Below are 64,423 nucleotides of genomic sequence, written 5' to 3' on the forward strand. Positions count from 1 at the left end.
AAAAATACAAATTCCACCCGAATCGAATGCGGACTGCTGTGTCTCGTTTAGCCAGTATAGGACCACATGTGGGAGAAATTTCGAGTCAATCGGTCCAAAGACCTGGAAGCTATTGAAAAAATCGGCCGACGTTTTCATGAAAAAGGCCATTTTTTTCTTTAAAATATTCGCCAAAAATACAAATTCCACCGGAATCCCATAAAAACTGCTGGCCTTTCTTCCGCCAGTATGGACAACATGTGTGTGCAATTTCGAGTCAATCGGTCAAAAGACGACCGTAACCCTAACCCTAGCCTCATAACCCTAACCCTAGCCCCACAACCCTAACCCTAACCCTAACCCTAGCCTCAGCCTTAAGCCGGCCTCATGAAACATTGTCCCTCTCACTAAAATATTCGCCAAAAATACAAATTCCACCCGAATCGAATGCGGACTGCTGTGTCTCGTTCAGCCAGTATAGGACCACATGTGGGAGAAATTTCGAGTCAATCGGTCCAAAGACCTGGAAGCTATTGAAAAAATTGGCAGACGTTTTCATGAAAAAGGCCATTTTTTTCTTTAAAATATTCGCCAAAAATACAAATTCCACCCGAATCGAATGCGGACTCCTGTGTCTCGTTTAGCCAGTATAGGACCACATGTGGGAGAAATTTCGAGTCAATCGGTCCAAAGACCTGGAAGCTATTGAAAAAATTGGCAGACGTTTTCATGAAAAAGGCCATTTTTTTCTTTAAAATATTCGCCAAAAATACAAATTCCACCCGAATCGAATGCGGACTGCTGTGTCTCGTTTAGCCAGTATAGGACCACATGTGGGAGAAATTTCGAGTCAATCGGTCCAAAGACCTGGAAGCTATTGAAAAAATCGGCCGACGTTTTCATGAAAAAGGCCATTTTTTTCTTTAAAATATTCGCCAAAAATACAAATTCCACCGGAATCCCATAAAAACTGCTGGCCTTTCTTCCGCCAGTATGGACAACATGTGTGTGCAATTTCGAGTCAATCGGTCAAAAGACGACCGTAACCCTAACCCTAGCCTCATAACCCTAACCCTAGCCCCACAACCCTAACCCTAACCCTAACCCTAGCCTCAGCCTTAAGCCGGCCTCATGAAACATTGTCCCTCTCACTAAAATATTCGCCAAAAATACAAATTCCACCCGAATCGAATGCGGACTGCTGTGTCTCGTTCAGCCAGTATAGGACCACATGTGGGAGAAATTTCGAGTCAATCGGTCCAAAGACCTGGAAGCTATTGAAAAAATTGGCAGACGTTTTCATGAAAAAGGCCATTTTTTTCTTTAAAATATTTGCCAAAAATACAAATTCCACCCGAATCGAATGCGGACTCCGGTGTCTCGTTTAGCCAGTATAGGACCACATGTGGGAGAAATTTCGAGTCAATCGGTCCAAAGACCTGGAAGCTATTGAAAAAATTGGCAGACGTTTTCATGAAAAAGGCCATTTTTTTCTTTAAAATATTCGCCAAAAATACAAATTCCACCCGAATCGAATGCGGACTGCTGTGTCTCGTTTAGCCAGTATAGGACCACATGTGGGAGAAATTTCGAGTCAATCGGTCCAAAGACCTGGAAGCTATTGAAAAAATCGGCCGACGTTTTCATGAAAAAGGCCATTTTTTTCTTTAAAATATTCGCCAAAAATACAAATTCCACGGGAATCCCATAAAAACTGCTGGCCTTTCTTCCGCCAGTATGGACAACATGTGTGTGCAATTTCGAGTCAATCGGTCAAAAGACGACCGTAACCCTAACCCTAGCCTCATAACCCTAACCCTAGCCCCACAACCCTAACCCTAACCCTAACCCTAGCCTCAGCCTTAAGCCGGCCTCATGAAACATTGTCCCTCTCACTAAAATATTCGCCAAAAATACAAATTCCACCCGAATCGAATGCGGACTGCTGTGTCTCGTTCAGCCAGTATAGGACCACATGTGGGAGAAATTTCGAGTCAATCGGTCCAAAGACCTGGAAGCTATTGAAAAAATCGGCCGACGTTTTCATGAAAAAGGCCATTTTTTTCTTTAAAATATTCTCCAAAAATACAAATTCCACGGGAATCCCATAAAAACTGCTGGCCTTTCTTCCGCCAGTATGGACAACATGTGTGTGCAATTTCGAGTCGATCGGTCAAAAGACGACCGTAACCCTAACCCTAGCCTCATAACCCTAACCCTAGCCCCACAACCCTAACCCTAACCCTAGCCTCAGCCTTAAGCCGGCCTCATGAAACATTGTCCCTCTCACTAAAATATTCGCCAAAAATACAAATTCCACCCGAATCGAATGCGGACTGCTGTGTCTCGTTCAGCCAGTATAGGACCACATGTGGGAGAAATTTCGAGTCAATCGGTCCAAAGACCTGGAAGCTATTGAAAAAATTGGCCGACGTTTTCATGAAAAAGGCCATTTTTTTCTTTAAAATATTCGCCAAAAATACAAATTCCACCCGAATCGAATGCGGACTGCTGTGTCTCGTTCAGCCAGTATAGGACCACATGTGGGAGAAATTTCGAGTCAATCGGTCCAAAGACCTGGAAGCTATTGAAAAAATCGGCCGACGTTTTCATGAAAAAGGCCATTTTTTTCTTTAAAATATTCTCCAAAAATACAAATTCCACGGGAATCCCATAAAAACTGCTGGCCTTTCTTCCGCCAGTATGGACAACATGTGTGTGCAATTTCGAGTCGATCGGTCAAAAGACGACCGTAACCCTAACCCTAGCCTCATAACCCTAACCCTAGCCCCACAACCCTAACCCTAACCCTAGCCTCAGCCTTAAGCCGGCCTCATGAAACATTGTCCCTCTCACTAAAATATTCGCCAAAAATACAAATTCCACCCGAATCGAATGCGGACTGCTGTGTCTCGTTCAGCCAGTATAGGACCACATGTGGGAGAAATTTCGAGTCAATCGGTCCAAAGACCTGGAAGCTATTGAAAAAATTGGCAGACGTTTTCATGAAAAAGGCCATTTTTTTCTTTAAAATATTGGCCAAAAATACAAATTCCACCCGAATCGAATGCGGACTCCTGTGTCTCGTTTAGCCAGTATAGGACCACATGTGGGAGAAATTTCGAGTCAATCGGTCCAAAGACCTGGAAGCTATTGAAAAAATTGGCAGACGTTTTCATGAAAAAGGCCATTTTTTTCTTTAAAATATTCGCCAAAAATACAAATTCCACCCGAATCGAATGCGGACTGCTGTGTCTCGTTTAGCCAGTATAGGACCACATGTGGGAGAAATTTCGAGTCAATCGGTCCAAAGACCTGGAAGCTATTGAAAAAATCGGCCGACGTTTTCATGAAAAAGGCCATTTTTTTCTTTAAAATATTCGCCAAAAATACAAATTCCACCGGAATCCCATAAAAACTGCTGGCCTTTCTTCCGCCAGTATGGACAACATGTGTGTGCAATTTCGAGTCAATCGGTCAAAAGACGACCGTAACCCTAACCCTAGCCTCATAACCCTAACCCTAGCCCCACAACCCTAACCCTAACCCTAACCCTAGCCTCAGCCTTAAGCCGGCCTCATGAAACATTGTCCCTCTCACTAAAATATTCGCCAAAAATACAAATTCCACCCGAATCGAATGCGGACTGCTGTGTCTCGTTCAGCCAGTATAGGACCACATGTGGGAGAAATTTCGAGTCAATCGGTCCAAAGACCTGGAAGCTATTGAAAAAATTGGCAGACGTTTTCATGAAAAAGGCCATTTTTTTCTTTAAAATATTTGCCAAAAATACAAATTCCACCCGAATCGAATGCGGACTCCGGTGTCTCGTTTAGCCAGTATAGGACCACATGTGGGAGAAATTTCGAGTCAATCGGTCCAAAGACCTGGAAGCTATTGAAAAAATTGGCAGACGTTTTCATGAAAAAGGCCATTTTTTTCTTTAAAATATTCGCCAAAAATACAAATTCCACCCGAATCGAATGCGGACTGCTGTGTCTCGTTTAGCCAGTATAGGACCACATGTGGGAGAAATTTCGAGTCAATCGGTCCAAAGACCTGGAAGCTATTGAAAAAATCGGCCGACGTTTTCATGAAAAAGGCCATTTTTTTCTTTAAAATATTCGCCAAAAATACAAATTCCACCCGAATCGAATGCGGACTGCTGTGTCTCGTTCAGCCAGTATAGGACCACATGTGGGAGAAATTTCGAGTCAATCGGTCCAAAGACCTGGAAGCTATTGAAAAAATCGGCCGACGTTTTCATGAAAAAGGCCATTTTTTTCTTTAAAATATTCGCCAAAAATACAAATTCCACGGGAATCCCATAAAAACTGCTGGCCTTTCTTCCGCCAGTATGGACAACATGTGTGTGCAATTTCGAGTCAATCGGTCAAAAGACGACCGTAACCCTAACCCTAGCCTCATAACCCTAACCCTAGCCCCACAACCCTAACCCTAACCCTAACCCTAGCCTCAGCCTTAAGCCGGCCTCATGAAACATTGTCCCTCTCACTAAAATATTCGCCAAAAATACAAATTCCACCCGAATCGAATGCGGACTGCTGTGTCTCGTTCAGCCAGTATAGGACCACATGTGGGAGAAATTTCGAGTCAATCGGTCCAAAGACCTGGAAGCTATTGAAAAAATCGGCCGACATTTTCATGAAAAAGGCCATTTTTTTCTTTAAAATATTCTCCAAAAATACAAATTCCACGGGAATCCCATAAAAACTGCTGGCCTTTCTTCCGCCAGTATGGACAACATGTGTGTGCAATTTCGAGTCGATCGGTCAAAAGACGACCGTAACCCTAACCCTAGCCTCATAACCCTAACCCTAGCCCCACAACCCTAACCCTAACCCTAGCCTCAGCCTTAAGCCGGCCTCATGAAACATTGTCCCTCTCACTAAAATATTCGCCAAAAATACAAATTCCACCCGAATCGAATGCGGACTGCTGTGTCTCGTTCAGCCAGTATAGGACCACATGTGGGAGAAATTTCGAGTCAATCGGTCCAAAGACCTGGAAGCTATTGAAAAAATTGGCCGACGTTTTCATGAAAAAGGCCATTTTTTTCTTTAAAATATTCGCCAAAAATACAAATTCCACCTGAATCGAATGCAGACTGCTGTGTCTCGTTCAGCCAGTATAGGACCACATGTGGGAGAAATTTCGAGTCAATCGGTCCAAAGACCTGGAAGCTATTGAAAAAATTGGCCGACGTTTTCATGAAAAAGGCCATTTTTTTCTTTAAAATATTCGCCAAAAATACAAATTCCACCGGAATCCCATAAAAACTGCTGGCCTTTCTTCCGCCAGTATGGACAACATGTGTGTGCAATTTCGAGTCAATCGGTCAAAAGACGACCGTAACCCTAACCCTAGCCTCATAACCCTAACCCTAGCCCCACAACCCTAACCCTAACCCTAACCCTAGCCTCAGCCTTAAGCCGGCCTCATGAAACATTGTCCCTCTCACTAAAATATTCGCCAAAAATACAAATTCCACCCGAATCGAATGCGGACTGCTGTGTCTCGTTCAGCCAGTATAGGACCACATGTGGGAGAAATTTCGAGTCAATCGGTCCAAAGACCTGGAAGCTATTGAAAAAATTGGCAGACGTTTTCATGAAAAAGGCCATTTTTTTCTTTAAAATATTCGCCAAAAATACAAATTCCACCCGAATCGAATGCGGACTGCTGTGTCTCGTTTAGCCAGTATAGGACCACATGTGGGAGAAATTTCGAGTCAATCGGTCCAAAGACCTGGAAGCTATTGAAAAAATCGGCCGACGTTTTCATGAAAAAGTCCATTTTTTTCTTTAAAATATTCGCCAAAAATACAAATTCCACCCGAATCGAATGCGGACTGCTGTGTCTCGTTCAGCCAGTATAGGACCACATGTGGGAGAAATTTCGAGTCAATCGGTCCAAAGACCTGGAAGCTATTGAAAAAATCGGCCGACGTTTTCATGAAAAAGGCCATTTTTTTCTTTAAAATATTCGCCACAAATACAAATTCCACCGGAATCCCATAAAAACTGCTGGCCTTTCTTCCGCCAGTATGGACAACATGTGTGTGCAATTTCGAGTCAATCGGTCAAAAGACGACCGTAACCCTAACCCTAGCCTCATAACCCTAACCCTAGCCCCACAACCCTAACCCTAACCCTAACCCTAGCCTCAGCCTTAAGCCGGCCTCATGAAACATTGTCCCTCTCACTAAAATATTCGCCAAAAATACAAGTTCCACCCGAATCGAATGCGGACTGCTGTGTCTCGTTCAGCCAGTATAGGACCACATGTGGGAGAAATTTCGAGTCAATCGGTCCAAAGACCTGGAAGCTATTGAAAAAATTGGCAGACGTTTTCATGAAAAAGGCCATTTTTTTCTTTAAAATATTCGCCAAAAATACAAATTCCACCCGAATCGAATGCGGACTGCTGTGTCTCGTTTAGCCAGTATAGGACCACATGTGGGAGAAATTTCGAGTCAATCGGTCCAAAGACCTGGAAGCTATTGAAAAAATCGGCCGACGTTTTCATGAAAAAGTCCATTTTTTTCTTTAAAATATTCGCCAAAAATACAAATTCCACCCGAATCGAATGCGGACTGCTGTGTCTCGTTCAGCCAGTATAGGACCACATGTGGGAGAAATTTCGAGTCAATCGGTCCAAAGACCTGGAAGCTATTGAAAAAATCGGCCGACGTTTTCATGAAAAAGGCCATTTTTTTCTTTAAAATATTCGCCACAAATACAAATTCCACCGGAATCCCATAAAAACTGCTGGCCTTTCTTCCGCCAGTATGGACAACATGTGTGTGCAATTTCGAGTCAATCGGTCAAAAGACGACCGTAACCCTAACCCTAGCCTCATAACCCTAACCCTAGCCCCACAACCCTAACCCTAACCCTAACCCTAGCCTCAGCCTTAAGCCGGCCTCATGAAACATTGTCCCTCTCACTAAAATATTCGCCAAAAATACAAATTCCACCCGAATCGAATGCGGACTGCTGTGTCTCGTTCAGCCAGTATAGGACCACATGTGGGAGAAATTTCGAGTCAATCGGTCCAAAGACCTGGAAGCTATTGAAAAAATTGGCCGACGTTTTCATGAAAAAGGCCATTTTTTTCTTTAAAATATTCGCCAAAAATACAAATTCCACCCGAATCGAATGCGGACTGCTGTGTCTCGTTCAGCCAGTATAGGACCACATGTGGGAGAAATTTCGAGTCAATCGGTCCAAAGACCTGGAAGCTATTGAAAAAATCGGCCGACGTTTTCATGAAAAAGGCCATTTTTTTCTTTAAAATATTCGCCAAAAATACAAATTCCACCCGAATCGAATGCGGACTGCTGTGTCTCGTTCAGCCAGTATAGGACCACATGTGGGAGAAATTTCGAGTCAATCGGTCCAAAGACCTGGAAGCTATTGAAAAAATCGGCCGACGTTTTCATGAAAAAGGCCATTTTTTTCTTTAAAATATTCGCCAAAAATACAAATTCCACCCGAATCGAATGCGGACTGCTGTGTCTCGTTCAGCCAGTATAGGACCACATGTGGGAGAAATTTCGAGTCAATCGGTCCAAAGACCTGGAAGCTATTGAAAAAATCGGCCGACGTTTTCATGAAAAAGGCCATTTTTTTCTTTAAAATATTCTCCAAAAATACAAATTCCACGGGAATCCCATAAAAACTGCTGGCCTTTCTTCCGCCAGTATGGACAACATGTGTGTGCAATTTCGAGTCGATCGGTCAAAAGACGACCGTAACCCTAACCCTAGCCTCATAACCCTAACCCTAGCCCCACAACCCTAACCCTAACCCTAGCCTCAGCCTTAAGCCGGCCTCATGAAACATTGTCCCTCTCACTAAAATATTCGCCAAAAATACAAATTCCACCCGAATCGAATGCGGACTGCTGTGTCTCGTTCAGCCAGTATAGGACCACATGTGGGAGAAATTTCGAGTCAATCGGTCCAAAGACCTGGAAGCTATTGAAAAAATTGGCAGACGTTTTCATGAAAAAGGCCATTTTTTTCTTTAAAATATTGGCCAAAAATACAAATTCCACCCGAATCGAATGCGGACTCCTGTGTCTCGTTTAGCCAGTATAGGACCACATGTGGGAGAAATTTCGAGTCAATCGGTCCAAAGACCTGGAAGCTATTGAAAAAATTGGCAGACGTTTTCATGAAAAAGGCCATTTTTTTCTTTAAAATATTCGCCAAAAATACAAATTCCACCCGAATCGAATGCGGACTGCTGTGTCTCGTTTAGCCAGTATAGGACCACATGTGGGAGAAATTTCGAGTCAATCGGTCCAAAGACCTGGAAGCTATTGAAAAAATCGGCCGACGTTTTCATGAAAAAGGCCATTTTTTTCTTTAAAATATTCGCCAAAAATACAAATTCCACCGGAATCCCATAAAAACTGCTGGCCTTTCTTCCGCCAGTATGGACAACATGTGTGTGCAATTTCGAGTCAATCGGTCAAAAGACGACCGTAACCCTAACCCTAGCCTCATAACCCTAACCCTAGCCCCACAACCCTAACCCTAACCCTAACCCTAGCCTCAGCCTTAAGCCGGCCTCATGAAACATTGTCCCTCTCACTAAAATATTCGCCAAAAATACAAATTCCACCCGAATCGAATGCGGACTGCTGTGTCTCGTTCAGCCAGTATAGGACCACATGTGGGAGAAATTTCGAGTCAATCGGTCCAAAGACCTGGAAGCTATTGAAAAAATTGGCAGACGTTTTCATGAAAAAGGCCATTTTTTTCTTTAAAATATTTGCCAAAAATACAAATTCCACCCGAATCGAATGCGGACTCCGGTGTCTCGTTTAGCCAGTATAGGACCACATGTGGGAGAAATTTCGAGTCAATCGGTCCAAAGACCTGGAAGCTATTGAAAAAATTGGCAGACGTTTTCATGAAAAAGGCCATTTTTTTCTTTAAAATATTCGCCAAAAATACAAATTCCACCCGAATCGAATGCGGACTGCTGTGTCTCGTTTAGCCAGTATAGGACCACATGTGGGAGAAATTTCGAGTCAATCGGTCCAAAGACCTGGAAGCTATTGAAAAAATCGGCCGACGTTTTCATGAAAAAGGCCATTTTTTTCTTTAAAATATTCGCCAAAAATACAAATTCCACCCGAATCGAATGCGGACTGCTGTGTCTCGTTCAGCCAGTATAGGACCACATGTGGGAGAAATTTCGAGTCAATCGGTCCAAAGACCTGGAAGCTATTGAAAAAATCGGCCGACGTTTTCATGAAAAAGGCCATTTTTTTCTTTAAAATATTCGCCAAAAATACAAATTCCACGGGAATCCCATAAAAACTGCTGGCCTTTCTTCCGCCAGTATGGACAACATGTGTGTGCAATTTCGAGTCAATCGGTCAAAAGACGACCGTAACCCTAACCCTAGCCTCATAACCCTAACCCTAGCCCCACAACCCTAACCCTAACCCTAACCCTAGCCTCAGCCTTAAGCCGGCCTCATGAAACATTGTCCCTCTCACTAAAATATTCGCCAAAAATACAAATTCCACCCGAATCGAATGCGGACTGCTGTGTCTCGTTCAGCCAGTATAGGACCACATGTGGGAGAAATTTCGAGTCAATCGGTCCAAAGACTTGGAAGCTATTGAAAAAATCGGCCGACGTTTTCATGAAAAAGGCCATTTTTTTCTTTAAAATATTCTCCAAAAATACAAATTCCACGGGAATCCCATAAAAACTGCTGGCCTTTCTTCCGCCAGTATGGACAACATGTGTGTGCAATTTCGAGTCGATCGGTCAAAAGACGACCGTAACCCTAACCCTAGCCTCATAACCCTAACCCTAGCCCCACAACCCTAACCCTAACCCTAGCCTCAGCCTTAAGCCGGCCTCATGAAACATTGTCCCTCTCACTAAAATATTCGCCAAAAATACAAATTCCACCCGAATCGAATGCGGACTGCTGTGTCTCGTTCAGCCAGTATAGGACCACATGTGGGAGAAATTTCGAGTCAATCGGTCCAAAGACCTGGAAGCTATTGAAAAAATTGGCCGACGTTTTCATGAAAAAGGCCATTTTTTTCTTTAAAATATTCGCCAAAAATACAAATTCCACCTGAATCGAATGCAGACTGCTGTGTCTCGTTCAGCCAGTATAGGACCACATGTGGGAGAAATTTCGAGTCAATCGGTCCAAAGACCTGGAAGCTATTGAAAAAATTGGCCGACGTTTTCATGAAAAAGGCCATTTTTTTCTTTAAAATATTCGCCAAAAATACAAATTCCACCGGAATCCCATAAAAACTGCTGGCCTTTCTTCCGCCAGTATGGACAACATGTGTGTGCAATTTCGAGTCAATCGGTCAAAAGACGACCGTAACCCTAACCCTAGCCTCATAACCCTAACCCTAGCCCCACAACCCTAACCCTAACCCTAACCCTAGCCTCAGCCTTAAGCCGGCCTCATGAAACATTGTCCCTCTCACTAAAATATTCGCCAAAAATACAAATTCCACCCGAATCGAATGCGGACTGCTGTGTCTCGTTCAGCCAGTATAGGACCACATGTGGGAGAAATTTCGAGTCAATCGGTCCAAAGACCTGGAAGCTATTGAAAAAATTGGCAGACGTTTTCATGAAAAAGGCCATTTTTTTCTTTAAAATATTGGCCAAAAATACAAATTCCACCCGAATCGAATGCGGACTGCTGTGTCTCGTTTAGCCAGTATAGGACCACATGTGGGAGAAATTTCGAGTCAATCGGTCCAAAGACCTGGAAGCTATTGAAAAAATCGGCCGACGTTTTCATGAAAAAGTCCATTTTTTTCTTTAAAATATTCGCCAAAAATACAAATTCCACCCGAATCGAATGCGGACTGCTGTGTCTCGTTCAGCCAGTATAGGACCACATGTGGGAGAAATTTCGAGTCAATCGGTCCAAAGACCTGGAAGCTATTGAAAAAATCGGCCGACGTTTTCATGAAAAAGGCCATTTTTTTCTTTAAAATATTCGCCACAAATACAAATTCCACCGGAATCCCATAAAAACTGCTGGCCTTTCTTCCGCCAGTATGGACAACATGTGTGTGCAATTTCGAGTCAATCGGTCAAAAGACGACCGTAACCCTAACCCTAGCCTCATAACCCTAACCCTAGCCCCACAACCCTAACCCTAACCCTAACCCTAGCCTCAGCCTTAAGCCGGCCTCATGAAACATTGTCCCTCTCACTAAAATATTCGCCAAAAATACAAATTCCACCCGAATCGAATGCGGACTGCTGTGTCTCGTTCAGCCAGTATAGGACCACATGTGGGAGAAATTTCGAGTCAATCGGTCCAAAGACCTGGAAGCTATTGAAAAAATTGGCAGACGTTTTCATGAAAAAGGCCATTTTTTTCTTTAAAATATTTGCCAAAAATACAAATTCCACCCGAATCGAATGCGGACTCCGGTGTCTCGTTTAGCCAGTATAGGACCACATGTGGGAGAAATTTCGAGTCAATCGGTCCAAAGACCTGGAAGCTATTGAAAAAATTGGCAGACGTTTTCATGAAAAAGGCCATTTTTTTCTTTAAAATATTCGCCAAAAATACAAATTCCACCCGAATCGAATGCGGACTGCTGTGTCTCGTTTAGCCAGTATAGGACCACATGTGGGAGAAATTTCGAGTCAATCGGTCCAAAGACCTGGAAGCTATTGAAAAAATCGGCCGACGTTTTCATGAAAAAGGCCATTTTTTTCTTTAAAATATTCGCCAAAAATACAAATTCCACCCGAATCGAATGCGGACTGCTGTGTCTCGTTCAGCCAGTATAGGACCACATGTGGGAGAAATTTCGAGTCAATCGGTCCAAAGACCTGGAAGCTATTGAAAAAATCGGCCGACGTTTTCATGAAAAAGGCCATTTTTTTCTTTAAAATATTCGCCAAAAATACAAATTCCACGGGAATCCCATAAAAACTGCTGGCCTTTCTTCCGCCAGTATGGACAACATGTGTGTGCAATTTCGAGTCAATCGGTCAAAAGACGACCGTAACCCTAACCCTAGCCTCATAACCCTAACCCTAGCCCCACAACCCTAACCCTAACCCTAACCCTAGCCTCAGCCTTAAGCCGGCCTCATGAAACATTGTCCCTCTCACTAAAATATTCGCCAAAAATACAAATTCCACCCGAATCGAATGCGGACTGCTGTGTCTCGTTCAGCCAGTATAGGACCACATGTGGGAGAAATTTCGAGTCAATCGGTCCAAAGACCTGGAAGCTATTGAAAAAATCGGCCGACGTTTTCATGAAAAAGGCCATTTTTTTCTTTAAAATATTCTCCAAAAATACAAATTCCACGGGAATCCCATAAAAACTGCTGGCCTTTCTTCCGCCAGTATGGACAACATGTGTGTGCAATTTCGAGTCGATCGGTCAAAAGACGACCGTAACCCTAACCCTAGCCTCATAACCCTAACCCTAGCCCCACAACCCTAACCCTAACCCTAGCCTCAGCCTTAAGCCGGCCTCATGAAACATTGTCCCTCTCACTAAAATATTCGCCAAAAATACAAATTCCACCCGAATCGAATGCGGACTGCTGTGTCTCGTTCAGCCAGTATAGGACCACATGTGGGAGAAATTTCGAGTCAATCGGTCCAAAGACCTGGAAGCTATTGAAAAAATTGGCCGACGTTTTCATGAAAAAGGCCATTTTTTTCTTTAAAATATTCGCCAAAAATACAAATTCCACCTGAATCGAATGCAGACTGCTGTGTCTCGTTCAGCCAGTATAGGACCACATGTGGGAGAAATTTCGAGTCAATCGGTCCAAAGACCTGGAAGCTATTGAAAAAATTGGCCGACGTTTTCATGAAAAAGGCCATTTTTTTCTTTAAAATATTCGCCAAAAATACAAATTCCACCGGAATCCCATAAAAACTGCTGGCCTTTCTTCCGCCAGTATGGACAACATGTGTGTGCAATTTCGAGTCAATCGGTCAAAAGACGACCGTAACCCTAACCCTAGCCTCATAACCCTAACCCTAGCCCCACAACCCTAACCCTAACCCTAACCCTAGCCTCAGCCTTAAGCCGGCCTCATGAAACATTGTCCCTCTCACTAAAATATTCGCCAAAAATACAAATTCCACCCGAATCGAATGCGGACTGCTGTGTCTCGTTCAGCCAGTATAGGACCACATGTGGGAGAAATTTCGAGTCAATCGGTCCAAAGACCTGGAAGCTATTGAAAAAATTGGCAGACGTTTTCATGAAAAAGGCCATTTTTTTCTTTAAAATATTCGCCAAAAATACAAATTCCACCCGAATCGAATGCGGACTGCTGTGTCTCGTTTAGCCAGTATAGGACCACATGTGGGAGAAATTTCGAGTCAATCGGTCCAAAGACCTGGAAGCTATTGAAAAAATCGGCCGACGTTTTCATGAAAAAGTCCATTTTTTTCTTTAAAATATTCGCCAAAAATACAAATTCCACCCGAATCGAATGCGGACTGCTGTGTCTCGTTCAGCCAGTATAGGACCACATGTGGGAGAAATTTCGAGTCAATCGGTCCAAAGACCTGGAAGCTATTGAAAAAATCGGCCGACGTTTTCATGAAAAAGGCCATTTTTTTCTTTAAAATATTCGCCAAAAATACAAATTCCACCGGAATCCCATAAAAACTGCTGGCCTTTCTTCCGCCAGTATGGACAACATGTGTGTGCAATTTCGAGTCAATCGGTCAAAAGACGACCGTAACCCTAACCCTAGCCTCATAACCCTAACCCTAGCCCCACAACCCTAACCCTAACCCTAACCCTAGCCTCAGCCTTAAGCCGGCCTCATGAAACATTGTCCCTCTCACTAAAATATTCGCCAAAAATACAAATTCCACCCGAATCGAATGCGGACTGCTGTGTCTCGTTCAGCCAGTATAGGACCACATGTGGGAGAAATTTCGAGTCAATCGGTCCAAAGACCTGGAAGCTATTGAAAAAATTGGCCGACGTTTTCATGAAAAAGGCCATTTTTTTCTTTAAAATATTCGCCAAAAATACAAATTCCACCCGAATCGAATGCGGACTGCTGTGTCTCGTTCAGCCAGTATAGGACCACATGTGGGAGAAATTTCGAGTCAATCGGTCCAAAGACCTGGAAGCTATTGAAAAAATCGGCCGACGTTTTCATGAAAAAGGCCATTTTTTTCTTTAAAATATTCGCCAAAAATACAAATTCCACCCGAATCGAATGCGGACTGCTGTGTCTCGTTCAGCCAGTATAGGACCACATGTGGGAGAAATTTCGAGTCAATCGGTCCAAAGACCTGGAAGCTATTGAAAAAATCGGCCGACGTTTTCATGAAAAAGGCCATTTTTTTCTTTAAAATATTCGCCAAAAATACAAATTCCACCCGAATCGAATGCGGACTGCTGTGTCTCGTTCAGCCAGTATAGGACCACATGTGGGAGAAATTTCGAGTCAATCGGTCCAAAGACCTGGAAGCTATTGAAAAAATCGGCCGACGTTTTCATGAAAAAGGCCATTTTTTTCTTTAAAATATTCTCCAAAAATACAAATTCCACGGGAATCCCATAAAAACTGCTGGCCTTTCTTCCGCCAGTATGGACAACATGTGTGTGCAATTTCGAGTCGATCGGTCAAAAGACGACCGTAACCCTAACCCTAGCCTCATAACCCTAACCCTAGCCCCACAACCCTAACCCTAACCCTAGCCTCAGCCTTAAGCCGGCCTCATGAAACATTGTCCCTCTCACTAAAATATTCGCCAAAAATACAAATTCCACCCGAATCGAATGCGGACTGCTGTGTCTCGTTCAGCCAGTATAGGACCACATGTGGGAGAAATTTCGAGTCAATCGGTCCAAAGACCTGGAAGCTATTGAAAAAATTGGCCGACGTTTTCATGAAAAAGGCCATTTTTTTCTTTAAAATATTCGCCAAAAATACAAATTCCACCTGAATCGAATGCGGACTGCTGTGTCTCGTTCAGCCAGTATAGGACCACATGTGGGAGAAATTTCGAGTCAATCGGTCCAAAGACCTGGAAGCTATTGAAAAAATTGGCCGACGTTTTCATGAAAAAGGCCATTTTTTTCTTTAAAATATTCGCCAAAAATACAAATTCCACCGGAATCCCATAAAAACTGCTGGCCTTTCTTCCGCCAGTATGGACAACATGTGTGTGCAATTTCGAGTCAATCGGTCAAAAGACGACCGTAACCCTAACCCTAGCCTCATAACCCTAACCCTAGCCCCACAACCCTAACCCTAACCCTAACCCTAGCCTCAGCCTTAAGCCGGCCTCATGAAACATTGTCCCTCTCACTAAAATATTCGCCAAAAATACAAATTCCACCCGAATCGAATGCGGACTGCTGTGTCTCGTTCAGCCAGTATAGGACCACATGTGGGAGAAATTTCGAGTCAATCGGTCCAAAGACCTGGAAGCTATTGAAAAAATTGGCAGACGTTTTCATGAAAAAGGCCATTTTTTTCTTTAAAATATTCGCCAAAAATACAAATTCCACCCGAATCGAATGCGGACTGCTGTGTCTCGTTTAGCCAGTATAGGACCACATGTGGGAGAAATTTCGAGTCAATCGGTCCAAAGACCTGGAAGCTATTGAAAAAATCGGCCGACGTTTTCATGAAAAAGTCCATTTTTTTCTTTAAAATATTCGCCAAAAATACAAATTCCACCCGAATCGAATGCGGACTGCTGTGTCTCGTTCAGCCAGTATAGTACCACATGTGGGAGAAATTTCGAGTCAATCGGTCCAAAGACCTGGAAGCTATTGAAAAAATCGGCCGACGTTTTCATGAAAAAGGCCATTTTTTTCTTTAAAATATTCGCCAAAAATACAAATTCCACCGGAATCCCATAAAAACTGCTGGCCTTTCTTCCGCCAGTATGGACAACATGTGTGTGCAATTTCGAGTCAATCGGTCAAAAGACGACCGTAACCCTAACCCTAGCCTCATAACCCTAACCCTAGCCCCACAACCCTAACCCTAACCCTAACCCTAGCCTCAGCCTTAAGCCGGCCTCATGAAACATTGTCCCTCTCACTAAAATATTCGCCAAAAATACAAATTCCACCCGAATCGAATGCGGACTGCTGTGTCTCGTTCAGCCAGTATAGGACCACATGTGGGAGAAATTTCGAGTCAATCGGTCCAAAGACCTGGAAGCTATTGAAAAAATTGGCCGACGTTTTCATGAAAAAGGCCATTTTTTTCTTTAAAATATTCGCCAAAAATACAAATTCCACCCGAATCGAATGCGGACTGCTGTGTCTCGTTCAGCCAGTATAGGACCACATGTGGGAGAAATTTCGAGTCAATCGGTCCAAAGACCTGGAAGCTATTGAAAAAATCGGCCGACGTTTTCATGAAAAAGGCCATTTTTTTCTTTAAAATATTCGCCAAAAATACAAATTCCACCCGAATCGAATGCGGACTGCTGTGTCTCGTTCAGCCAGTATAGGACCACATGTGGGAGAAATTTCGAGTCAATCGGTCCAAAGACCTGGAAGCTATTGAAAAAATCGGCCGACGTTTTCATGAAAAAGGCCATTTTTTTCTTTAAAATATTCGCCAAAAATACAAATTCCACCCGAATCGAATGCGGACTGCTGTGTCTCGTTCAGCCAGTATAGGACCACATGTGGGAGAAATTTCGAGTCAATCGGTCCAAAGACCTGGAAGCTATTGAAAAAATCGGCCGACGTTTTCATGAAAAAGGCCATTTTTTTCTTTAAAATATTCTCCAAAAATACAAATTCCACGGGAATCCCATAAAAACTGCTGGCCTTTCTTCCGCCAGTATGGACAACATGTGTGTGCAATTTCGAGTCGATCGGTCAAAAGACGACCGTAACCCTAACCCTAGCCTCATAACCCTAACCCTAGCCCCACAACCCTAACCCTAACCCTAGCCTCAGCCTTAAGCCGGCCTCATGAAACATTGTCCCTCTCACTAAAATATTCGCCAAAAATACAAATTCCACCCGAATCGAATGCGGACTGCTGTGTCTCGTTCAGCCAGTATAGGACCACATGTGGGAGAAATTTCGAGTCAATCGGTCCAAAGACCTGGAAGCTATTGAAAAAATTGGCCGACGTTTTCATGAAAAAGGCCATTTTTTTCTTTAAAATATTCACCAAAAATACAAATTCCACCTGAATCGAATGCGGACTGCTGTGTCTCGTTCAGCCAGTATAGGACCACATGTGGGAGAAATTTCGAGTCAATCGGTCCAAAGACCTGGAAGCTATTGAAAAAATCGGCCGACGTTTTCATGAAAAAGGCCATTTTTTTCTTTAAAATATTCGCCAAAAATACAAATTCCACCCGAATCGAATGCGGACTGCTGTGTCTCGTTCAGCCAGTATAGGACCACATGTGGGAGAAATTTCGAGTCAATCGGTCCAAAGACCTGGAAGCTATTGAAAAAATCGGCCGACGTTTTCATGAAAAAGGCCATTTTTTTCTTTAAAATATTCGCCAAAAATACAAATTCCACCCGAATCGAATGCGGACTGCTGTGTCTCGTTCAGCCAGTATAGGACCACATGTGGGAGAAATTTCGAGTCAATCGGTCCAAAGACCTGGAAGCTATTGAAAAAATCGGCCGACGTTTTCATGAAAAAGGCCATTTTTTTCTTTAAAATATTCGCCAAAAATACAAATTCCACCGGAATCCCATAAAAACTGCTGGCCTTTCTTCCGCCAGTATGGACAACATGTGTGTGCAATTTCGAGTCAATCGGTCAAAAGACGACCGTAACCCTAACCCTAGCCTCATAACCCTAACCCTAGCCCCACAACCCTAACCCTAACCCTAACCCTAGCCTCAGCCTTAAGCCGGCCTCATGAAACATTGTCCCTCTCACTAAAATATTCGCCAAAAATACAAATTCCACCCGAATCGAATGCGGACTGCTGTGTCTCGTTCAGCCAGTATAGGACCACATGTGGGAGAAATTTCGAGTCAATCGGTCCAAAGACCTGGAAGCTATTGAAAAAATCGGCCGACGTTTTCATGAAAAAGGCCATTTTTTTCTTTAAAATATTCGCCAAAAATACAAATTCCACCGGAATCCCATAAAAACTGCTGGCCTTTCTTCCGCCAGTATGGACAACATGTGTGTGCAATTTCGAGTCAATCGGTCAAAAGACGACCGTAACCCTAACCCTAGCCTCATAACCCTAACCCTAGCCCCACAACCCTAACCCTAACCCTAACCCTAGCCTCAGCCTTAAGCCGGCCTCATGAAACATTGTCCCTCTCACTAAAATATTCGCCAAAAATACAAATTCCACCCGAATCGAATGCGGACTGCTGTGTCTCGTTCAGCCAGTATAGGACCACATGTGGGAGAAATTTCGAGTCAATCGGTCCAAAGACCTGGAAGCTATTGAAAAAATTGGCAGACGTTTTCATGAAAAAGGCCATTTTTTTCTTTAAAATATTCGCCAAAAATACAAATTCCACCCGAATCCCATAAAAACTGCTGGCCTTTCTTCCGCCAGTATGGACAACATGTGTGTGCAATTTCGAGTCAATCGGTCAAAAGACGACCGTAACCCTAACCCTACCCTCATAACCCTAACCCTAGCCCCACAACCCTAACCCTAACCCTAACCCTAGCCTCAGCCTTAAGCCGGCCTCATGAAACATTGTCCCTCTCACTAAAATATTCGCCAAAAATACAAATTCCACCCGAATCGAATGCGGACTGCTGTGTCTCGTTCAGCCAGTATAGGACCACATGTGGGAGAAATTTCGAGTCAATCGGTCCAAAGACCTGGAAGCTATTGAAAAAATTGGCCGACGTTTTCATGAAAAAGGCCATTTTTTTCTTTAAAATATTCGCCAAAAATACAAATTCCACCCGAATCGAATGCGGACTGCTGTGTCTCGTTCAGCCAGTATAGGACCACATGTGGGAGAAATTTCGAGTCAATCGGTCCAAAGACCTGGAAGCTATTGAAAAAATTGGCCGACGTTTTCATGAAAAAGGCCATTTTTTTCCTTAAAATATTCGCCAAAAATACAAATTCCACCCGAATCCCATAAAAACTGCTGGCCTTTCTTCCGCCAGTATGGACAACATGTGTGTGCAATTTCGAGTCAATCGGTCAAAAGACGACCGTAACCCTAACCCTAGCCTCATAACCCTAACCCTAGCCCCACAACCCTAACCCTAACCCTAACCCTAGCCTCAGCCTTAAGCCGGCCTCATGAAACATTGTCCCTCTCACTAAAATATTCGCCAAAAATACAAATTCCACCCGAATCGAATGCGGACTGCTGTGTCTCGTTCAGCCAGTATAGGACCACATGTGGGAGAAATTTCGAGTCAATCGGTCCAAAGACCTGGAAGCTATTGAAAAAATTGGCAGACGTTTTCATGAAAAAGGCCATTTTTTTCTTTAAAATATTCGCCAAAAATACAAATTCCACCCGAATCGAATGCGGACTCCTGTGTCTCGTTTAGCCAGTATAGGACCACATGTGGGAGAAATTTCGAGTCAATCGGTCCAAAGACCTGGAAGCTATTGAAAAAATTGGCCGACGTTTTCATGAAAAAGGCCATTTTTTTCTTTAAAATATTCGCCAAAAATACAAATTCCACCCCAATCGAATGCGGACTGCTGTGTCTCGTTCAGCCAGTATAGGACCACATGTGGGAGAAATTTCGAGTCAATCGGTCCAAAGACCTGGAAGCTATTGAAAAAATTGGCAGACGTTTTCATGAAAAAGGCCATTTTTTTCTTTAAAATATTCGCCAAAAATACAAATTCCACCGGAATCCCATAAAAACTGCTGGCCTTTCTTCCGCCAGTATGGACAACATGTGTGTGCAATTTCGAGTCAATCGGTCAAAAGACGACCGTAACCCTAACCCTAGCCTCATAACCCTAACCCTAGCCCCACAACCCTAACCCTAACCCTAACCCTAGCCTCAGCCTTAAGCCGGCCTCATGAAACATTGTCCCTCTCACTAAAATATTCGCCAAAAATACAAATTCCACCCGAATTGAATGCGGACTGCTGTGTCTCGTTCAGCCAGTATAGGACCACATGTGGGAGAAATTTCGAGTCAATCGGTCCAAAGACCTGGAAGCTATTGAAAAAATTGGCCGACGTTTTCATGAAAAAGGCCATTTTTTTCTTTAAAATATTCGCCAAAAATACAAATTCCACCCGAATTGAATGCGGACTGCTGTGTCTCGTTCAGCCAGTATAGGACCACATGTGGGAGAAATTTCGAGTCAATCGGTCCAAAGACCTGGAAGCTATTGAAAAAATTGGCCGACGTTTTCATGAAAAAGGCCATTTTTTTCTTTAAAATATTAGCCAAAAATACAAATTCCACCCGAATCGAATGCGGACTGCTGTGTCTCGTTCAGCCAGTATAGGACCACATGTGGGAGAAATTTCGAGTCAATCGGTCCAAAGACCTGGAAGCTATTGAAAAAATTGGCAGACGTTTTCATGAAAAAGGCCATTTTTTTCTTTAAAATATTCGCCAAAAATACAAATTCCACCCGAATCGAATGCGGACTCCTGTGTCTCGTTTAGCCAGTATAGGACCACATGTGGGAGAAATTTCGAGTCAATCGGTCCAAAGACCTGGAAGCTATTGAAAAAATTGGCAGACGTTTTCATGAAAAAGGCCATTTTTTTCTTTAAAATATTCGCCAAAAATACAAATTCCACCCGAATCGAATGCGGACTGCTGTGTCTCGTTTAGCCAGTATAGGACCACATGTGGGAGAAATTTCGAGTCAATCGGTCCAAAGACCTGGAAGCTATTGAAAAAATCGGCCAGCGTTTTCATGAAAAAGGCCATTTTTTTCTTTAAAATATTCGCCAAAAATACAAATTCCACCGGAATCCAACCAAAACCGGCAAGCCTCATTCCACCAGTGAGGAGGACATGCGTGTGCAATTTCGAGTCAATCGGTCAAAAGACGACCGTAACCCTAACCCTAGCCCCATAACCCTAACCCTAGCCCCATAACCCTAACCCTAACCCTAACCCTAGCCTCAGCCTTAAGCCAGCCTCATGAAACATTGTCCCTCTCACTAAAATATTCGCCAAAAATACAAATTTCACCCGAATCCAACGGGGACTGCTGTGTCTCGTTCAGCCAGTATAGGACCACGTCTGGGAGAAATTTCGAGTCAATCGGTCCAAAGACCTGGAAGCTATTGAAAAAATCGGCCGACGTTTTCATGAAAAAGGCAATTTTTTCTTTAAAATATTCGCCAAAAATACAAATTTCACCCGAATCCAATGGGGACTGCTGTGTCTCGTTCAGCCAGTATAGGACCACGTCTGGGAGAAATTTCGAGTCAATCGGTCCAAAGACCTGGAAGCTATTGAAAAAATCGGCCGACGTTTTCATGAAAAAGGCCATGTTTTCTTTAAAATATTCGCCAAAAATACAAATTTCACCCGAATCCAATGGGGACTGCTGTGTCTCGTTCAGCCAGTATAGGACCACGTCTGGGAGAAATTTCGAGTCAATCGGTCCAAAGACCTGGAAGCTATTGAAAAAATCGGCCGACGTTTTCATGAAAAAGGCCATTTTTTTCTTTAAAATATTCACCAAAAATACAAATTCCACCGGAATCCAACCAAAACCGGCGAGCCTCATTCTACCAGTGAGGAGGACATGCGTGTGCAATTTCGAGTCAATCGGTCAAAAGACGACCGTAACCCTAGCCCATAGCCCCATAACCCTAACCCTAGCCCCATAACCCTAACCCTAACCCTAACCCTAGCCTCAGCCTTAAGCCAGCCTCATGAAACATTGTCCCTCTCACTAAAATATTCGCCAAAAATACAAATTTCACCCGAATCCAATGGGGACTGCTGTGTCTCGTTCAGCCAGTATAGGACCACGTCTGGGAGAAATTTCGAGTCAATCGGTCCAAAGACCTGGAAGCTATTGAAAAAATCGGCCGACGTTTTCATGAAAAAGGCCATTTTTTCTTTAAAATATTCGCCAAAAATACAAATTTCACCCGAATCCAATGGGGACTGCTGTGTCTCGTTCAGCCAGTATAGGACCACGTCTGGGAGAAATTTCGAGTCAATCGGTCCAAAGACCTGGAAGCTATTGAAAAAATCGGCCGACGTTTTCATGAAAAAGGCAATTTTTTCTTTAAAATATTCGCCAAAAATACAAATTTCACCCGAATCCAATGGGGACTGCTGTGTCTCGTTCAGCCAGTATAGGACCACGTCTGGGAGAAATTTCGAGTCAATCGGTCCAAAGACCTGGAAGCTATTGAAAAAATCGGCCGACGTTTTCATGAAAAAGGCCATGTTTTCTTTAAAATATTCGCCAAAAATACAAATTTCACCCGAATCCAATGGGGACTGCTGTGTCTCGTTCAGCCAGTATAGGACCACGTCTGGGAGAAATTTCGAGTCAATCGGTCGAAAGACCTGGAAGCTATTGAAAAAAAACGGCCGAGGTTTTCATGAAAAAGGCGGCTTTTCTTTCAAATATTCACCAAAAATACAAATTTCACCGGAATCCAACGGGGACTGCTGTGTCTCGTTCAGCCAGTTTAGGACCACATCTGGGAGAAATTTCGAGTCAATCGGTCCAAAGACCTGGAAGCTATTGAAAAAAACGGCCGACGTTTTCATGAAAAAGGCGGCTTTTCTTTAAAATATTCACCAAAAATACAAATTCCACCGGAATCCCATGAAAACTGCTGGCCTTTCTTACGCCAGCATGGACAACATGTGTGTGCAATTTCGAGTCAATCGGTCAAAAGACGACCGCAACCCTAGCCCTAGCCCCATAACCCTAACCCTAGCCCCATAACCCTAACCCTAACCCCAGCCTTAAGCCAGCCTCATGAAACATTGTCCCTCTCACTATAAATATTCACCAAAAATACAAATTTCACCGGAATCCAACGGGGACTGCTGTGTCTCGTTCAGCCAGTTTAGGACCACGTCTGGGAGAAATTTCGAGTCAATCGGTCGAAAGACCTGGAAGCTATTGAAAAAAAACGGCCGAGGTTTTCATGAAAAAGGCGGCTTTTCTTTAAAATATTCACCAAAAATACAAATTTCACCGGAATCCAACGGGGACTGCTGTGTCTCGTTCAGCCAGTTTAGGACCACGTCTGGGAGAAATTTCGAGTCAATCGGTCGAAAGACCTGGAAGCTATTGAAAAAAAACGGCCGAGGTTTTCATGAAAAAGGCGGCTTTTCTTTAAAATATTCACTAAAAATACAAATTTCACCGGAATCCAACGGGGACTGCTGTGTCTCGTTCAGCCAGTATAGGACCACGTTTGGGAGCGATTTCGAGTAAAATGAAAAAATGGGGCGGTGTATTCGCTAAAAAATCGGCCGAGGTTTTCATGAAAAATGGCCGCTTTTCTTTAAAATATTCATGAAAAATACAAATTCCACTAAAATTCAATGAAAACTGTTGTGTCTCATTCTACCAGTATAGGACCACATTTCTGATCGATTTTGAGTCAATCTGTCAAACGACCTGGGAGCTATTGAAAAAAATTGGGCGGTGTACTCCAACTGGACCTATTTGAATTTTATTTGAAGAACCCTGGTGTAGAGGATGGGGCTGAGGACACATCCCTGTGGAGTTCCCATATTTGTAATAATGCTGGCTGAAGTCCTATTAGCAATCCTGACAGACTGGGGCTTGCCAGTCAAAAAGTCTAGGAGCCAGTCACAGAGGGTGGGGTGCAGACCAAGTGCAGACAAGTTTGTGGTTGAGTTTGTGGGGATTGAAAGCGGAGCTGTGGTCCACAGTAGGAGAGGGAATAGTGGAGAACAGCAGCGATAGCTCCTGAGGTGGACCTGTTGGGCCGGTAGGCATACTGCAGGGGGTCCAGGGGGTCCGGTATGCTGTTCTGGATGTGGGCAAGCACATGACATGGAGCTACTGAAAAAAAAGCCATATTCTTATAGAAAAGATTTCTACGAAATAAATACATAACACATTAGCAATCAAAATAAGTGTGCTACTTGAAATCAGTAAATAGTGAAATACATTTTTTAATCATAATTTTCACTAATATCATCAAGACAGCATGAAGAAACATTGTTTTTGTGTAAATCAAACAAACAATAGGGTAATTTGTTGATGGTCCCAAAGTCAGCCTCCAGCGCAGCACGAGGTTCTGCGAGGCGAGCTAACCGTCCTCCTGCTGCCAACACTGGTTGAAAAATGAGACGCTGCTGGATGTATCCAGAGTGAATGTCTGTCGAATATACAACCTAAAACTAACTTCATGGCGGTGGATTTTTATCGAGGGAACCAGGGCAACGCTGACTTAGCTCAGCCTACAAAAATACATCATCACTTCACCACTGTATTTGTTTTGAGTATGAAGTTGACAGGTAGCCAAATCTTACATATTGCACCTTTTTAAGTGTGTTTATTTATATCTAGTGTTGGTGAGTCATTTAAAGACAGAAAAGGTCATGTAGATGTTATTTTCTGTCTTGAAACACATTTTGGAAGATGCTAAAAAGCTAAATAGCTAACAGCTAAAGAGCTAGCTGGAACTTCTGAGCGGGTGCGGCGTCATGACGTCCATTAACTCTGTTGTCTAGGCAACCAACAATTTAAAATTTATCAGTTTGGAGGAAGTTGAACACAGACCAAGGACCAAAAGTAGAGCCATCTGACAATGGACAGACACCCTCAAAAATCAAAACGAGAAACGAGTACGCCTACCAGCAACACAGACCAAGACCCAGCCAAGGCCACCTCCCAGTTCGGTCCACCACTTGAGGAAAGCACGTTGCCTCCGTCGGATCAACCTCACGGTCCCCGGTTAGTGCAACGGAGCGGGCTCCATCTGGTGAGCAAAGTGTCCCGTTCCAGGTAACCGAGAGGCCAGATAAGTCCCAGATGATTGCCGCTGCAGAACCCCTGAACCCAGGTCCAGCCAACCTCAACCCAGCCTCACCTGGACCGGAAAGTGATAGTCGGATGATCCGATTGGTGATTTTGGTCTGGAAATTCTGGTGGGGCCATGCAGGAAAATCTTACAATGCAATCCAGAAATACCACATATTACTCTCATACACCCACAACAAAAACACCTTAGCAAGTGAGAGAGGGGACCACAGCACCTCTGACGACAAAATTGCAGCTGAATAATGCCATCACACAAACAATGCCAATCTGACATTTTCATATCAATAGCACCACCAAATGGCAGTGTTCAATATCTCAGAATATCAAATACTCAAGATTGAAACAACAACGTGACAACAATAAAAACACAATGTACGACTCATGGCGTGGACGGCGCACACCCAATACACAGCAATCAACATACAGAGCCACCACACACAATATACCACAACCAAATTTCATTTCAGCACCACAGACAGGTGAACAGCTCCCTCGGGGAGCCCACGTGAGGTTGTGTCCCCCACACACACCCACACACGTATCGCCAGTTACGCATTACACAAATACCACTATAATTTAAACAATATGTAAACTACATTATCAATTCCACTTAGAATAAAAATAAATTAAACTCACCGATGAGGATCACTTCTTTAAGAGGAATGACACTCTGCTGTCCTTCATGTGCGCAAACTTCTCTGTGACCTTGCTGTTAAAATCCAACAGTGCTTGGATGAGTTCACTTTCAATAGAAAGCATCGCCAGGGCGTTCAGTCTCTGCTGTCCCATTGTATTCCGTATAAAAGTTTTTATTCTTTTAAGAGTGGAGAAGTTTCTCTCAGATTCAGCGCTCATCATCGGTGTGGTGATGATGATTTGCAGAAATGACACTGTTTTAGACAAGGCTTCCTGGAGGTTGTTTTCATGAATGGACTTCAGTAAAGAAAGTGCGGTATTGTTGCCATTGCTGAGCTCACTATGCTGTTAGAGGGACTTCAACTCAGTTTTCAGCTTCACCTTATTGTTTATTGGCCATAGTTTGAAAGCACACTCCAGTTCAGCCTCTGAAAAGGATCGCACAAACTCGGGAAAAAGTGTGAAGTCAGGGCCGCCCCTGGCCAAATTGGGGCCCTAAGCAGAATTTTATTTTGAGGGTTAAGGTTAGGGCCAGGCCACTCAAGCGTTCTTGCGCCATTGATGAGCTTCAGTTTTGAAAAGCTTCGCTCAGCAAAGGCAACTGTAACAGGGAGAGTTACTGCAATGGGGCTAGCCTCCTCACAAAGATTAAAATGCAATTAATGCAAATACGACTACAACTAATAATAATATTCATTCTGATTTGATGTGATGATATATTCTATATTTAAATATTTTTATATAGTTATTTTTACATTTTGTACTTGGGTTCTATATTCCTACACTGCTGTTTGCTGCTGCACGATTTAAATTTCTCCATGGGTCAAATAAAGGATTATCTTAATTTATCTTATCTGATCTTATACGACTGTTATGAATTAAATTCACCAAGAGATGGCGACATTTTACCTCCATAAAAATAGCCCAAAACTTCTATTGATAGCATAGATTGATAGGCTATAAACCTGAGCCAACATACGACCACCAACTGGTCAATTAACCGCTCCTTTTTCAACAGAGGTTGACAGGGCAGTTAACAGGACATTCAATAAATGATAATCAGGGCCGCTGGAAAATTTTATCTCCCGTCCACATCTAGACAGAATTATGCTCTCTTCTGTGTCATGATTAGCATGCTAGCAGCTGGGGTGTTCATGCCACAAAGTTTTTCTTTTTTATTTCAACAACATACCCACCTTCAAGTGAAGCACGAGCCTCCTCTTGTTTTGACTTTGTCTTTCTTTTGCTTGCTCCGGATTCATACTGCCGTTTGGAGGCCATCTCTCCACCTGCATCCAACTGCCTTTCGGCGCATCTGACCGCTGATTGGTCAGATGCTGCGTGCTGTCAATCATTGCGGCAACGCGTGCGGTGTCAGATTACTCGTCTCTTTTTTTTCTCTCCTGCCTCGGGCTGACTTGGTGCTCTACGCGCGCCTCACGGCAGCGATGCGCATCCTTTGCGCATTTGCAGAGAATGCGTCCCCTTGAGCAAAATGGGGGCCCCCCCATGGCCCGGTTGATGCCAGCTGCGTCGATGTTTCTTTTTTGCAGTACACTGTATAAAATGTCCACTTCTGGCATGAGCTCAGAAAAAAACTCCAAAAAGTGTAGAAAGCTAGGTGCTCAAGAGATGCTTTTATAGCATTTGATAAACCAGCAGTCGTTTTGTCCTTCACCTCAATAAATTCCCAAATCCTCTCCGTCACGGTGTTGTTTACCATACAGCGCAGCACTGTGACCATCTGTGACTTGCAGGACACATCCGTGGTCTCATCAGCCCGCACGGCAACAAAAGGTGCATTTGCCAACTGTTGAGCAATCTCATCTTTGTAGACACTGTACATGCAGTCCACAAGTTCATTTTGAATAATTGCTGAAGTGCCCTTGAAATAGGCTTGAGCATAGTGGCTCCTCAGCCTGGAGTCTCCCTCACACATTGTGTCAATTAAATGCACCTGAAAATGCTGGGGTTTAACAAGCCAGCAGACTCATCATGTCCAAAGTATGTACAAAGTGCACAGAGTTTTATAGGTTATAATTCTCCCAAGAAGAACAGACTTGTTTTCTTCAATCTGTCATTGTGCTGTTCAATGCCACGTCGGTATATGTACTGTCAAGCTGAGATGCAACATTTGTTTTCCCTAAAAGACCTGGCTTGATGGCATTATCCACATGAGATGCACATCTTTCTTGTTTTACCAGCCTTTCTGCCAGATGTTTCAAATCTTTAAATCCAGTGGTTTCCCCTCCAAAGAGCAGACATGGAAAGTAGAGCGCCTTTTTTGACGAGCTCAAGTTTAACCAAGTTTTCCGCTTAAACCACTCCTGGTTGAATGACCTTTGTCTTTTCCCTCTTGAGAAATGATTAAATCCTCCGGTCGATGTGGTCCCAAACGTGTTATCTCCAACTTCTGCTCAAGTGGTAAAGTGCTAAATCGCACACTATCCGGGTAGTCAACTGGATTCATCAATGAATGAATGAAACCTGAATTAGCTATGTTACCTTAGGTACATTAGCCGAGCTAGCAACACCTGTGCAGTGCCCGCCCTTGCTTCAAATCAGCCAATGAGAGGCGCTCTGGGGCCCTGAACTTCAGGCCCCACTGCCGAAACTGAAGTGTGCGCTGTACACGCGCATGCACGCGCAGCAGTTGCAGGCGCAGGGCCATCTCGGTGTCTACAGAGGAAATTGCCTTCATCAAATTCATTGGGGACAAAGTTGAATTTATTATTAACTTATGCTCAACACATTTTTGACACAGGAACACTTATAAAAGCTTATAATCCTCCCCTGCGCAGCAGCGCCCTCTGGTGGGGCCGTGCCCCTAATGCAAAGACGCCATTGGTCGGATCATCCATTCACACATTTACCATCCAGCCAACGGAGGAAGGTATTTTTTACAAGGCTTCTGTGTGATCACTGAGGTATGTGAGTGGAAGCATAAAAATACAAAATGAGTGATGATAACAAAAATAACAAAATATTCTCAAAAAATGTCCACAGTATTAGTCACACTTTTTTTTTCAGGTAAAATGTAAATTCTGTAAATTCTGAAATTTTTGCAGGGTCAAACTGAGATATGGATCATTTTGATTTAATATGTCAACATTAAAATATATTCTTTCAGAATAATGACTCCTTTTTTCGACTTTAGACTTTTATTCATCCCACATCGGGGAAATTTACTTTGTTACAGTAGCAGGTAGACAGACATACAATAAATACAACAGTCTGACAGCAGTTGGAATGAATGACCTGCGGTAGCGTTTCTTTGACGTAGTTCACACAACTTTGATAGTACACTACTCAAAATTAGATATTGGGATATTATAGTGTTTTTTTAACTTGATTGTTTATTCTGTGACATATCATAATCAGTACTTTTGGTCTCCAAAAAACAATGCCACACATTTCATTTGACTTTTATTGCATATCCATCACATGCATTTATGCACCAATATCCCAATATGCCTAAAGTAAATAGACAAATCATCCATTCCCCAAAATGTATTTGATGTTGAAAGGAAAATATTTTTATGTAATTTATTTCATTTATTTGTCTGAAAAAAAAAAAAGATTCTACCTAAATGATCAGTAATGTACTAACACATACTTTGTATCTTGTTTTGAATGTTCTTGATTTTCAGTCACTAAATCTTTCTTTCAGGCCTGAGGCGGATGCAGTCATCCCGAGGCAAGAATGGAAACATCAGACAGCCAATGAATGCCTTTTTGGTCTGGTCTAACGTCCACTGATGTGTCGTGCGCAAAACCTGCATGATGGACACCAGTATCACGCTGAGCAGTGAGTGGTCCAAGCTGAGTGAGGAACAGAAGAGATCCTACTTTGAAGTGGCTCAAAAACTTAAAAAACTACATATGCAGGAATTCCCTGGTATGGGCAGTTACAAAGCTAATACGCCTTGTGTGTATGGTAGATAAACAGTAGGATATATTTCCAGTTTGGATCTGTTCTCATATGGATGGTTAACTTAGTGTGGCTCTCTGCTTTATGTCATGCCAGATTATAAGTTTTGCCGCAAGAGGAAGAGAAGTACGGCGTGTTTGTCTCCAGGGCAGGCAGCCCTACAGGCAGCAGGGCAGGCTGCACGGCAGGTAGCAAGACAGGCTGCAGGGCAGGCAGCAGGAGAGGACCCAGGTGTTTTCTCCTCCTGCCTCCAGCTCAGACTAAGTTGATGGGCCCCAGCATGTATGCATGTATGTATGAACGCAGAATTCCCAGTTCAATGACATTTGCTTTGATGCATTCAATGGGGCATTGTCTAATATACTTGCTGTGTGCTTATGTCAGGTTTTGCGACAGATACCCAAATGCCAGCAGCTCCATGGAGGAAACGAAGAGTTGCCACAACACTCACCCACAGGGCGACAAGGCCGCTGTGGCAGGGAGCATCATCCACCTGACATCAAACAAGTCCTTACTCGCTCTACCACAACATCAGAGAGCCTTGAGCAGCCTGGCGTTATCCCCAGTGAGCGGTATTCATCCAACTACGGCGTGGCGTGTAAATATGAGGAAGAAATTAATGTTGTTGGACTTTGACTCTAGGAGACGTTCAGCACATGCAAGGCAATGCTGGCATTTGATTAAATGGTCAAATAAAGCAAGTATTTCTTTGCCAATAAGTGTTTCAATCTAATTGTCGTGCAGTATTTTTTCCAGTGGTAGATTATTACTTTTAAGTAGAGGACTTCAGTTCTTTTAGCACCACTGCATAATATACACACAGCATGGCAGGAAAACACCACAGTAAATCATAGAGAAGTGGTAACAGCTAATGGAACATGTAAAAAGTGCTTGCGAGTCTAACTTATTATCAACAATACCCTGCACACTAACTGAACAAAGACAGAATGAAAAATTGGACCCAAACGGACCAATGAATGGTCGGCCAAACCTCTGTTAGAAAACCACCATCCAATCAGAGGTCAGAGAGCGCGGGCTGCGCAATGACTGACATCGGATTTTAGCGAATAGGAAAAGAAGAAGCCACAAAGGGGCGTTTCCAGGAAGAGAGTGCTTACATTTTCCTGTAATGGCGGACCAGGCAGAGAGCGAGACTATCGGGTTCAGCGAAAACAGGTCAGATAACAACAAATAAGGTGTAGTAACAAGGTGCACTTTTGAGCACGAGCCGGCATTTTGCATTGAGTTTGTCGGCGTTGTTTTTTTGGTCGAGAGGTTGTGATAAACAGCGGGTTTACTTGTGAATGTAGCCACGCTAGCTAACTAGCTTCTAGCTAACTAGCCTGTGTTGCCAAGCGTCTCGGCTGTGATCTCCGCTCGTGGCACGCGGTAAACACAGGCAGTCAGATCAAACACAGACAGGTGGTTTCCTCTTTCACAGGACTGTCTTCTTCACCAGGCCCCACGTTTGTGTTCAGATACAACTCTTGTCTCAAGTTTTCCGTTCACTATTGTTATTGCTATAATAGCTAGCTAGCTAAGCTATGCTACGTTCATTAGTAGTCAGGGGAACACAACTCCGTTCATTCTGTCTGATTTCTTTTAGCCTTGTTAAAAATGTACGAGATTCACTGATTGAATTTTTGAAATTATTAATTACTAGAGCATTCACTTTACACAGCCAATAGATTTCACCTTGAATTCAACATTTAAGCATGTGGAATAATAAACACTTAGGAGCTGCATTATGTGCTACACCCAAAGGCTTCGCTGCAAACACATCATCACGTCAGTGTTATTGCATCCTCAAGAAAGTATTTCTGCAGCGATTCGTTTTTGTAATAATCTGCTAAACTGTCCTATCTTACACTGCATCTTCCTCCATAGGAAACATCTAACTTCAACACAGTCTGTCTGGATCATTTAGCACAGTACCACATAATGTAATTTGCATGATTTGCAACATATAGACATTATGCCTTTTTTAACCTTGTTGAGTACAATTTTGGTGAATGATATCTAAACTACGCTACTTGAGAATTTCAGGTGGAAGAGACTTCATTATACTGATATCATCATGCAGATGCTGATGTTTTGATAATCAAGAAAACAACTTGTGGTTAATGTCATATGTCCTTTTTATAAATGTTGCCCAGCCTTACTTGTCGGTTTTGTTCTTTTTATATATATTTAATAGGCACGTTTTTATTAATGAAGGTGGTCATATCATATGTTTTTTGTTCATGCAACTTTGTGATCTGCCATCAAACACTGGTTGTAACATGATGTTTTTTATTTGTTTACCAGAATGGCGCAGCAGGCAGTGCGGTTCCGCGGCCCTGCGCCTGCCCCTGCACCCGCACCTGTGCCCGCCCAGACCCCAGTGTTACGAGGCCCACCTCCACTCCTCCGGCCACCGCCCCCTCCTTTTGGGATGATGAGGGGACCCCCGCCACGACCCCCATTTGCACGACCGCCGTTTGACCCCAACATGCCGCCCATCCCACCACCAGGAGGCATGCCACCACCCATTGGACCTCCACATCTACAGGTGGCTGTTTCCAAATCTTGTAGAACGTTTTTTTTATGGAACTGCAGGGCTGAACTATTTTAACTTTGCCTGTGGTGATATGCTACACAGCAATTATAGAGTGACGGACAAAGACTAAAATAAGCCTGTTGATGTATGAGCCATCTGTTCAAAAGAGGCAATCTCCCAACCACATTTTAACATGACTACTCCTCAAGCTGTCTAATACTGACTTTACATAATGCATGCTCTGTAAGCTTCTTAATGGTCAGGTTAAAAGGAAATGATACAAGTCTGTGGAGACTGACTCCAGAGAGTGCAGTAGTTCTTATTTGTCATATTTCTGTTTTAATCTTCATTAATCAAGCATTTCTGTTTTATTTTGTTTTTTATAGTGACAGTGTTACAAAAAGGGGGATAATCTTACCTCTATTGGCAATGTAAATATCTTAAAAAAAACAATCGTGTTTATTGGCTCCAAATAGGAACGAAAAATTAGGTAATAGGCCTACATGTGTTTTGGGAGGAGGAACCCGTTTCATAATGTATGTTTATTAGTAAACTTATTATGATGACTCACCTGGAAAAAAAGAGAGAAATAATAAGTATGCAAATGTGGGCAAGTGATGTGGAAAACTTGTACTTCTTGTCAATCTTTTCTTTGATAAAAAACATAAACTCAACGATCCTCCTCTTTCCTTAATTGAATATATGAGACAAATACAACGTACAGATCGGCACAGTCAAACCAAGAACTTATAACAGCAATGCAACACACAGTCATAAACACCTGAGAGGAGGCAAACAATATGGGTACTCTCAGTCAGTGTCAGACGTGTTTCTCAGTCATCATTATGAAGGGAGTCTGGAATTTCCTCAAGGCTCATCTTATCTGTAATACTCGACAGGCTGGAACCTCCCAACGTAAGACATACCAAGTGTGAAGGAAACTCTTCCCTCAACAGCATGTCAAGCACTCAGGCACAAAATTAAAAAATCCTTTATATCCATAAATGTCTCCTACGAGGAGAGAGAGTTGTTCGTGGACAGAGATAGGGAGGTGAAACTGAAATGACTTATATCAGGAAATAATTCAGCCTAATTCTCAGGTTTATCAGTGAAGCGCGTAGAACTACACTGCACTAATCAGACCAGCATCATACATGCATCTCCTGTATGAAAGGTGACTAGGGTGCTACTTACCTGTATACTCTGTCATGTATTGCAGTTGTTGCCCACAGTCATTGTAATGTCACAGGAATAATGCTGGAACTCTAACTGTTCAAATGCGGGTAGTGTAAAGTCAAGAGTATTAGTTAAATACCCCGAGGGTTAATGTGCGCAAGTGTGTGAATACATCCAAAGAAAAGTTTGAATCCCTTAGCAGAGATATGATCCTCAGTTTATTTTTGAATTTAAGTCATCTTGCTGGCAGAGCATGCAAAGAAATTGACCACAAAGAAAGCTTTTGTCCTCTGGCTTGAATAACCTTTTCGATCAAGGTGGAAATCACAATGTCAGGGAAGAATATGACTAACGCTGTTTTATAATTACTTTGGCTACTACCTTCATCTTAATCGATTTTTAGATGTAGTGTGAGTCTCTTAAATGATAAAATATTGATGGCGAAACTTGCTTATTAGAATTCAGAGGTTTCTGTAAGCACTGGCTGCTGGCTAAATAGTTAACTGCTTATCTGACTGGCCACTTTTCTAGGGAGGGAAGACTGTTAATGGATCATTAATATTCCTAGCCTTACTCTGTAGAGTCTGAAAATTGATTGCTGGGTCTTCTTTTGTCAATCTTTCGCTGCAGAGACCTCCGTTCCTTCCCCCTCCCATGGGTAACCTGCCACCCCCTCCAGGAATGCTGTTTCCTCCGGGGATGCCCCCCATTCCTGCATCTGGAACCCCTGCACTCAACCCTACAGAGGAGATCTGGGTAGAGAACAAGACGGCAGAGGGAAAGGTAAGCCAGAAGGCGTATTTAAGCGCATAGCAGGGCTGCTATACTGGTCCGGAAAAAAACATGGAGCATTAATTAGTGATTTTGCATGTTTTAAAGTTTTTCCAAAAGTAATTTGTTAAAAAAAAAACCTTGCATAGTAAGTGACAATGTAATCAACAAGCTTGATTGTCACTATAATTAAAGGTTTCCACATGATTACAGGGGTTGATGATAAATATCACTTTGTTGTCGAGCTTTAAATTCTTTGAACCGTTTGTCCCTAAGTAACAAGTGTTGTGTCTGTTATCCTTAGGCATATTACTACAATGCCAGGACCAGAGAGTCCTCATGGAGTAAACCGGATGGCGTGAAGATCATCCAGCAGTCTGAACTCAACCCTCTACTTGTAGGTGGGGGTGCGGGGACGGGTGCAAGTGGGGGGGTGACCGTGGCTGCCAGCTCAAGCAGTGTCAACACTACAGCCAGCACAGCAGCAGCAGCTTCCCCGACTCAGGCCCCGTCCACAACCCCCTCACGCACACTCAGCTCTAGTCCAGACTCCACCACCACGTCTTCCCCCTCTGTGTCCATTGCAGGTAATGACAAAGTCTTATATCAAACAAAAACATTCACAAACACACACACACAAACTATCTAAAGTCTAAAAATGCTGTTTTTTGTCTTTTTGTTTCTCTAAAGCCACTGTTGTAGCAGACCTAAACCCTGTCACAGTGACCTCAGTTGCTGTGTCTCCAGTCACTGTAGTAACTGTTTCAACGGTGCCATCACCTGTTTCGGCGGTGCAGACTGTGCCTCTGCTGCCTGCAGGCCTGCCTCACAGCGTGGCCCAGCCCACTGCAGCCATACCTGCCTTCCCCCCTGTCATGGTGCCACCCTTCAGGGTGCCCTTGCCAGGCATGCACATCCCTCTACCAGGTAAGAACCTCACACTAAGAGCAAGATACCAACAGGCCACAATATCAAGCTGTCAGCACTATGCTACAAAATAGTCGCTGATGAAGCAAAAATATATATATATTTTTTAAATTTAGCAGATTTTGTATTCACACCCTATAAATGGCTATTATAGGGTTTCCACTGCAGTTTGGTCGTTTAGTTGTTCGTTCCTCAAATGTCTTCTTTCGTCCACAACCCAAAGATATTCAGTTTACTGTCATAGAGGAGGAAAGAAACCAGAAAATTGATTATTAAAATATTGGACAATTAATTTAATCTTTGACAACTAGCGATTAATTGTTGCAGCTCAAATTTTTGATTTATCTGCTTAATTTTTTCATGATTAATTGTTTAGTTTATAAAATGTTGAAAAATGCTCATCGCAATTTTTCAGACTCCAAAGTGACGTCATCAAATTGGTTTTGTTGCACTCCTAATGTATCATCATTAATGACAAAGGAAACTAACAAACCACATTACATTTAAGAAGCTGGAATCAGCATATTTTTATATTTTTGCTTGAAAATGATCTATCTATCAAGTTAGTTGGCAATTACTTTTCTTTCAATCGATTAATTGACCAGTTGTTGCAGCTCTAGTCTTTACAATATTAGGAACAGCTGTACGATATATTTGAATCCACTAAAATATTATGGAATAAAACCGAAATAGTAAGGAAGTTTGTTTTTTTGTCGGACATGTAAAGTGTTTCTGTAGAATTATATGTCTTCATTCTTGTTAATTGAATCTCCCAGATATTAAATTACTCTGATGCTAAAAGGTTACTTATTTGTATAAATGTTTTGTGAAAACTCATATATAGTTTATAGGGTCCAACTTGAGCTGCTATTCGAAAACCACAGGAGGGTAGCATTACTTTGTGGCACTTAGCCACAGGTTAGACATGTAAATGTCACAAGTAGCAACTTGCCACTAAATATCTCCTGCTTGTGGAAAGCTATTAAGTTCGGTCAGCACAGATCTGCCAGGCCACACAACAAGTCTTGAGTGCAGTGTCTTAAATTTAAATGTAAATGCTGCTGTTAGTCGTCTGTGTTTGCTTTCAAGGTTTTTCTATGTTGCTTTTCTCCTCTCCTCTGTCATCTTATTTAATTCCTTCTTTTTTCTCAACGCCCCTTTTGACTTACATTGATTGAAAAAGCATTCAGGTAGTTCAGTTTCTCAGTTTATTTTGTTCTCTGTGGATGCTAGGTCTGGATTAGGGCTGATGGTTATTAATCTGACAAATATCAGACTGGGAGCTTCCTGATTGATGTTGAGATTTGTGGTTTTTCCCAACATTATGCTTTCACTCTTCATTTTTTTTTTTTTTAACAGTAATTCTTTCCGTTCCCTTTAGCGTAATTGTTAATCTAGTAATGGCCTCTCAATAGATCCTAATTGGTAAACCCAAAGTACACTGTGCTCATTCTTAACATCTATAAAAACGCATTACAGGCACATGAACACGATCGAAGACTGAGTTACTGTTGTTACATAACAGTGATGCACAATCCACAATTTGGGCGTGTGTTTGTCTGAGTGGGGCCACACACACACAAACACACACACAAACGCTTAAACACCATGGTAGTTGATGTCTAGTGTCCTGCTGTGTTCAACCAGATGCTTGCTTGTCCGTTGTTCTTGCAGGTGTAGCAATGATGCAGATAGTAGGTGCACCCTGTGTAAAGGCAGGCCCCAGCGCCAACGGTAAACACCCAGCCGCTCGTCTCTCAGACCTACAGTAGATGGCATGGTAGTGAATGATGTCCACATGAGTCATATGTGATATATGGGAACCCTCAAACAGTGGCATGATGGTGAATGCTGTGAACATGATCCATCCAGTGTACAATAGTGAAAGTACTTCCATTCCAACAGACAAAAGCAGAACATACAGCTTGATTGTTATTAACTCATTTTTGGGTTATACTTACAGACTTAACATGTTTAGTTTATTGTATTTATATAACATTTCATTACCAGCACACTTTTAAGATGTCTTGAAGGACAACTAGCCTAAGTCAAGGTGTTTAAACCAAACAGAAGATAAAAACATTCCCTCGTGCAAACATTAGTGTTCAGTTTTCACTTTGCTCATGTGTTGTCCTCAGGACCTGTCAGGTAAGGTAATTTTTTTTGCTTTGGTTAAATGAGAGGACTCTTGATAAATCAGCATCTTAATTGTCAGATTGGGCTGTGTTGTTGATTGTTAGGGTCAGTCATATCGGTGGTCAGTGAGTGTAAACATGATTGAGATAGATATTTCTTTTAGGACAGCTCCTCTTACGCTAGCTTCTGTTGCCCTGTAGTGATTCAGTAGTATAGCAGGTAGGGCTACATGTTGTGGTCATGTGGTTGTCTTCTTTTGTGGCATGGTTGTGTGTTTGAGTGTGTGGTCACTGCTTTGTTTGTTTGTGAATGTGGCCTATGTTTGTTGTCAATCAGTCATGTTTCTTGAAGGCATCTTTAGACTTGAGCCGACTTGATAATATTCTTTTTTATTCACTCACTCATCTAATAATCCACTCTTCTAGATGACTAGGCAAGTACTTACAGGGACAGTGGTTTTATCCTGCCTGTGGACCTTTCTAGTTTTGCTAACACCTGTTTTTGATTACAAGTACCCGGGGAATCATATTTCACAAACTGATATATAACCTAATGCCTTTTCTAAGCAGTGTAGTGTAAGTGTAGGCAACTACAGCTACTATTGGACAGAGAGATGACTCAGCCAATCATGGTCTGTCTTTCTCCTCTCTGACTAATGACAGGCATGCTTCCTGGAATGGGTCCGCCTTTAGTTTCCATGATGCACCCACAGTTGGCTCTCTCGGCAGCTCCCGCCACCATGGCCGGATCGTTGCAGCTCCCTGAGTGGTCAGAGTACAAAACAGCTGATGGGAAAACATACTACTACAACAATCGAACACTGGAGTCCACCTGGGAGAAACCACAGGCCCTGGTGGAGAAAGGTAGGCACTACTTACTAGAGCACATGCACATGTTGTCTGGCTTGACATGGCGGGCTGATCCACTAGACCTAGGTTTCTAGTAGCACTATTCACAACAGCTTCACCCACTTTGATTTTCTTCTAATCAACAACACTCGTTTGTCAGACAAAATGCAATGCCAAGCACACAAGAACACTCAGCTGTACTTGTGTCAATGGAAGTAGGGATGGGACAATAAAAGTTTTTATCATGGATCGCGATAAACACACTCACAATAAGTTGATTGTGGTAAATTTTCATCATCCAGATAATCCTGAATGGAGATAATCATTAATATTCTCACATGAATGACTTGATAAAGCTGTCTAGCTCACAGACGTACAGTCTTATATAGGTTTCCTGATTTATTTTGAATTGCCTAAGCTTGCCACCATGTCTGAAGACATGGCTTGTATACTTTATCCCCCACAAAAACAAGCCAAATTGGATGTGTGTGTAAATGTTACGAATTCCAAATTAAAAAACAGGGAAATTGCTGTGTGTGAGAGTGTGGTTACCACCATTTATTTGTCCTTTATTAGTGCAGGAGTACCTTATGACTGATGATTTCTTATTTAAGATTTTGTGGTTGTTTTTCATTAAAAAAATTTCAGTTTGTATTTGAAAGTTTTAAGAATATTTTGATGGTTATTGGGATAATATCATGAGTCGCAATTACATAAGTTTCCATTTGATTCGATTTTCATATTGTCCCACGCCTATTCGCAGGTATGACTGACAGTGAAACTATTGCTGAATTAATGACAGCTTGCTTTTATTGAGCTACATTTTACCCCTTTCCGTTACCTTACAGTGTGTGTGTGTGTGTGTGTGCACTTTTTACTCCTCTGTCTTCAGAAAAAGAAGCAGAGAAGATCAAGGAGCGTCTGGCTCAGGAGGAGGCCGAGGCCATGGAGATGGAGGATGAGGAGAACAAAGCCGAAAACGCTAATAATGAGAAGGAGGTATGTGAAGAGTCCAATTACCAGGTTGAACAACAAAAAACACATTGTCTGTCTCAAATTTTGAAATTTAAAATGTGTTGCTATGACCCTAATTAAGTAAAGTATTGTTTTAGAAATTATATAACCATTTACAACAGGCTTATATTTCAGAAGACGAGACATGCTATAGATGGCTAGCATGTATAGTATAGTATTTAATGAAAGACACATTTTTGCAAATAAACCACTGAAAAATAAAAGAATATAAATAATAAAATGTAGTTTAAAAGCATAAATGTTATAGTAATGGAGAGAACTGTTTTTTTTTTCTCTTTATGAAGGAGCCTAAAGAAGAAGAGATGACTGAGGAGGAAAAGGCAGCTCAGAAAGCCAGGCCTATAGCCACCAACCCTATCCCCGGCACGCCATGGTAGGCACAGCACATCATATCACAGCCCACACCTCCACTTTAATGCATTGATGTAATGTATTTCCTTTTATCCCCCCTCTTCATCACTGTACGTGCCTGCATGTACATCTATCAATTTATATCAGGTGTGTGGTTTGGACGGGTGATGATCGCGTGTTCTTCTACAACCCAACAACGAGGCTGTCCATGTGGGACCGGCCCGAGGAGCTGGTTGGTCGAGCTGATGTTGACAAACACATCCAGGAGCCGCCGCACAAGAGAGGCATGGAGGACAGCAAGAAGACAGGTGCGGACAAACACGTGTGCTCACCCTGTGATTATGATATTGAACGTTTGATCATCGTGAATGATGAAATTCAAGCTTTTTGCTTTGTTAGTAGCATTTAATTAGAAGCAATTATGTGTTCAAAGTCACAGAACGAGTGGCCTTACAATCGCTCTTAAACACTGTATACTCCAGTGTGTGTAGTATTTATTTTGTTTTGTGTGTTCGTACACAGGTATCAATAAGGAGGAGCCAGAATTAGCTATTGCTACTGAAGAGAATCAGGATGAGGAGCCAACCAAAGCCAAAAAGAGAAAGTAAGTCATGAGTGTTTCTCTTTACTTAATACAACAGTACTGCAAAAGTTTAAGGAGTCTCCTTCTCCCACTGAAATTGTATTGTCAATCTTCCTGAACATCCTTTTTTGTGGTTTCTTCTTTGTGGTTCCACCCTCACAGGAAGGAAGATGTGAAGGAGGCAGACTCGGAGAAGGAAGCAGCAATGGAGGCAGAGCTCAGAGCTGCCAGAGAACGAGCTATAGTGCCGCTAGAGGCCCGGATGACCCAGTTCAGAGAAATGCTGCTAGAGAGAGGGGTAACACAAACTTCATACTGATGTTACAACATCCTTTTAACACAGAGGTTGTCAGTCTTTTGTTTGAGGAGATCCCATCACAAGCTGTCTATCTAATGCCAGTGTTATCTGTCACACTTGTAGGTGTCTGCATTCTCCACTTGGGACAAAGAGCTTCACAAGATTGTGTTTGACCCACGTTACCTTCTGCTCAACCCAAAAGAGAGGAAACAGGTTCAGTTTCTCTCTATTCCCTCATTGTTACTCTTTATCACTTTCGCACTTTACATGTGCCATTTTTTAAAAATCTTTCAGTCATAGTTTTATGCTTACGTCCTCTTTAGGTTTTTGATCAGTATGTGAAGACGAGAGCAGAGGAAGAGAGAAAGGAGAAGAAGAACAAGCTGATGCAGGCCAAAGACGAGTTCAGGAGAATGATGGAGGATGCAAAGCTCACACCCAGGTAAAGGGACAGGCCAATTATATTTTATTATTTAACACAACAAGGACTTTTTTTGTTGTTCTTGTTGTGCTGAGGAGGTACTTGCCTGAGACACTTGTAACTGCAATGTTTTTCTTTTCTTTCCTTTACAGAACAACGTTTAGTGAATTTGCAGTGAAGCACGGCCGAGACCCGCGGTTCAAGACCATAGAGAAGATGAAGGACAGGGAGGCTATCTTCATGGAATTCATCACTGCTATGAGGAAAAGAGAGAAAGAGGACTCCAAGTCCAGAGGAGAGAAGGTATCATTCGCACTCAAATATCAATATAGAGTATCTCTACAAGTATGTGGTGTTTTTTTAGGCTAAAGAAGTCGATTGATTTGCAGGGGTCCTGCAATCTTGCTGGTTGAAAGGTGTTTGCACAGATTTCTAATAAATTTGGATGTGTGTGTGTTTTGCGCCTAGGTGAAGCAAGACTTCTTTGATCTCCTAAGTGAGCAGCACATAGAGGGAGGCCAGCGGTGGAGCAAAGTAAAGGAGAGGTTAGAGACTGACCAACGATACAAGGCTGTGGAGAGCTCCGCACTCAGAGAGGAACTTTTCAAACAGTACATGGAGAAACAAGCCAAGGTATGAGCAGTTCTCTCTATGGAATATGATGGGTTCAGTGTGTACGTGCCATGAATCAGCCACTCTTTGGACACCTGCCCAATCAGTCGTTTATTCTCTTCATGATCTTTTTCTTAAGTATTTGTTTTGTGAGTGTGGGCGCATGGGATTGGATTCTAAAAATATTGTATGTAATTTAAGTAAAAAAACGCAGAGTTTGTATTATATTCAAGGACTAGACCACAATGTATTATATGTAATATTTTTAATTGCCATTTGGGGCAATAAATTCCTGACCGAGTGAAAATGAGTCAAAGCACCTCTACATGTCAACTGCAAAAATGGACTCTGTCAAACTACTGTTGTCACGGATGATAAGCTTAAAAAGACATAGGCTGTCAGAAAATATCATTTAGACCACGTCCTACAGCCTGACAGAAGAGTTTGAGAGTACGTGACTGATAAACAGACTACCGTTTATGGTGTTTTTGTTATTCTTTCATGGAAGTATTTTATATTTTACTTTTACATCTTTATTATTGATCATGTGTAATATTCAGGACAAAAACATTAGATTTCTATGGGAGATTTCTTGATCTGGAAATCAAGTATATTATGTAATGACTCTTAATTTTGACATCAAATAACAATTAAAACTTTTGCTGTGTATCATCTTCGCAGAACGTGGACATTGATAAGGAGCGGGAATTGGAGCGGCAGGCTCGCATCGAGGCCAGTCTCCGAGAGAGGGAGCGGGAGGTGCAGAAGGCCCGATCAGAACAGACCAAAGAGATCGACCGAGAAAGGGAGCAGCACAAGAGGGAGGAGGCCATTCAGCATTTCAAAGCTCTTATGTCTGATATGGTGAGATGCATTGCAGCTTTTTCCTGAATTCTTATTAAGTTGTAATTTATCTTTGCCAGCCACTTTCACTTTTTCACAAGATTTGATAAGAAAAATGAGGAATTAGCAATTGATTCTGGCTGTAGTTGTCTCTTCCTTCTGAGCCTCTGCAGTTAAATATTACACCTCCGACTGTGACTGCAGGGATGATACAATAATAAGAGTAAATAGTGCCATTATTATTTAACAGAAACCTTAATCCCATGTAGCATTAAATGATACTTAAATTTCCTCTGCAATTAAAGTGTTTGTTGTTTATTCATTCCTCAGGTACGGTCTTCAGATGCCACCTGGTCAGACACGCGTCGTAACCTGCGGAAGGACCATCGCTGGGAGTCTGCGTCACTGCTGGAGAGAGAGGAGAAGGAGAAGCTGTTTAACGAACACGTAGAAGCACTGGCCAAGAAGAAGAAAGAACACTTCAGGCAGCTACTGGATGAGACCAGCATGGTAATAATGTAGTCTGTATTTGCTTATTTCTTATATGTGCGTACATGAGCACAAGTTTTTAATGTCATGTCTGTTTACATGTTTTAGTAATTAGTTTTTGATTGACTTGCTTCAACTTGATCTGATTCATTTTAAAAGATTATTGACAGATTTTTTTGTTCATGTTGTAGATCACTCTGACAACCACATGGAAGGAGGTGAAGAAGGTTATCAAGGAGGACCCTCGCTGTATTAAGTTCTCTTCTAGTGACAGAGTAAGACTTTTAACCTCTCTCTCGTGTTGTTTGCTTGTATAATTATAAAATGATAAGATTACAGACACTTTCTGAAACAATTGAGAGACTGTTGCCTAAAGGGGTGTTTGTTCTCTGAACTGAGCCAGGGTTGTCAAAGTAACAGCAGACCTCAATCTTTCCATGTGATAGTTCAATCAATTTCCAGCTCAGCACAGTCACTGCTCTCATTCAAAACCTCATCCTTTAATACATTATTGTTTCTCAAGCCCAAAGATTTGTATCTGTCGTAAAGGTATTGTGTGAGTTTAACAGGGCTTAGTAAAGTTTCATGTGAAATGCACTTTATCCATTTTATCAGAGTTTTGATGTCTGATGTGTTGATCTGTTTGTAGAAGAGACAGCGGGAGTTTGAAGACTACATCAAAGACAAGTACATCACAGCCAAAGCTGACTTCAGAACCCTGCTAAAGGAGACAAAGTTCATCACATACAGGTCTGTACACTCACTATCACAGACTGGACAAACACACAAAACTGTCACTGTTTTCTTGTACCTACAGAGATTCTACCCTGTTATATGACATAAATATCTACGTATAACTCCACTTGTCATAGTTCATAATTTTTCTACTAGTTTAGATACGGTTTCGTTTATTTTTCTACTATATTAAGCAGATTGTTAGACAAACTGTCCAAATGTCTGAGGAAATGTGTCCTTATTTTCTTTCTTTTTTTTATCTCGTCTTAATAACTTTGGTACATGATTGTAAAATTCTTAGATATGTGGTGACGTGCTGCAAACTGTCATTTGACTAGGGCTGCAACTTTTCATTATCCATTAATCTGCTGATTATTTACATATTTAGTTTATAGAGAAAAACAACAAAACCTTACATTTAAGGCTTGAAAAATGACTATAATGAATATAATAGTTAATTTTCAAAATAGTTGGCAACTAGTTTTCTTTCAATCTACTAGTTTTCTTTCGATCTACTTGCAGAGTAAAGGACTAATTGCTGCATCTCTCCATTTGAAAAACATCTTGTGTCACTTAAAGACATTCTCAATTGTTTTATTTTAATTTTTTACCTCTGACCAGTCAAATTAAGTTTTTTTTTTTTTGCAAGTGAAAGTCTGACAGAAGAGAAATAGTATCAACATGAAGAGACGATGCACAGAGTATTCTTTCCGTCCATCCTTTTTCTGGGCGTCTTCTGATTTTCCCACATCCTCCTTTCCCCCAGGTCGCGAAAACTCATCCAGGAGTCAGAGCAGCATCTCAAAGATGTGGAGAAGATCCTTCAGAACGACAAGCGGTACCTCGTTCTGGAGTGTGTCCCTGATGAGCGCAGGAAGCTCATCATGTTCTACATCGAAGACCTAGACCGCCGTGGCCCACCGCCTCCTCCCACGGCCTCTGAGCCCACCCGACGCTCTACCAAGTGACCAATCACATCATCTTCTCGGCCGGTGCCCTACTCCTCCTCGCCCTCCCTTTGGCCAGAGCATGACCTCCCCCAACACCCCCTGAATCCCGCCCTCCAGGCCCACAGCTGGCCATGAAGTGTTATCGCCGGGGGTGCTGTTGCTTAGAGATGTACCATAGAGATGAACGGTTAAGGTCTCTGTGTTATGTCGCCTCTTAGCCCTGAAATAGCCCTGCGTTTAAGGCAACAGCAGGGAACAGAGGTTACCTGATATAAAGGTGAACCTTGACCCCTCACCTCTGACTGACCACATTAGAGGGAGAGGGATAGTGATAACGTCGCTGCCCGAGCAGCCACAGAGGTGTAAGATAGCAGATGTAAATGAAGTTGTGTGTGTGTGTGAGAATGCGTCTGTGTGTGTGTGTGTGTGTGTGTGTGTGTGTGTGTGCGCATAAGTGAGTGTGTGTGTGTGTGTGTGTGTGTGTGTGTGTGTGTGTGTGTGTGTGTGTGTGCGCGCGCATGTGTCTGAGGCGTCCTTTAGCCTTACTGCTCCACTGTGCCAGTCATTGTTTCAGCGGCTCAGTGTGAATGTTAGTTTCTGCTCAGTGGTTTACTCCGATGTCGCAGCAGTTTCTCTGTTGAATGAAATAAAAGCAACTTCCACTGTTTTTCAATACGTCGTCCTGTGGATTTCTTTAAATAAAATAACATCACACACACTATGTAAAGATTACTGGAGGAAGCACTGATCCAGTGCAACTATTTATACGAAGATTATCAATATTATTAAGTGGTTCTCATTAGATGACATGTTTTTTGCTGTGTTAAAATATTACCTTGGTAAAAGTCATCCATTGGAATAGGACTTAATGTATCAAAAGTAATTTTCTGGCAATAAATGTACTAAGTATCAAAAGTACAAGAAAAAGTAAATTATACATGTATTAACACGTATATATTTGCAATATATTAAGAGTCAACTGATTATGAGATCCAATACTCAGCATTCAATTGTTTTTAAAATATATTGATTTAAATAATGGGCTACTTTGGCTTTGATATAACATACAATCTGCAAGAAACTAGAGTCTTAAGTTATCAAATTAATATAGTGAGTAAAAGTACAATGTTTGCCTCCTAAATGTAGTGGAGTAAAAGTATAGAGTTGCAGAAAACGGGAATACAAGTAAAGTTCAAGTATCTCAACATTGTATTTGTATGGAAGCCCTGAAGGGCCATGCATTCATGCATTTTATTTCCTCCATTTGCCCGTGATAACAAGTTAATTTCATTTGTTTTCTCGAGATCTCGAGTTATTATCTCGAAATAACAACTGCCGTTTTCCCGAGATAATGGGATCATTTTCTCGAGATCTCGAGATAATGAAACTTTGTTTTCCTGAGATAACGAAACATTGTTTTCCCGAGATAACAATATCATTAATTTGAGATCTTGAGAAAACAAAATGATAGTGTAGTATATTAAATCATTGCAGGAAACATCATTCAGTGTAGCAATGTCAGAGGAGCAGGAGCATATCGATCACCGCGTCACATATCTTTTCAATCAAGGCCTGACACAGGCTGACATAGCATTATGCCTTGCTATTACAGATAATGTACACATTACATTATCTGTAATAGCACATTACTGTGGGCATGTTGTCGCCTTCGTCCCCCCTCATGGAGTTCACCGACCAAATGAACAAGCTGGTCATCGCTGGGACACAGTTTACCCCCCGCCCTACTGCAATTTTCTCTCCTCTCATTCCCCTGAAACACCCTCAGCCTTCGGTGAAGTTAAGACACACACCACCCCCACCCTTTTCACACAGGCATCATCCTCCCCAAGCTGATAAGAGCTCAGCACACTTAGATCTTTCTGTCTCTTACTGCTGATGTTTTATGGGTCCAGGCTCTAAAGATGTCACTCCTGACTATTCCCAGCGAAAGTCGGGGCCCAGTGTACTGGAAGCTTCTTCAGTTCATGTTATGATCGGTAATAGAAAAAGAATGTTTAAATTGCCAAGAAAGAGTGTAATGTCAAATTTAACATTCATTCCGGGTCCAGGCTACGAAGTTGATATCTTTAATGTCTTCCCCCCAGAAAAGCCGGGGCCCCTTGGAGTTCAGGTAGTCTCCTCGATTCCTGTGTTTACAGGTAATAGAAAAATGGTAAATTTGCTGAGACACAGGAAGTGCCTTAATAAATCTGCCAATCTATTAAATTTAGCTCCCATTCCTCGTCAGCCACAAACTGTCACAAAAGATTGCACAGCTGGTTTTGACTCTTTTAATTTAGCTTTATTAAACATCAGGTCTCTGGCAGGAAAATCTTTTTTAATACATGATTTTATCATCAAACACAATCTTAATTTTATGTTTTTAACTGAAACCTGGTTAGACCAAGACAACAGTGCAGCTGTTCACATTGAATCAAGCCCTCCAAACTTCTCTTTCATAAGTGAGACTAGAAAGCATAAAAAAGGAGGAGGTGTTAGTATTCTGTTTAATGAGTTACTCAAATGCAAGCAAATGTTTTATGGAAATTTTACTTCTTTTGAATATGTGGCTCTTCAGTTAAACTCATCTTCTCGGGCTATATTTCTAAACATCTACAGGCCACCTAAATACTGTACAGATTTTTTTGATGACCTTGTTGAGTTACTGTCTCTTATCTGCACTGACTTTGATTGTGTGTTAATTGTTGGTGACTTTAACATCCATGTCGACAAACCTGAGGACAGATGGACTAAAGAACTGTGTCGTGTCCTTGATAACTTTGGACTCACTCAGCATGTGATGCAGCCCACACACAACAGGGGCCACATCCTAGACTTGGTTATCTCCAAGGGTCTGAACATTCCTAAGGTTCTGGTATCTGATGTTGCTCTCTCTGATCATTACTGTGTTCTCTTTGAGAGTGATATATGTGTGTACACAAATGTTCAAACTGAGGTCGTCTCAAAGCGTTACATCACTGAAAACACCAGTGACATATTCATTGAGGCTTTCTCCTCCACACCTCCCCTCTCCAGGTTCTCCGTCAATGACCTTGTAGATCACTTCAGTTCTAAAGTTACAAATGTTATTGATGCCATTGCACCCACTAAAGTGAAGGTGGTCTCTGGTAAGAAAAAATCTCCTTGGAGAAATGCCACGCTTGTCAAAATGGAAAAAAAGGAATGCCGAAAGGCAGAGCGCAGGTGGCGCAAAACTAAGCTCCAAGTTCATTTTGACATTTATAAAGAGAGACTTTACATTTTTAATTTAGAACTGAAAAAGTCAAGGCAGTCCTTCTTTTCAGACATTATCACCAAAAACAATAATAATGCACGTGCCCTGTTTGCTACTGTCGACAGGCTAACAAACCCTCCTGTGCCAGTAGCCTCTGAACATCTATCTACCAGGGCCTGTAATGAATTTGCATCCTTCTTCACTGACAAAATTCAGAAAATTAGACAAGCGGTCTGTGCCACCGTACCTAGTACAGGAGGCGTGTTATCCATGTGTCCACCGAAAACCAACTCTAACACCATGACACAATTTGACCAAATCAATGACAAAAACCTGCAAGAGATAATACAACATTTGAAATCTTCCTCATGCTGCCTTGATATTTTACCAGCAGGGTTCTTCAAAAAAGTTTCAGACTGCATGACTCCAGATCTGCTACAGATTGTCAACATGTCTCTACTTTCAGGCGTCTTCCCCCAAGCCATGAAAACTGCAGTTATTAAACCACTCCTGAAGAAGAACAATCTAGACACATCAGTAATGAATAATTACAGGCCCATATCGAACCTCCCAATTTTAAGTAAAATCATTGAAAAAGCTGTTTTTCAACAGCTGAACAATTACTTAATAGTAAATGGCTGTTTTGATGTCTTCCAATCAGGATTTCGACCACATCATAGCACTGAGACTGCTCTAGTCAAGGTCCTCAATGACATTCATTTAAACACAGACAATGGCAAAATTTCAGTCTTAGTATTACTGGATCTCAGTGCTGCGTTTGACACAGTCGACCACAACATACTACTGGACCGACTGGAAAACTGGGTGGGACTCTCTGGTACAGCACTAAACTGGTTTAAATCCTATCTAAATGATAGAGACTACTTTGTGTCTATTGGTAATTACACATCTGAAAGGATGAAAATGACAAGCGGAGTACCCCAGGGCTCCATTCTGGGGCCTCTACTATTCAACATTTACATGCTTCCTCTAGCTCAGATAATGGAAAACAACAAAATATGTTACCATAGTTATGCAGATGACACACAAATTTACATAACCATCTCACCAGGGGACTACAATCCCATACAAACGCTAAGTAGATGCATTGAACAAATCAATGATTGGATGTGTCAGAGTTTTCTTCAGTTAAACAAAGATAAGACTGAAATAATTGTTTTTGGAGCCAAGGAAGAACGACTCACAGTCTCTGCTCAGCTTCAATCTATAATGTTGAAAACTGCAAACCAAGCCAGAAACCTCGGTGTAATAATGGACTCAGACCTGAACTTCAGCAACCACATTAAGTCAATTACAAAGTCGGCCTACTATCATCTTAAAAATATATCCAGGATAAAAGGACTTATGTCTCAGCAGGATTTAGAAAAACTTATCCATGCATTTATCTTCAGCAGACTCGACTACTGTAACGGTGTCTTTACAGGACTCTCTAAAAAATCCATCAGACAGCTGCAGCTGATTCAGAACGCTGCTGCTCGAGTCCTAACAAGAACCAAAAAAGTAGATCACATCACTCCAGTTCTCAGATCTTTACACTGGCTTCCTGTCAGTCAAAGAATAGATTTCAAAATCCTGTTGTTGGTTTATAAAGCACTGAATGGTTTCGGGCCAAAATACATTTCTGATCTGCTACCACGTTATGAACCATCCAGACCTCTGAGGTCATCAGGCTCAGGTCTGCTTTCAGTCCCTAGAGTCAAAACTAGACATGGAGAAGCAGCGTTCAGTTACTATGCGCCACACATCTGGAACAAACTCCCAGAAAACTGCAGGTCTGCTCCGACTCTCACCTCTTTTAAATCAAGGCTGAAGACCTTTCTGTTTGCCACAGCCTTTCACTGAAACAATTTTAAGTCTTTGAACTGCACTGTGACTTTTATTTTTTCTCTATTTTAGCCTACTTTCCTATTTCTTAACTTGTTTTAATGTTTTGTTTTAATGTCTATTTCTTAACTTGTTTTAATGTTTTGTTTAAATGTCTATTTCTCAACTTGTTTTAATGTTTTGTCTTAATGTATCTTAAATGTTTTACTGTAATTGTATGCGCCTGTAAAGCACTTTGAGTTGCCCTGTGTCTGAATTGTGCTATACAAATAAACTTGCCTTGCCTTGCCTTGCCTAGTGTGCGTAATCTAATAAGACGGTTAGCAAGGCTTCAGCTATATCGGCGGCGCAATCTAAGTGAGCCTGATGTCGTTGTTAACTACATAGCTGACCAGCTACGAGGTCCCAGGCGTCTCCATAATCTCAGGCCTATCATATCACAGTCATTATCTCAAGATCTTGAATTAATTATACCGTTATCTCGGGAAAACACAGTTTCGTTATCTCGAGATATCGAGAAAATGGTCACGTTATCTCATTAGTCCCTTAAGGGCTTCCGGGCTAAAGGGCCATGCATTCATACATTTTATTTCCTTCGTTTTCTTGTGATAGCGAGTTAATTTCATTTGTTTTCTCGAGATCTCGAGTCATTATCTCGAAATAACAAATGCCGTTTTCCCGAGATAACGGGATCATTTTCTCGAGATCTCGAGATAACTAAACTTTGTTTTCCTGAGATAACGATATAATTAATTCGAGATCTTGAGCTGTTGTAACATTCATTCATCCATTCATCAAAAACTAATTCAGTACAGTACAGTAATTTTACACTTACAACAGCTCAAGATCTCGAATTAATTATATCGCTATCTCGGGATAACAAAGTTTCGTTATCTCGAGATTTCGAGAAAATTATCCCATTATCTCGGGAAAACGGCAGTTGTTATTTCGAGATAATAACTTGAGATCTCAAGAAAACAAATGAAATTAACTCGTTATCAGGTAAAATGGAGGAAATAAAATGTATGAATGCATGGCCCTTTGCATGGAACTTTGTAAGTGTCAGACTAGGATAGCAAAGGTATGACCCGCCTTATTGTGCCTCTGATTGGCTTAACCTGATCTACCCTAACCAATCATCACTCCTCATGCCTAAAGCTAACCAACCCAAACAAAGAAGGCAAGCAGTACTAGCCAATTAGAGGCAGAGTAGGGCGGGTCATTCCTTCGCCTTCCTAGGAAAAGACTTTACATTAATGATTGGTCGAAACGTGACGGTCTCTGACATCACGTGATGTTGCCGGACGTGGATCATTCATTGGTGAATTGATCTGCATCATCATGATCGAGCTGTCTTTTGTGCAGCATCCCGACCCGAACCCGCTTAAAACGCAAACTAGAGTCCACAGACATGTAAATGACCTCGTTATGAACTCAGAGTCCGCGTGAATGAAAGAGAAAGGGAGGAGTTAACGCCAGCTTTAACTGTGAACTGTCGCTGCACCCGCTAGCCACCTCTCATCCCCGGTTATCTCTGCTCTGTCGCCGCAATGGGCGGCTCTCTCCTCCCGATGCTCGTCGTCGTGCTGTCAGCCTGGTCGGCTGTCGGAGACCCGGCGGGATCCGCTCATGTCGACGGAGCTCCGCCTTCTAAAATAGGCAAGAAAAGAGAGTTAAAACATCAGAGCCGGCCGTTAAGTTTAGCTAACGTTAGCCTGCATTAAGCTAACGTCAGTTTGAATGAGATATGATAATGTTCATTAAGCTAGCTAATTCTGTGGGATTGTGTTTTAATGAAAAGAGATTTAATTAGCAAATTCCCATGAAGTTAGTGACGTTTGATACATGTATTTCTGTGGGAAGCTATATTTTGTTAGCTCTATTAGCTAAATTTAGAAAGATATCTAAGTTGGATGTGATGCTATTTTTTTTTTTTTCCTTTTTATTATTCTTTACAAATGATGTCTTGCCTTATTTTTCCAAAGAGGGTATGTAGGTAATGAAGATAAAATAATAAGGCAGTCAGCTAGAGTTTAATGGTCCTGTGTGCCCTCCCTCTTTCCTCTCACTTTGTCACCTGACAACATTTGTGTGCACCTGATCACAGCACACCAACACATACCTACACATAGTGTTTGTGTTGTTTTTTGAGAATTACCTTTATTTAATTTAATGGTTTCCACTATGGGGTCTTGCTAACAATCTCTAACCAACATATATATATATATAATAACATAAAATATACAGCAATGCTTCATTCTTTCCAGATGAACCAATGCTTTTGGTGGATAAGCATCTCATATCTATGAAAAATCACGTTCCTGAGCAGTTAATCACCTCGACAATCCAACATCTTTGAGAGGACAGAGAAAGTTTTAAACCATAGGAATGACTAACAGATATCAAACTGTCATATAAATGCTGTAGTGCAGAGGATTGTGTGCCAGATTTAATGTTTAAGGAGTGTGAAAAAAATAATCTTTGTAAATGCACATTGTGAGTTTGTTGGTGTTCTGGTCTCAGGGAGGGAGGACCAGCATACATTTTCGAGTATTACTGTGTTGTACGAGGCTGTGAGTGTTTTAACGATGGTCTGTCTTCAAACTCAATAGAGATAACAGATCTGATATCCAACACTCAGTTTCCTGTGCTGCTCTGTGATACTGTTGTGTTATCTTGTATACCATAGTTTATATTATCCAAAAATGGCATCAGGATCACATGAAACATTTATACTTTCACGAACCCAAGACATAAAACTTAACATGTACTTTCATATTAAGGGTAGACCGATTATTGGCCTTTGTCCAGAAAAAAAAAGGAAGAATAAGAAGTTAAATATTCATAGTCGATGATTCTGTATTGAAGGGTGCTGTAAATCTAAACCCTTCAATGGAAATTTCCAGTGGTGAAAATACTCCAATACCCAGAAGCCTCACATTAATATAAACAGTTCTGTATGTTTTAAGGTCATTTCACTTCCAAACCACACTCTGATTTCACTTTTTGGTTTCTGATCCTCTGTGCTCCAGCGGTGGTCGGGGCAGGGATAGGAGGCAGCGCCACGGCCCATTTCTTGCGGCAGCACTTTGGCCCGGAGGTCCACGTGGACGTGTTTGAGAAGGGGGAGGTCGGAGGTCGTCTTGCCACCGTTACTGTCAATCACCATGACTACGAGTCTGGAGGTTCCATCATTCACTCCCTCAACCTCCACATGCAGGAGTTTGTCAAAGTGCTGGGTCGGTTTATGCAGCAAACACAAACACGTGTACATATCTACATATGATTATGGTGCATTTTAGCTAGATATTAAAGCTCAGACAGTTTCAGAGACAAAGAAGTTATATTTTTATTTAAAAATGTGCTGATCTTTAGTCCTTTGATTTCCACAGAAAAAAATGAACTGGATAAGTGTTACATCATTACTGTTAGAGACATTACTTCAAAACATCCTCGATATGAAATTCCTCCCTGTGTGTATTTGTGTGAATGTTTGTCTTCTGTGTTGCATGTGTCCACCCCTCAAGGTTTGAAGTATCGTCGCAGCGTGGCGGGTAAGACGGCTGTGTTTAACGGCGAGGAGGTGATTCTGGAGGAGACGGACTGGTATTTGCTGGACCTGTTCCGGCTGTGGTGGCGCTATGGCATCAGCTTCATACGCCTGCAGATGTGGGTGGAGGAAATCATGGAGAAATTCATGAGGTAAGCCAGAAATTTGAATGCCCAGTTTGTTGTTTAGTCTCATGCCAGCTGCTTGGCATGCTAGGTTATTGACAGGATGTTGCTGTGATGCAGCTGAACACTGATTCATGCTCCTGAGTCAGCCTTTGTGGGATATGTCTGACTCTGTGTTAGCGCGTGGAGGGGCCCCACATCTACCTGTGCCTCGTCAAAATAATGTGTGACTGGTCTGCTTCATACTTCCTCCCACATGTTTTTGGCGTCACTGTTTTTGCACTAATCAGCACCTATAGTCCCTTGGCAGGTCACGGCAGATAATGTCATGGTTTTTGTTTTTGTTTTAGTCATTTCCTGTTTTATTTTGTAGGTTCTCTCCTCATTTGTCATGCTTTGCTTTTCTTTCCCTTTCTTTGTCTTTTTCCTGCCCTTTTTCCTGTTCACCTGTGTTTTATTTGTTCATTACAACCTTGTGTATTGAAGTTTGTGTTTTTCCTTCACTCATAGTTGGTTCGTCTGTTTCCCAGTTCTCTTTTGCTCCTTATGTTTTACCATGTGTGTCCTAGGTCTGTACTGGATTGTTTCGTTTGTGCTCTCTCGTATTCCTGTTTTGTTGCCAGCCCTTTGTTTTGTGGATCTCAGCTTTATTTTAATAAAGCTCGCCTTTTGTTTTACAACTGCAACTGCAACTTGCATGTGGGTCATTTTTGCTTAAAACATAACAGAGACATACACAATAACAAACAGTAAAGAGTAAAAACAACATACAAAGTTATACAAAAAAGAACATACAGGACGCACTGTACAAAACTATGCACAAAAACTTGTCACAAATGTATGCTTGTTAATTATAATCAAGTCATAAAGACCATAAGGTGGACTATCAATATCGGTGAAGAAAACAAAGAGCTGGTCTGAGAATGTCTCGGTATTTTTCACCTTTAATGATGCCAGACTGCATTACTGATCCAGCAAAGCCATTTCTGGTTCTTTTTGCCCCCACTAAGCTTTAAAAACAATTAGTTCAGGTGCAGAATGAATGCACAACACCGCCTCCCAGCGTTGCAGTCAATGATTAAAGCCTATGCTGAGCTATTTGTTATTTGGGAACGCCTGCAGGCATAATCTCTGCAAAACCTCGACTGAGCATTAGGTCGGTAAAAATACAGACAATCATCTGCCTGAAATTTTGAAGTGCTGCTGTAATGAAACATCAGCTGACTTCATCTTCAGCAACAAAATTATACGAAAATAAGATTATATCTGGCCAACACATCTTTTCACAAATCTATTGCTGCAATCCTGTTTTTGTTTTTGCTTGAAACATGAACCAGGCTCAGATTTGCACTTTACACCTCCGCTTTAGCCGTTCACTGAACCTCTATTTCCTCCCGCAGGAAGTGATTTATCTCTGTTTCACTTTCTTGCTTTCTCTCTAAATCAACAACAGTGAGCCTGTATATCCCTCCAGCATCTCTGTATCTTTTTTGTTTTGCACAAATAATTGCTAAAAAGTTTGTGACATTAAAACTTTCAGATGGGATGAGGAAAGCAGATTTATTAGTGTACATCAATTTATAAATCTGTCTGCATTCTACAACAAAAATTGACAATGAACCATTTTTGTGTATTTTTTTTGTGTGTGTAATATAGGATCTACAAGTACCAGGCTCACGGCTACGCTTTCAGCTCGGTGGAGGAGCTGCTGGACTCTCTGGGAGGGAGTGGCTTCATCAACATGACCCGGAGGCCACTGTCTGATTCGCTGCTGGAGCTGGGCGTGTCGCAGCGCTTCATCGATGAGGTCATCGCGCCTGTCATGAGGGTCAACTACGGACAGAACGTCAGCATCCCCGCCTTTGTAGGTCAGATGAGTGTGAGCAGAAGAGGAGGGAGCGAGGACGCAATGAGGAGGAAAGAGACATTAGAAATTAGGGCCATTTATGAGCCGAACAGCTACGTCTGTGCCAATGTAGGTCATAAGAGAGGAAAGGAAGAGGAAGGAAAAGAAAAGAGATGTAGGAAGGGAGGAATGGGGTGTCGAGAATAGAAGGGAGGAAAGCAAGGTGAGAGGAGGGGGTGGCCTGTGGGAGCGAGAGAACAGGAAAGTGCGTGGGCAGCTGATAATTGGTTTATAGCACTTGGCTCTGTTGTGAGAATGTATGTGTCTTGCAGGCGCTGTGTCTTTAGCTGGTGCCCAGAACAACCTGTGGGCGGTGGAAGGCGGCAACAAGCTGGTGTGTTCTGGCCTGCTGAAGATGGCCAACGCTAACCTGCTGCAAGCACAAGTCAACTCCGTCTCCCCGGTCTACTCAGGTACTTAACGATGTCTGCTGAGTGGGATCATGTCAGAAGTCACAGTATTTAACAGACTGAGACATTTTGGATGTACGTCAGTGAAAAGTGGCACCACTGAGGGTCAACACAAATATGGAAGTAAAGAAAAGCCACGACTTTCATAGCAACTGCATTAGATTCAACTTTATCGTCACTGCACCTTTTTTATTTTTTTTTAACCATCTACACTTTCTACATTTATTTCATTACGGTTTCTCTTTTTTCCAGGAGATAATTTAAAAAAATGTCTTTCTTTGTGTCCTGCGACCTTGAATTTTGAGTGCTCCCCATGTCTGTCATCTCTGTCATGTAACATCTAATACAGGCTTGATAATGCCCGAAGAATCTGTGAAATTCCCATGTTTCTGATGCTTATGACCGTCAGAACATTTTCTAATTTCCATTCAAGCCTCACTACTCAAATAACCCAAATGTTTCGTTTAAGCTTTGTTTCAATTAATTTGGAATTTTTGTGGACTGAAATCAACTAATCTACCTATCTGAGCAACTGATGGTTACTGTTCAGTATCACCTCCTTTGCAGTTTCATTTAGTTCTTGACGTAGAAAAGATTGATATTTGTTTTTTCGCATTTCCATTGATAACCAGCAAACCAGTGAGACATTACAGCAGCACTACAATGAAGTCCGATACGTTCAGAAATAGGCATCTATTAAAACTCAGTGATCCCGATTATGTTTAGGGTTCATCAAGGACATAATTAATCAGTAAAACTCTAATAATGCATTCAGGATGTCAAACTGATCTTATATCATAGTATGAGAGTATATAAGTAAGGATTCTTTCCTCTAAACTATGATGTATGTGAATTACGTTGGCTTAGGTATGAAAAACCATGTTTCATATGTACATGATGGCTCTGTATCTTCTTGCATGCTCATACCGTCATTTACAATCTGTGTAGAACAGATTTTCTTTTCCTTTTGTCCTGCCATAGATATGCAGTCTATCATTCCAGTGCATCAACACTTGCCTGTTGGCATGAACATCTTGAGACATGAGAAATGTGCTGAATGATTCCTGATAATATCTGCCAGTACAGTATATACCAGTGGACTGATATAGATTAATTTTGTGTCTGAATCATGTCGTAAAGTGTTGATTTTGTGTATTTTCCCCATAGCTGAGGCGCCCCAGTACCAGCTGAGCTACACCACAGCAGCCGGGACCGAATCAGAGCTATATGACATTGTCGTGTTGGCGACGCCGCTCCAGGAAAGTGTCATGTCCGGAGTCCAGTTCCAAGGTTTCACCCCTCCCTTTGACCAGCTCACCGGCGCCTATCACAGCACTGTAGCAACCATTGTCCATGGTTACCTCAACACCTCTTTCTTTGGATTCCCGGACCCCCGCCTGTTCCCCTTCGCCAGCGTCTTGACAACTGAGACGCCCGATGTGTTTTTCAACAGCGTAGCGAGTGTTTGTCCCGTCAACATCTCGGCAGGCTTCCGGCGTAAGCAGCCACAAGAGGCCGGAGTCTATAAAGTGTTCTCATCACAACCTCTGGACAAGGCTCAACTTAAAACGCTCTTCAGGTCAGTCACTTCCTGTCTGTCTGTCATTGTCATTAATGCATAATTTTGTTAAATAAGACAGCAAAATTATGTATAACAAGAGTCTACAGCCATTCTAGCATCTCTTGGTGCTTTGAGCTAAATGCAAATGTCAATGTGCTAACATGTTGGTGTTTAGAAAGTAATAATGTAAAAAGTGGTAATGTTTACCATGTTCCCAGACACACCCAACTGACATCAGAGAACTAGTGGCAATGAAGGCAAACTGTTGCCTCACGTTGTCTGTGTCTCGGCCAAAAAGCTGCACTTGAACATGCAGCAAAGACTACTTCAGGCCAACTAGCTCTTAGGTGTCACACTTATGTGAGAGGAAACACCTCTTCATGCTACCAGGTAGCGATAGTCTGTACTCGGCCTCCAAAGAGGGAAACCACAAGACTATGGATTCTTTACACCACTCTTGCTAATATCGCTACCTTTAGTCGAGAATATGTTTGATAAAAAGTTGCAGATGGCACTGGAATTTCTTTAGTTTTCGAGGCTTTCGGTCAAAAACAAAATTATTGGACCAAGGCAATTTTGATGATGACACCAGATGAGAAGTAAAGATCACCAACATTGTTTTTGAAAAGAGTAAAACAACTGTCCTCGTTTACTCCTCCTCTCAATCTTAGGTCATACTACTCAGTGCAGGTGACGGAGTGGCAGGCCTACCCCTCTTACGGCAGCACCCTAGGACTGCCACCTGTGGAGCTCCACCCCAATCTTTACTACCTCAACGGCATCGAGTTGGCCGGCAGCGCCATGGAGATGAGCTCAGTGGCGGCCAAGAACATTGCCCTGCTGGCTTACCACCGCTGGAACAGACAGACGGACATGGTGGACCAGAGAGACCTGATGCACAGGATCAAGACTGAACTATGACCTGGCCACAACATGCTTCAGCAAAGTTACTCCCAAACGTCTATATGTAGGGAAGCAGAGAGAGGGCTTCTGGGTAATTGTAGCTCTTATGTGCACACATCTAAAGTCTTCGAGGAAATCTCCTGCTGGATTTTCAGGCAGAAAATGTCTTTATTAGGGTACTAAAATGTACAGTTTGACTTGTGAGAAGTCTCCAGTATATTTGAAAACACATCCAAAACAATATAATACAATGATAAATAACCAAGCATACACTGTCAAACTGAAAAACAAATAGGTATCAAAGTCAACTCAAGTCTTAAACTCTAAAACACTGCTGTCCACATGCCAGTTTGATTTCGCTGATTGCTTCGTTTTCTGTGCCAGTGACAGATATATGAAACATTTTGCAGTATCGAGGTGAGGATTGATTGCTAATGCTAATTAGTAGATTCCTCCAAAACAATTCAGATGCAGGCAGCTTTTCTTTGCCAAGAAAACAGGCAGAGAAATATAGATAACACCAGCGAATATTTAATCTCAGTAGAACGTGAATTCACTGGGGTTTTTTTAGCTGCTGTTGGTGTGAATGAACATCAGTTATTATGAGTGCCAGTCTTAGATCACTTGTACTCGTCTGTGTAAATAAAGGATCCTGCAAAGAAGTCAAGAAACACTCGAGAACCAGGAGTGAGAGCATGACGAGACAGTCGAAATGCTTTAACAGCTGTGAGATATGATAGAGATCAGTGCAGTAACTCTGCCTTTAGGTACATACACCAGCACTCAGTCATATAATCAAAAATAACTGCAGCACTGCTATTACCACCTATACATTTTAAAGACTGTTTATGGACTCACTGTTGGCGTGAACTGTACCGAGGAGATCTCATTTGTAAATTAAAATCATTATTCAGTGACTCATGCTAGTGGCCACTGGTGCTATGCTCTGTTGCCCCTTTCATCAGACTGTTTCATTATCTCTCCCCTTCCTGCTGCTTTTGTTGCATAATCCAGCGGAAAGAATTTTTTTCGGGGAATGGAGCCAACAAGCTTTCACACTGGACCAAATAAAAGCAGAGGACAGATCCATGGAGCTGCTGCTGCTGCTGCTGCTGCTGCTGCTGCTGCTGCTTCTGCTGCTGCTGCTGCTGCTGCTGCTGCTGCCTCTGCTGCTGCTGGTGATGACACAAAAGCCTTGTGTAGATCCTGCTTTTTTAATAAGCATTGTAATCTTAAAAAAACACACACACACATGGAGAGTTGGATTCGGACTCTTCCAGAAATGGCAAGTGCTAAAAAAGATGTGATGACGTGCCATGAAACCACTGACTGTTGATTATCCTCATTAGACTTTGAGAATGCCTTGTTTTATTTAGCACTAATTTAAAACACTGGATTTTTGCATTCAAAAAAACTTTATTTAACTGTTGTCAAATTAAATCCTTGTGACTCCAAAGGGCTTCAGTTGATGGATAATGTGATTGTGTCATGTGAGAAAGGCCACAACCCTTTAATCTGATGAAATTGTCTCAATGGAGGTGAAATGAAGGCTGTTTATCTTCGGTTCTGAACAGCTGACTTTTTTTTAAAATTCAAGGTTTTAATCAGCAGCTTCTGTGTGTAGAGCAGTCGAATAGTTCTAGCAGCTGGACATATATATATATATGCTGTAAAGTGATTCAATGGTCCATTTACTAGCTTTTCAGTTGTCTTTTCTGGATGGATTTACTCTTTTGACATGATGTCACCCATAGCACCTTCTGTGTTTGAGTCATCTGTGTAGGCGTAAAGGTTAAGCATGATGAAAACAGTGCCATGCGGTTGAAAGTTACGGAAAAGCCTAGTTATTGCACCTTGAGCAGAGAATTTTTTCCATGTTCATGTTCGACTTCTGAAAACAAAATTCTGAAAGTGGATTTAGTCAGTTCAGCAGATCTGTCTGCGTGGGAACTGAGCTGGCTGAACCCACTGATGAAGACTGTTCTGTGGTTGAAAGCTCTGGGCACAAACCTAATAAATGGACATTGAGATGGTGTTGTTCAGTCAAGCTACTTTTTCCAAGGTCAGAACGAACTTTTCATACTTCAAAATCATCTTGTGGATACTTTTAATCATTAAAAATGATGATTGAGAAGTTTAGTCGTAAAAAGATAAGAGACAATTGGCTTAAATGACACCAATTAAAGGTACAGCCTGCATATTTTTCAATAGGTGGACAAAGTATTTAAATACTTTACCTAAGTAAAAGTATACACCAGTGTAAAAATACTATATTACAAGTAAAATAATCCTACTAAAGTAAATGTCAGCAAAATAAAACCAGGTACTTGTTCTGCAGTTCATTCTTGACCTCAGCAATAGTAGTTTGACAAATAATCTTAACACAATGTACTAGCTTCATGCAGAGCATCTCAGAGTCCTTATGGTCAGTCTTCAGTTGTCAAAATGTGTAAGTAGACATTGAGTTAAAATTAATTGTGACTGGCAACATGTAACCTCTGTCGCTCTACAAGCATAATAAAGCGTGTCAACATATTTCATCTGCCTGATAAACACAATAATGCAGCTGTTTATAATGCATGATGTCCATTATCCTGACTGTTACTACAATAAAAGCTTTGGATGGTTTGCCATAAATTTTTTTTTTTGAAAAGGCGGAAAAAGTCTGTCAGTCGGCCTCTGATTTACCCCGGGTATTCAGGCTTTATTTCCTGTTTATCAATAATTTCACAGAAGAAAATGTACTGCCTCTGAGCACAGGAGATGTGAAATGTATTTTCTTGCTTGATTTCGTTCTGCTTGTGTTCATTCATTTGAAGTTCAATTTTCTTTCACTGGAGTGGGAAGAAAAGGGAAGGTTATGAAGTAATATGTCACAAACAGGACGCTAATGTTGGTTGTTGACTTCCCATAAACTCCTGCCACAGTTGTTCCAATGGATGATTTAAAAAAATCTTGGTTTGCAGATGTATAAATCAATTCCATGCAGTCAAACTGAAAACAAGCTGTAGCTTTGTTACTGTGATGGCTCCAGTTATGAAATCCCAAATCATTCTCAAGCCTTTTCATGTCTATGGTGTTCAATGGACCATGGACTCCCACTTTCTCAGATTTAAGACTGTGGATTGTTTAATCATTTAATGATTTAAATGCTGTGAAATATATTGTGTTATTTCCAGGGGACTTTTCCTGGAAAGCCTTTTTTAATAATCAGGATTGTAAAACTTTCAAGGCAATGACTTCAATCAGGAGTCCTGCAACATGGCACATCCTCTTCAGTCTGTTTACTATGATGCATAATGGGCCCTGTGTCTTCTCCTTCTTGGCTTCCGAGCAGCAAGAACACAATCACAGTGCTCATAAAGGATTCAAAGGGACTCACACATGTGACTCAATTTGATGCAATATGGGTCATGTATGCTGCTTTTACTACAGTTACCCAAGGCAAACTGTTAAAAATTAAGGGAAACTTTGGGGAGATTTTAAGCCTTTTACACAAATCAGGCTTAATGAAATATCTGGATAACTCAATAAACTGCCTCCTGAAACAAGATCATAGAACATCAGAACCAGAGACATCATTTAAAAGAGAAAATTAAAGTCAGTTTACTCGTCACAAGGTGTTCTCAACCGCTGAAAATAGTTAAAGTCTTCTGTGGCTAAAATCTGAGAATACAACCATGATGATATCTGATAAAAAGTCTAAATTCAAAGGCACACTTACTAGCTTTCAGAGCTTTCAACCACATCTCACGGTCTTTATTTAGTGAATGGACAAGGCTCAGGATCAAGTTGTCCAATCATATCTGACACCGAAGACAATCTCACAATCACATGACGAAAGCTCTGAGTTTAGGTAGCCCAAAGCCAGGTCCATTTACTGAATGAAGACCATGTAAAGTGGTTGAAAGCTTATCTTGGATTATTTTGGTGTATAAACTGTACCCAAAGGTGAAAAATAGGATATATTTGGAGGTTTGTAATGCAAACTGTGATCATTGAGTTCAGAAGATGTGAGTATTTACAAGACAGAGAGGGTCTGATGAAAGAGGCTAATGATTGTAGGAAATGTAGTGTTTTTGAAGCATGACTCAGTATAGAGTGTAAACATCAAGATATCTCTGGTTTAAATCTCTCAAGTCCCTAGTTATTTATAGAAGAGCAGAACTAAATCACCAGAGTCCCTAATTTTCTCAGAACTGGTAGTATTTGCACCCTCACTCCAAATGTTGAGGACATCACATAACTCAGAATGAAAACTAAACAATATCTGCAGAAAACCAGTAGGAAGTGCTGATAGGGGTGGGCCATACCACAAAATTTGATTTCAGTCTTATACCAAGTAATACCAGGGCCATGATCGCTGATATCAATACTGATATCTGTACTTTTTCATTGTTAAAAGCAGGTGATGTATCATGGAAAAGAAAGAAATATGTCTTTAATTATGAGGTGAATGCATTATTAAAAAGCTACTTCTGATGATTAAACCCAAGAGGTGACAATGCAAAGAACACTAAATGAAACTGATAAATCTAGACGTTAATTAAGGTACAAGGTAATTTATTTGTCATTATACAATACAGGGTTGCATAACAAAATGGAAGTTCATAAACTCCTTAGCTACATATATTACAGAACATATACAGAATGCAGTTATTTATATACAAATATACATAAACACAAAGTGCATGTTACAATTTTGGACCCCCTCACTTGCCTCGTGAGTTAACTATCAAAATATGCATCTTTTAAATCAGTGATGTATATTTTTCATAATAGTTCAAGTGAAATAAAAGTCACTTTTGACCGTCTGTCACTGTGTCAATTTGTATAGGTCAAACGAAAAAGAAAGCATTGAAAGTCAGCTAAAAGACTCCAGAGGATGAACACACACATCATCTTGCATTATCTGCATGAAAGTCACTTTAAAAAATTGATTTTTAGTAATAACACTATTAAATGTAAACACCACAAGATGCTCTGGGGATGCAAATTCACTGTAAGTCTCATTTCACTAGAAGCGCACAAAATCCCCACAACCCACACACGCGCACACGCACGCACACACGCACGCACGCACACGCACGCACGCACGCACACACACACACACACACACACACACACACACACACACACATATTTCAGTCCATTCTCTTCTATCTGATCCACTTCCTTCCTCGCCAGCCTGGCAGAGCTCTCCGCAGGCTGTTTGATGTGTGTGTGATCTGTGTCTTCAAACACTGTTAGATCAACGCTGCAGGGCCTGCAGGACTGCTGTGTGAGAGACAGACAGGCAGACAGACAGAGAGACTGACTGACAGACAGACAGACAGACCATGTGTCAGCTGCAGGATGGAGGTCATAGGTTACTCTGAAAGTTGCATCTTATGATGTTATTTTGTTCTCTGCTGAGGCTGTTTTGGCCTGAAACAAGGCAGCATTCAGCCTCAGTACTCTGTTAACCTTCCAAGTATTTCTCTTGAGTAATACTGAAACTGAAAGAGAAAAGATGTCTCCCTCTTTCTTTTTGACTTTCTTTTCTCTAAAAGCTTAAACTCCGACCACAACTATATTTCTCAGATAATTCATGTATGTTTATGTCATTTTGTTTGTTGTCTGTCTCTTCTTATGTTGTCACAATTGATAATCATTGTGACTGGAGTTTCTCTTTCCAGTGAAAGGGGGGTGGGAGCTGCCTGGAACAGCTGCTTTTACGCCTCTCTGGAGAATTTGGACTGAGCTCAATGGAGACTTTTACTATGTAGGTCAATTTGTGGGAATCAGGCTGTTGATTGCTCTTAACTTATCTTTTCACAGTTTTCCACTGGCTGAACTGAGTGTTATGTGTAACCAACCAATATGTTTACTGTTATATATTTATGAATGTCCTCGCAAAGTTGCTAAAACAAGTGGGGATATGTTCTTGGTAATCTATTTGACCCCTCAGGTGAGCTGAGACAGGTTTACTCAGTGTTTCCAGGATTAAAATCAAGAAAGGTGAAGCTAGTTTTAGTTTCTATAAACATTCCTGAATACCTGAGGTCCACTTAAACTGTCAGCTCTAAATCTGGGCTTTAAAGGTCCAGTTAAGATAGATGGTGAGTCATATTCATAACTCGTCAAATACTGGAGCTTTGTGTTGACGGTCGGGCCGGCCACCAACCCAAAGCATCAAAAGTAAGTTAGAAATGAGTCTCAATAAATCACCTATCTTAATTGGACCTTTAAACATTACTCTTTGCCGTGGCTTTCGAATAAATTACATACATTACTTCTTTTCAATCTGTAACAGTTTATTTGATTGCCTTTGTTTTGGTTGTCCTTTAAATTAAATTGAAACATTCTTCTTAATGCCTTTTTTTGTTGTGTCTGTAAGGTGCCAAATAAATAAATTTGTCTCTTTGGTCCCTGGTCAGGTTTAGTGGTTTAGTTTAGGTTTTACGTCTGGGTTTTTTGGTGTTTTTTTGGGGTTATTTTTGGGGCTCTACAGGGTACCTTTAAATGTCTAAAAATGCAATTAAGTTTTAACAACAAATTTTGATTTACCAAGAATAACCAACTCATCAAATACTGATGCATTGGGATGGCAGCTGAACTGACATACATCCCAAAGTTGGGAATAAGACGCAAAAATCAAATTTCTTACAAAATTGGA

The 64,423-nt window shown here is 41.7% G+C and overlaps 2 protein-coding genes and 1 long non-coding RNA gene across 6 annotated transcripts; all 3 read left to right on the top strand.

The window, feature by feature from the left end:
• The first annotated feature begins 24,683 nt into the window (after positions 1–24,683).
• LOC311269756 lies at positions 24,684–30,222 on the top strand. Of its 2 annotated transcripts, none has more exons than XR_014624144.1 (4): positions 24,684–25,056; positions 29,256–29,483; positions 29,613–29,806; positions 29,901–30,222. It is a non-coding gene; the product is annotated as an uncharacterized lncRNA (long non-coding RNA). The 2 variants fall into 2 exon arrangements; XR_014624145.1 differs by having other exon boundaries at positions 29,256–29,393.
• Positions 30,223–30,583: 361 nt separating this feature from the next.
• Positions 30,584–44,903, top strand: tcerg1b (transcription elongation regulator 1b (CA150)). Of its 2 annotated transcripts, XM_084373954.1 has the most exons (21): positions 30,584–30,692; positions 31,824–32,067; positions 33,862–34,014; positions 34,307–34,589; positions 34,693–34,929; positions 36,604–36,663; positions 37,728–37,928; positions 38,806–38,912; positions 39,233–39,321; positions 39,447–39,607; positions 39,822–39,903; positions 40,045–40,180; positions 40,304–40,393; positions 40,504–40,622; positions 40,754–40,904; positions 41,070–41,234; positions 41,895–42,077; positions 42,387–42,566; positions 42,737–42,820; positions 43,195–43,295; positions 44,047–44,903. In XM_084373954.1, exons 1-21 carry the CDS (start codon positions 30,646–30,648, stop codon positions 44,246–44,248), a joined length of 3,075 nt encoding a protein of 1,024 aa, XP_084230080.1. In that variant the 5' UTR covers positions 30,584–30,645; the 3' UTR covers positions 44,249–44,903. The 2 variants fall into 2 exon arrangements, with proteins under 2 accessions (XP_084230080.1, XP_084230081.1); XM_084373955.1 differs by lacking the exon at positions 36,604–36,663.
• Positions 44,904–50,600: 5,697 nt separating this feature from the next.
• Positions 50,601–60,393, top strand: pcyox1l (prenylcysteine oxidase 1 like). Of its 2 annotated transcripts, XR_014624150.1 has the most exons (8): positions 50,601–50,969; positions 52,343–52,549; positions 52,838–53,012; positions 54,642–54,853; positions 55,164–55,304; positions 56,469–56,880; positions 57,534–57,856; positions 58,780–60,393. XR_014624150.1 is itself a non-coding variant. In XM_084374241.1 (7 exons), the coding sequence occupies exons 1-7, from the start codon at positions 50,861–50,863 to the stop codon at positions 57,781–57,783; spliced, it is 1,506 nt and encodes a 501-aa protein (XP_084230367.1). In that variant the 5' UTR covers positions 50,602–50,860; the 3' UTR covers positions 57,784–60,393. The 2 variants fall into 2 exon arrangements, 1 of the variants encoding a protein (XP_084230367.1); XM_084374241.1 differs by having other exon boundaries at positions 50,602–50,969; positions 57,534–60,393.
• Positions 60,394–64,423: the final 4,030 nt, after the last annotated feature.

The sequence above is a fragment of the Pagrus pagrus genome (assembly GCF_965226575.1).
Source record: "Pagrus pagrus genome assembly, chromosome: 14".
NCBI lineage: Eukaryota > Metazoa > Chordata > Actinopteri > Spariformes > Sparidae > Pagrus > Pagrus pagrus.

Bases quoted from the DNA above. Each gene is read 5' to 3' on its own strand.
- tcerg1b (XM_084373954.1), top strand. From the start codon at position 30,646: ATGGCGGACCAGGCAGAGAGCGAGACTATCGGGTTCAGCGAAAACAG. The intron at 34,930-36,603 runs GTAAGAACCTCA...TTGTTCTTGCAG, and splicing joins CATGCACATCCCTCTACCAG to GTGTAGCAATGATGCAGATA. The intron at 40,181-40,303 runs GTAACACAAACT...TCACACTTGTAG, and splicing joins AAATGCTGCTAGAGAGAGGG to GTGTCTGCATTCTCCACTTG.
- pcyox1l (XM_084374241.1), top strand. From the start codon at position 50,861: ATGGGCGGCTCTCTCCTCCCGATGCTCGTCGTCGTGCTGTCAGCCTGG. The intron at 54,854-55,163 runs GTCAGATGAGTG...TGTGTCTTGCAG, and splicing joins CAGCATCCCCGCCTTTGTAG to GCGCTGTGTCTTTAGCTGGT. The intron at 55,305-56,468 runs GTACTTAACGAT...TTTTCCCCATAG, and splicing joins CGTCTCCCCGGTCTACTCAG to CTGAGGCGCCCCAGTACCAG.